Source organism: Vulpes lagopus, chromosome 3, assembly GCF_018345385.1.
Source record: "Vulpes lagopus strain Blue_001 chromosome 3, ASM1834538v1, whole genome shotgun sequence".
NCBI lineage: Eukaryota > Metazoa > Chordata > Mammalia > Carnivora > Canidae > Vulpes > Vulpes lagopus.
In genome coordinates, this window is record NC_054826.1 from 81,363,117 (window position 1) to 81,435,205 (window position 72,089).

Sequence of the window (72,089 nt, forward strand, 5' to 3'; positions counted from 1 at the left end):
TTAGGGAGAGCCTAAGTCTCTAAGGAAGTTTGTTTAATAAAACCTTAATCATGAGACCCTTTAGATGTATATTGGTAGGTCATATGCTTGGAGGATGATTGACAACACGTATCTTGGGGATTTAGAGATAAAGGAAGTTTCTAAAGAAATTTTTATATTTTAAGGAGGCTTAGAGGATCCCGAGGGTCGGGCTAAGATCGCCTTTTGCCCTCAGCAAAGTATTAACATCAAGGAAGTCAAGTCTGTAGAGGAAGGTCACTCTGCCTGTTTCAAGGATTTGTCAATGGGCTATAGCTAGTAAGGAAATTTAATAATTTTTTCTTCTGCCTTTGTTTCCCACATCACCATGACACCACCTATGGGACCCCCAGTGCTGATTTCCTGCCTGGTCAGCCCCCCTGGGGGATCACAGGTCTCTGGAGCTCAGCCCACTGGCCTCACTCACTGCCATGCTCCCCTGACCCCGGATCTGTCTCACTCAGTGGGTGTTGAGTTTCTAGGTCTCATTCTCTCCTCACTTGTCTAAGGTCTGGATCTGATAGAGTCAAAGTCAATTGTAGGCATCACTTCCTCAGAGTAAATTTTTATTTCTCATCTAGTTTCTGAACTGGGTTGAAATTTCAGAGTCAGGGCTCTAGGTTAGGGAACTGGCATCATTCTTATTTAAGCAAAAAGACCTTGCAAAGGACAGAAAACATGAGGTTGAGTAGTGGGAGGGGTGGATAGAAATGGAGGGAATAGTGGATTCCCCCCCCCCCCCCCCAGGCTTTCATCGCATCCTGGAATGCCTTTCCTTTGAACAAACTATTTATGAATGTTTACGTGTGATATGATTCTCAGGCCACAAAATCACCAACTGTTGGGGGAAATGCTGAGTTAACCTACTCAACTGAACCAGGAGACACAGGGGACCTGTTTTATCTTTGAGCCCTTCTGTGGAGTGCAATCTTGTTTTACTTTGGAGGACTTTTCAATGGAGGGGAAGGCACCTCTTCTACTCTACACCATGTCAGCGTGCTACTTTATGCTTCTACTTTGCACTTGCATTCTACCCAGGAAGGTAACCAACATGTTATCCGCATCCACTCTATGCTCAATATCTAAAGACTTAATAGAAAACCCCTAGTATTTGTTGCTCCCTGCCAGGATATGAGCACTGTGTCAGTCATTTTATTTTTTATTTTTTTAAAGATTTTTATTTATTTATTCATGAGAGACACACACAGAGGCAGAGACACAGGCAGAGAGAGAAGCAGACTCCATGCAGGGAGCCTGATGTGGAACTCGATCCTGGGTCTCCAGGATCACACCCTGGGCTGAAGTTGGCACTAAATGGCAGGGCCACCAGGGCTGCCCTGTGTCAGTCATTTTAAACATAATTTCACCCCTGTAACTGCTCTCCACATTGTGTGGCATGGCGCATACTCTATGGGTGAGGAACTAAGGGGGAAGTGACTTGTCCAAGGTCACCGAGCTCATTGGGAAGGAGAGCGGAGATTGAGTTGACACTTCTGACTCTGAGCCTGTTGTCTTTCCATGTTGTAGTATTAATTTAAATGATTTTTCAACTGGTTTTAAAGCGATTAAAAACAGAAATAGTGTCCTCTATTTTATGTTACTGGAAAAGAAATTACTTCTCTGGATTCTTAATCACAGCTAGAGGAGGAAGTTGCTGGCTAGTGTGGAAAGGGAGTCATTGCTTGATGAGCAGTCACATCTGAGCGTGTGCTGCCCCCAGAGTCAGGAGGAGGCTGGGAGGGCAGAGCATGGGCAGCACCAGCACTCAGACTGGGAGAAAGGAGGGTCTCTGAGGAGGGACAGAAGGGCACTGATCTAAGACTCCTGAGGCCTAATGTTTAATTTCAAGCCCCTTATATTGCTGCTACTGAGACCTCCAAGGTAAGTTCCCTTCTTGCACAAAGGCATTGGGTGAGAATCTTTGAATGATTCAAGGAAAGAATCTAGGAAAGCCCCATATTTTTGTTGACACCAGGGTAGAAACAGGGAGAGATTTCACAAAGCAAATGGCAGGTATTCAGTTGCGACTGGCTTCTCAGGGACCAGAGGCATCTAAGGTCACAAAATCCCCACCATGGAATCTTAGAAAGATGACAGGTTACCTGTGAGGGCCTGAAGAGGGCTTTGAGCTGGTTCCTTCTAAATCTTACAAAGAGCCTTCTTTGCCCCAGGCATGCCCACACCCCTTGTAGTGCCTGCACATCTTTGTGAGAACAGCCTCCTTCAACTTGCCTGCCGAGTCCCTGGAGTTTTGAAATGTTGGTTTTGCCTTAAATACATATCCCTTAATATTCCTGACACTTGGAAGAGAAGGCAGTTTCTGAAACGGGATTCCCCTGGGAAGAATTAAGTCCCAGTGCCCAGCCTGAGGCATTCCTAGTATGTAATAAATTAACTTCTCTATATCTAGATGGTCTGAGTTGTGTTCCATTCTTGGGAGAGAATGGTCAGGCAACTCATCTGGGTTCCGTGCCTCTTTCACGGACTTGCGGTCCTGGCAGAGGGTGGGAGGTGACATGAGGGCCGTCCCAGGACTTCTCCAGCTGAGCAAATCCATGTATGCATGTGCTTTTGTCACTGCTTCTCCTCAGGAGGCTGAAACTGATGCCCTGTCACGTCCTCCACCCTTCCTCCACCCAGCTTCTGACCCGAGATGAAGAGTTCACAGCTAAATGGATGGGGTGGTGAGAGTATCTGTAGACCAGGCAACACAGTGGAGCTAAAGCCTTCCTGATGGCTGTATTGCTCTAGACCTGATCCCTAACTCTGCTGCCTTCCCCGGGGGCTTCTGGGGCAAGTGTTGTGCCAGGGACCCATTCATTCCTACTGCTGACATGAAATGTACCTGCACTGTTTTCTTTTAGCTACCTCATCAACTTGCCCCATGGTTCTTTAAAACTCCTTTATTGGTAATGTCAGGATTGACTCCAAGAATAATACCATTTATTTCTTCCACATCTCAGGCAGTCTGAGGGTATATCTCCATGGTCAAAGGGCTTCTTTCCCCCATGAGCTCTCTCCTTTGCCCTTCAAAAATCACTGATTTTCTTGATAGTTTAATAAAAATGGGAAACAGAATAACTGCTACTTTGAGCCCCGGCAGTATCAGAAAAGAGATCGTGACACCCTGGATTTCCTATGTGGAGGCCTTATCTATAACTGTGTGATAATATTCGCAGCTAACCCTCACCTCCACCCACATCTACCTACCCCTGTACCGTGGAAGGCTCTATACATACTGCAATGGACTCGGCAGGCCAAATGCTGGCTCCAAGCAGAGGAAGACACTTGATAAACTTTGTATTGGTGATGATGAGTCAAGTTTAGGTAACTTAAGGTTTTTTTTTCAAAATGAAAACAAATACCAAGCAGAAGAGTTGTCTGGCACTAGTTGGGCTAGACTACACCTACACAACTACAGGGGGTAGCTCCCTACCCTGAAGGAATCCACACTCACTCCCATGCACATGTGGGGCAGTGGCAGTTTGAGCCAGGAGTAGGAGCAGGTGCAAAACAGACTGCTTTTTGTTTGTTTGTTTGTTTTGCATGTGTATTTTTTTCCTTTTTAATATATTTTTTTATTGAAGTTCGATTTGCCAACATATAGTATGACACCCAGTGCTCATCCCATCAAGTGCCTCCTCAGTGCCCATAACCTGCATGTGTATTTTTTACATAAAGGGTCCTGAAAAGCCACTTTGGAGGATGCTAAACTAAGATGCTGCCCAGATGATGCTAAACTAAGATGCTTCTAGAAAGAAGACTAACACGAAATAGCCTAGATTTTTCCTCTACACTGTCCTCTCTGCCACCTGCCTCTTCCCTCAGCAGTGAGTGATCAGCATGCTTTCTAGAGATAGGCAAATAGACAGATTCTGCAATTTACCTCCCATGTAAACATCAATGACTTACATAATCTCTTTTAATCTCATGTCCCTGTCTGTGAAAGGGACCTAGTAATGGTACCAGCCTTGCATCTGTGAAGCTGGAAGAGGTAATAGGCAAAGCCCTTAGAACAGGGATTGGCATTTAGAGCTCCTGTGTTTCACCATTGTATTAACATCATTTCAAGTATTACCATCCTCAGAATTCTTTCAGACCTGGTAAATGGTGTGCTAACCACTCGTCTTCCACCTGCTGGCCCCCGCATGGTCAGAATCCCATGGAGTAAAAAGAGGGGAGCTGGAGGTGAGCTGCCAGATGCTAGCCCTATTTGCAAAAATCTGCTTCCTCTGACCATCACACCTTGAGTTTCCAGATCAATGGTATATACAACTTTCTTTCCTAGCACCTCAGTATCCCATGCCATCCCAATATACCATCTCAGGCCACACTGGTATTCTCATTGGTGCCTCTACTATCAGGAGGGATTCCTCATAAGTCAGGCTTTTCCAGAAGCCCAGTAACAGAGTTAGTCTTAGGGGAATCTTGCCCCCATCATGGATCCATGCCAGGGGCCCTACAATGAATGAATGGGGCTGCTCTCTCTTTTTTTTTTTTCTTTGAAGATTTTATTTATTTATTTTTAGATGGAGAGAAAGAGTATGGGCGGGGTGGGGGGGGGCAGAGGGAAAGGGAGAGAAAGAGAATCTTGAGCAGACACCATGCTGAGTGCAGAGCCTGCTACGGGGCTCTATCCCATGACCCTGAGATCATGACCCGAGCCAAAATCAAGAGTCAGACACTCAACTAACTGAGTGAATTATGTGTCCCTGGGGTGACTCTTCTAATGATCACAACACAACTGAAATGTCACAGAGTTATTTTCTCTGGTGAAGTTTAGCTAAACAGTGTGCACTCCTTTTGTAACTGAAGGAGGCTTCTCTATCTTCACTATATTCCCCTGGAATGCGGTCTGCAGTGGGCATTGGGAAATTTTTGGGTAAGTGTTTTTCTTGCTCTTTTTTAAAGAGCTGTAGAGCTTCTGGGCATTGTGTCATTGCCACCCCTCCCTCAAGCCCCCCCCATCACCAGATCCATGCTCCTTTCTCCTTCTCCACTATACATCTCTGGTGGAAGAGCTTGGATAGGCATTGTGTAGTCAAAAGTCAGGGGGGAAGGTTATAAATAGCTAGTATGAGTGTAATCACAGTGAGATCATTTTGATATTATCTCAATGTAAAGAAAGAATGTAGAATCACAAGTCATTGTGACTCTAGACACATACATTTGAGATGCTCCTATTGTTTATATCTGAAGGAGGTAATTGCTATGATCCACCTAGAGATCACTAACCTAGATGGAATAAAGGAATTTGACAATTTGACCCAGAATTTAATTGCAATTTTAGTCTTTACTATAACATAATAGGAGAAATTTTCAAAGGTGCCCCTCAATTAAGTTGAAAATCTTTACATATTACTTCAGGCCCTCATCCTCTATCCTTAAAATGTCTTTTTGTTCTTATCTCTTATGACTTGTCTTACATGTATCACTTCCTCAAGCCATACTGGATTGTCATTGATTTTTTCAAACAGAGTCCATGTACTTAACCCCTCATCTCACCCAGGACTCAATATTCTCTCTCATCCTGTTTTCTATGCCTTACATACTGTCACCTGCCATCACTCCATGTTGAAACCATGACTTATTTTCCTTAAACAGACTATTTTTTAAGAGTCATTTTAGCTTCAAGGCAAAATTGAATGAAGAGTAGAGATTTTCCATATTATCCCCATAGCCTCCCCCCACTATCAGCATCCCTTATCAGAGTGGGACATTTGTACAATAGATGAAGCTACATTGAGCCATCATTATTACCCAGAAGCCATAGTTGCATTAAGGTAGGTTCACTCTTAATGTTATACATTCTATGGGCTATAATGACATGTATCCACCATTATAGTATCATACAGAATAATTTCACTGTCCTAAAACCGACTTATTTCTCAGGTCAAAAACAAATCCTTCTTTCTTTAAGTCAGCATTTATTGAACGTGTACTGGATCTTAGGTAAAAGGGATACGAAGCTGAGTGAGACCCAGGCTTTGTGCCTAAGATATAACAGTACAATAGGAGGACAGAGACATAAATAGATAACTGTAACACAGTGTGTCTGGGAGAACATTGGTTGGAACTTATATTCCTCCAGCAAATTCCAAGTATTTGCACCCTTTTGCATACACTACAACTTCCGATCCATGCTTTTTTTTTTTTTTATATGATAGTCACAGAGAGAGAGAGAGAGAGAGAGAGAGAGAGAGGCAGAGACACAGGCAGAGGGAGAAGCAGGCTCCATGCACAGGGAGCCCGACGTGGGATTGGATTCTGGGTCTCCAGGATCGCGCCCTGGGCCAAAGGCAGGCGCTAAACTGCTGAGCCACCCAGGGATCCCCCCGATCCATGCTTTTATCTATGTCAGGTACCTTATGATGTCTCAGGTCAATGGCCAGTATCAGTTCCTAGGCTGATCTCCCAATGGAAGTTTTTTTTTTTTCTTTTTAGTTAAGAACTGTTGAGCTCCCTTGACTGCTGAATTTTGTATCTTCTGAATTGAGATGCTAGTGTTGGGATTTGTTGATTCCACCCACAAGCCTGCAGTTCTGTGGGGCCAGCACTCTCTTGAGGCAATTCCTCCAGAATGAGACCTAAGGAAACCTTTGCAATTTACTGCCATTAAAAGTTCCTGAGGGCCATATGCATACGCAATCAATATGTGGGTAAATGGAAAATGAAGGTTCCTCATCAACATGAAGTGTCAGGGACACAGTTATCATGGACACTTTCTGTGAGGAGAGCTCGAAAAATTCTGATATTGCCAACAAGGCAAAGAGGGCTCGTTAGCTACTTCACCTGAGGCTTAAAGGGAAGTGGTTTCCTCCATCTTTAGGCTTGCCTCTCAGATCCCTGCATGAATCACAGCTCCGACAGAGCAAATTCCCATAATTTCATTTCAGAGTGAGTCCCTGCTTTACTCAAGTCTCTTCTCAACCTGCTTAATTGCTGCCCCCTGGCAAAAGTGCCGCAGTCTGCTACCACTTTACTCACACTTTATGAAATCAAAGTTAAATTGATGGCCTGTTAACATTCTTGGCTTGGTGTTGGCTGCAGAAAAACATATACCCCATAAAAGAAAAGAACTTATTGCCTGCCAAAAAATATTATCTCCCCTACTAAAGACCCAAATTACAGAAACATTGTGGCCTAAAGGGGAAACTTTGGTGAATGTATGTGAATGCTGTACTTTGAAAGTAATCACACCTGAAGGCTGCAGTTTTATGAAATTTCCCTACTCAACTTTGATCCAGAAAGAGTCCTGGCAAAGGGCCTGGAATTTTGGACTCTGCTAACCAGCTTAAAATGGGTTTATTATATTTACTGGGATTGATAGATTCTTCTGATGGGATTTCTCATTATAGACATTGTCATCCCCCCCCACCTTTTTTTACACAATTCCGTCATGCATTTGTGGCAATCACAGAACTGAGAGTCCCCAAGTGGTAGGTAGTAGCTATTGGTCAGGCCATCTAGGCTGGCATCTGCAAAAAGGTGACTGGAGAGTGCGTCAAAAAAGAAAGTGGTACTCTTGAGTGTGTGCTGCCTAGTGTGCTGGTACCACAGGGGGCAGGACCCGGGAAGCATAGAGAAACCCTGAGCACTGCCTTTGCCTCCAAATATGACCGCTCAGCAGACATTTGACCACATCCTGGGTAAATGTGAAATACAATTGGGGCTTATCGAAGAATGACCACTCCCCATTTGCTATGTGTAGGATTGTTTCTTATAGGAAGTGGACCCAGAACTGAGCTGAAATTAAGGGATGATATTGTGGTGAGACAAGAGAGTTTAAAAGAGGTTATTGAAACCTTATGAGAATGTGTGCAGATCAGACTGGAAGGAAGGGGAAATGAAGGGTAAAGTGAGCTAGAGTGCATAGAGTAATGATGATAGTAGCTGACACTTGCACAGTGCCTACTGGGGGCCAGGCAGTGTTCTGAAGACTTTTTACATTCTTGATACATATAATCAACACAACAACCCTATAAGGTACATGATATTCAAAACTCCCTTTCTGGATGGGGAAACTGAGGTCAGAGGTGTTGAGTGACCTGCTTGAAATCAGACAGGTGATAAGTGGCAAAGCTGGAATTTGAAATGACATGATCTCCTACTGGAGTGTGTGCTCTTTAGCTCCCTAGTGATCCTGCCTCTCAAAGACCCAAAAGGTGAGAAGGACAATGAAGCTGATAGAGAGGATGGCAGACCGAATATAGATGCCACACAAGACCAAGACCTCTCCTTCTGAGAGGAGAGAAGCAACTGAGGTATTCCAATTGCCAAGAGCATACAAGTGAGCAAGGAGGACAGAGCCTATGGAAGCAATGGTTTTCTAAGGGCCCAAGTAGCCCTGAAGAGAGAGAGGGTGTTCATCAGGAGAAGCTATGAGTGTAATGAGGCAAGCACTTGTAGAAGAGGGTGATGGAAATGTATAAATGATCAGAGTAGGGACTGTGGGCAAACAAAGAGAGAAGAATCTGGATGGCTCAATGGGTAAAGTGGAAGTGATTCAAATTTAAGCTTATATATTTTCTAAGCTTCTATAAAAATCAGAAGGAACATAACCCAGAGAGATGAGAGTCTTTTTTTTTTTAATTTACTTTTAAATGTACATATAGAGGCATGTAAGCTCCTAGAGAAAAAGAATACTTCCTGGGCCAAGGGCTTGTGTACCAGATCTTGTGTACTTTCTGGACCAGATTTGCTTGTGCATTTGGGAGGGAAGTCTGAAGGTCACAGGACAAAAAGTACTTTCTGAGCCAGGCTTTGGTTGTGCCAGAATCGAATTTCCTGGCTGGTGACATCTGGCTGTCTGGTGTCTCTAGGGGAGGAAAAGAGAGTGAGAGACCAGCAGGGAAGGGCACTCTCTTCATGGAAGCACCTTTTTAGCAGAGGCCCCTATGGTTTTCATTTACTGGTGCTACTGGGCTTATATGGGGTTGACAGCAGATTTCTCATCCTCGGCCAGAAAAACCACCTCTTACCTAGAGACATCAAGTGGACCATTGCAGTCTCCAACAACAGTGGGGAAAAGTGGAGCTACAGCTGATCAAAATAGCATCACAGAGGCTTTGAAAACTAAATTGTCATTAGAATTTCATCCCACAAAGTATGCCAGGAACTGCATGCTACACTTAGACAGGGTGACTGCATGCTAAAATGAAATACTTACATAGGACTGAGTCTCCTAACATAATAGCCAAAATGATCAGGAAACAATAAAAAATCAACCATCATAATAAGAACCAGGAAATCATAACCTGAGTGGGGAAAAGACAATCAACAGACACCAACACCAAGATGAAACGTTCACATTATCTGATGTGGATTTTAAAGTAACTATTATAAAAATGCCTCAACAAGCAATTGAAAATTCTCAAGAAACAAATGAAAAATAAAACTCTTAGCAAAGAAATAGAAGTTATACAAAAACCCAAGTGTAAATTCCACAATTTAAAAAATACAATGACAGAAATAAAGTGCTCAGTGGATAGGCTCAGTACTAGAGTAGAGTTTGACAGAGGATGGGACTGATGTCCTTGAGGGCAGACCAATAGAATTTACCCAATTCGAACAACAGAGAGAAAATAAACTGAACAAAAGAAAATGAACAAATTCTCAGGGACCTGTGGGCCATTTATATCATCAGTGTCCCAGGAGGAGAGCTACATGTGATGGACAAAGTATCCAAAGAAACAATGGCTGAAGATTTCCCAACTTGGTGAAAAGCATAAACCTGAAGAATCATGAAGCTGAGGAAACCCCAGATATGACAAATCCAGAGAAATCCTTGGGAAGGCATATCATAATTGAAACTGACAAAGAAAAAAAGAAGAAGAAGAAGAAAAAAAAACTTTGACAAAGAAAAAACCTTGAAAGCAGCCAGAGAGAAATGACACATTTGCTGTAGAAGAACACCAATACAAATGGCAGTGGATATCCCATCAAAACTATGGAGACCAGAAGAAAGTAGCACAACATTTTTGTCAGATGTTGAAAGAAGTGGCACTTGCAAATTCTGTGTCTGGTAAAACTATCCTTCTGTAATGAAGGGGAAATGAGCATTTTCTCAGATGAAAGAAAATGGAAGCAATTTGTTATTGGTTAAGTTGCCCTTAAACAATGGCTAACAGGTTCTTCAAACATAAGGAAATGGTAAAAGAAGGAATCTTAGAGGGTGAGGAAGGAAGAAATAAAAGTGGATAGAGCACAAATGGGAGACATATAAAACACTGTTATTCTCATGAATTTTCCAAATCATGTGTGATGACCAAAGCAAAAAAATGACAACACCATCTGATATGGAAGACAATGATATCTAATAGTGAGGAAGGTGAACATGCCTAAGTGGAAGTAAGATTCACACACATCACTCGAAGTGGTAAAGTGTTGCACTAGCAGACTGTGATGAGTTATACATGTGTACTATAATACTCAGAGAAATTACTAATAAAACCACAAAGAGAATTAGACTCAAAACACTATAAATGGATCTAAATGGCATCCTTAAAATTATTCAGGTAACCCATATGAAAGCAAGAAAAGAGAAACCGAAAAATGAGCTCCAGAGGAACTAAATGGGAGATAAAGAACAAAATGGCAGTTCTATCAATAATTATGTTAAAAGTAAATATTCTAGGGGTGTCTGGGTGGCTCACTTTGTTAAACATCTAACTCTTGGTTTCAGCTCAAGTCATGATCTCAGGGTCATGAGATAAAGTCCCTTGTTGGACTCATGCTCAGCATGGAGTCTGCTTGAGATTCTCTCTTCCTTTGCCCCTCCCCCCTGCTCACTATCTCTCTCTGTCTCAAAATAAATAAATATTTTTAAAAAGAAAATATTGGGATCCCTGGGTGGCGCTGCGGTTTAGCACCTGCCTTTGGCCCAGGGCACGATCCTGGAGACCCGGGATCGAATCCCACGTCGGGCTCCCGGTGCATGGAGCCTGCTTCTCCCTCTGCCTGTGTCTCTGCCTCTCTCTCTCTCTCTCTCTCTGTGTGTGTGTGTGTGTGTGTGACTATCATTAATAAATAAAATAAAATAAATTATTTAAAAAATAAATAAATAAAAAGAAAATATTCTAATTATATCAGTCAAGAGGCAGAGATTAGGGGAGTTGAGGGAAAATGGCCTTTTTAAAAAGAAACTCACTTTAACTTCAATGGCACAGATACGTTGAAAGTAAAAGGATGGAAAAAGATACCTCAGGCAAACTTTGATTTTAAATAAAAAGTCAAGCAGAGAAATTAGATTTCAGAGAAATGTTACTGGAGACAAAGGAGACAAAATGATAAAAAGGATCAATCACTAGGAAGACATAGTGATTTGAAATGTGTATGCCCCAAATAACAGAATTCTCAAAATTCATGAAGCAAAAATCAATGAAGCTGAAGAGAGAAATAGACAATCATGATTATATTTGGGAACTTCGCACTGCCCTCTCAGAAAGTGACCAATCTATGAGTCAGAAAATCAACAAGAATAGAAGACTGGAATACCTTTATCAAACCAATAGAATGTCATTGATACATATGGAACACTCCACCCAACAACAGCAGAATACACTTTTTTTTTTAGGGCCTATAGTATATTCACTAAGACAGTCCATACCTGGGCCATAAAACAAAGTTCAATAAATTTAGAAGCATGAAACTATGGAGTTTGTTCTCTGATCATAGTGGATTCAAGCTAGAAATCAGCATGAGACAGACAACAGAAAAAATGTGTAAACATGTGGAAATTAAACAACACATTTCTACATAATTGATGGGCCAAGCAGGAAATCTTAATGGACATAACAAACACAGAGAATTAAATGATAATGAAAACACAATATCTTAAGTTTGTAGAATGCAACTAAATGCAGAGAGGGAAGTTTACAGTATTAAATACTTACATTAGAAACGAAGAAGTTCTCAAATCAATAATCTAAGTTCTTACCTCAAGCAGCTTGGAAAAAGCAAACCAAAATAAATCCCAAGCAAATAGAAGGAAGCAGATAATAATAATAAGAGCAGAAATTAATGTAATTCAAAACAAAAGAAAACAAAAAAGCTGTTTTCCTCTGTTGAGGAATTTAATGAAATAAAATGTTTATTTTAAAAAAGCAATAATTAACAACTCATTAGTAAGTCTTATAAAAATTAAAAGAGAGAAGCCATACATCACCAATATCAGGAATGAAACAGGGAATATCACTACAGATTCTGCAGCCATTAAAAGCACAATGAGAGGGATCCCTGGGTGGCTCAGCAGTTTAGTTCCTGCCTTCGGCCCAGGGCTTGATCCTGGAGTCCTGGGATCGAGTCCTGCATCGGGCTCCCTGCATGGAGCCTGCTTCTCCCTCTGCCTATGTCTCTGCCTCTCATTCTCTCTCTCCATGTCTCTCATGAATAAATAAATAAAATCTTTAAAAAGAAAAAAGCATAATGAGAGACTCTGTTGAACAAACCCACACTCATGGATCTGACAACTTAGAGAAACTCTCCACTTCCTCAATAACCACATACCACCAAACCTCAATCAAGATAAAATAATATGAATAGTTATATAGTCAAGATGTCAAGAGTCAGATGCAACTCTGAATTAAAATTTCCTAGAAAAGAAATCTCCAGGTCCAGAGGGTTTCATTACAGGACTTTAGCAAAGATTCTGGTAGAAGAATAAAGAAGAATTAGTGCCAATTTCACAGACTATCTTTCAAAAGAAAAACCAGAAAAGGAGAGAAATTTTCTAATTTATTTTATGAGGCTAGTATTACCCTGATACCAAAACCAGACAAAGAAAGTAAAAAAAAAAAATTAAAACTACAGATGAATGGCTCTCATGAATTTAGGTGCAAAAATCCACAATAAAATACTAATGAATTGAATCCAACCATCTATACAAAGATATCACACCACAACCAAATGGGATTTATTTCATTTATGTAGGGCTGGTTCAAAATTCAAAAATCCATACCATGGAATACCACTTAGTAAGAAAAAAAGAATGAGCTCTGGATACACAGGACAACCTGACTGAATCTCCATAGAATTATGCTGAGTAACAAAAGACTATTCCACAAAGCTACACTCTGCAGGATGCCATTTATGTAACATTCTTGAAAGGACTACATTTTAGAAGTGGAGAACAGATGAGTCGTTGTCATGGGTTAGGATGCTGGTGATGGAGTAGAAGAAAGATAGGTATGATTATTAATGGGCAGCAGGAAGGATCCTGTGTACACTGGACTCTTCTGTATCTTGCCTTGTGAATATACAAAACTACACATGATAAAATTTCATAGAAGTAAACACACACACACACACAACTAAAACTAGGGAATTCTGAATATAAGCAGCTAATTGTGTTAATGTCCATCTCCTTGTTGTAATATCATAGTGTCGTTTTATAAGATGTTACCACTGGGGAAAAAGGGAAAATGATATATATGAACTGTCTGTATCACTTCTTACAACTGTATATGAATCTACAATTATTTTGAAAGAAGGACAATTGAAATGATCAGTTGACCATATTTAAGTGAGTGTCTTTTTTTTTGAAACATTAAAAGAAAGAGCTCTATATTTGATCTTTGGCAATTCATCGCTCTGGTTGAGGGCCCCTGCCTCTCCTCCTTCCACAGCCAACTCCTTCCCACCGAACATTTCAGAGAGTTAAAACAAGGAATGATATCTGATCTAGTTTAGTTGTTTAGAGTTCTGTGCCTCTCCTGAGCTAACATGGTAAGTTAATTCTCCTCCTCTTCGATGTCTGCTGGGTCCAACAATATTTTACATTGAAACACAGTACAACAGTATCATTCCTTGTTTTGTTCTCCACAGCTAACTTACTAATTAAGGAATTTTTTCTTTTAACATTTAGAAGAAAGTCTCTCATTTTTATGCTGATAATAGTTATGATATCACTTTAAACAAACCTGTTGTATACAAATCTGATTGTCCCCAAAAAGAAATTAGATGGTGACAATTCACTTGCCAGGAGCATTCACTAGTTCTCATTGTAAAGTAGTGTGGTCATATGTGATCAACAAAGTGCTATTTACCTATAAGTGAGTGTTACTTGGAGTAGAGTAGGTCTGATTATGTTGATAGAGGTGTGTTCCAGGTGTTCTGTATGATTGCAATGATCTTATCTTTAGTGGAGCTGTGGTTTAAGGAAACCCTGAAACAACTAGCAACAAAGAGAGAAATGCTCCAGCCCAGATGTCTGCAAACTTCTTCTGTCATTGGCTTACGAACCCTATGGTCACAGTTGCAACCACTCGCTCAATCTGTAAACAAATGATATGTCCAATAAAACTTTCAGTGTGGAAACTGAATTCAAAATTCCATACAATTTTTATGTTTCATGAACTATTACTCTTATTTTTCTTCCACCATTTAAAAAATGTACACAGGCCAGGTAGTGAGGTGACCCCTACCCTAGGCCACGACAAAGCAAAATAAAGGAATTAAATTGGTTACAAATATCACATTGTGTATTTGGTAGCATGAGATCCACTTGGTAGTTTTTCAAAACGCTAGCAGGAAAAATTTTGTAGATGTGGAAAATATGCCTTTCATTAAGAGATTTATACACACCACATAGGTTTTATATATATCATATATGAGTGTGTGTGTGGTTACACACACACACACCCTGAATAAATAGACCACAGTGGAAATTATTTTCATGTTCCCTGTCCATAAGAGTTAACCTGTAGACTAGTAATTGCTGAAATCCATACTCCTCACTGCTGCTGACACCAAGGAAATATTCTACATTCAAATCCTAAGCCAACAAACCTTGAAAACACCGTTGCTGGAAATTTGAGTAAATTTGCTTTCATCTGCAGATCTCTTTACCATGCAGTTTGGAATGTGAGCTCCGGCATTGTTAGGGGTTGTCAGTCACAGCAGCCAGTCCATGGCTGAGACAGGATTTGAGTCACAGAAACCTCAGATAATGGTTTTAGGAGCAATACTATCTCTTTACCTACCTGAGGGGAATCTGTCCAGAAAGAGCTGTTTATTTTGTTCTTTCCTCTAGACTTTAAAGGAAAGTTTGGACAACATTGGAGTCTCAGAGATGACAGGTACTCATCTTCTTCAGTGATACATGCAAGTCCCACAAGACTTGTCAAAAAAAGAAAAACAACAGGTGATTTTAAATTATGAGAAAACCTCCAACATTCTTCAGAGTCTGCATTTTCCCATCCTTAATTTTGAAAGGCTGTCTACCAGTGGTTCTGGAACTCTCATTTATAGCAGGACATAACTGTATTCCTTAGCTTAAGGCTTCGTAAAGAATCAATGTGTTATTTTATACCAAATATAGCTGATAGAGGTAAAAACTTCTCATTGGTAGCTTTAGCTCCAGACATTTGTTCCCAAAGCTACTTCTCAAACCATTTTTAAAAAATCTTTGTCCCCTAAAACACTTTCTGATACTATTTTCTGCACATCTGCAGTAGACAAATTTTGTACAAAACCTGCCTATGGGGAGAAAGCATGTGATACCTTTTCAAACTACATGAGCTTCACCGTACCCTTGTGATTCTGATAAATTTTCCACCTCCAGTATATCCCTTTTGAGAGTCATTTTCTTGAATGTAGAGATCGGAAGCACATCACTCAAGAGTCTTTACATCTCTGATGCTGAAATTTCTCTACAGTACTCACAGTAATTTAACTTTAGACTATTGACTCATTTTTTTTCTTCCTAACAAGTCACTAACTCATGTACAATTTGATACTAGGATGAAGAATGACATAATTTTCTTCCACTATGATTTCTTGTTGACCACTGTCAGAAGAAAGAACAAAACAAATGTCCGCCTGATGCAAAATCCTTATTAGGGACCCAGCTCACTCGAGACACAGATGATCAATTTCTCAGGAGCTTGGAGAGGCAACTAGATCTCTTTTGTCCTCTTTCAGCAGAAATCTGGGAGATTCTGGATGAGTCAGCAGGAGGTTGCACAGTGTAGCTCGCCTTCTGGGGAGTCACTGAATTTCTTTCCTGACCACAGTCCATTCAACTTTTACCTCACTTCCATGTTATCCCAGGACATCAGCAACTTGTTCAGTGCTTATGTAGGAATACTGCCTTGCGATGGAAGGAGAAGCAGGCCCGGGGAAGATAAACTCTGATCCAAACCAATACAGTTAGCAGGAAGAATCAAGGTGGAAATCAAATGGTCTGACCCCATGCTTTGCTTCTCATTTTACCTCCCTCAGGTAATCCCACACTGATCCAGCACCACAGGCAGAACTAAGCAGCGTGGTAAAACTGTGGTGCCCAAATCTCTCTTGAGGTACTCATTCATTCCTTGAGCTGCTTGACTGTTGGAGGCAGAGATGCTTTGCCCAAGGTCATGCCTTCTCCCAAAGATCATTGTACATCCAGTGGCTTCTTGATCAGGACAGTATAAAGAACTGGTCCTTTGGCCCCAAGGCAGACAACTCTGAAAGTTCATCCAGTTCCCCAAAGATTGGCTGAAGCCTTTGTTGTGATTGCATTGAAAGTAAACTACCTTTCCACAATTGTCCTTCCTTTACTCCCCCAAATCCACCTAAATTAAGAACACTCCTCAATAAACTTTTTTATGCAAATCTCCATTCAGAGGCTGTTTTCCCAAGGAACTCAATTTAAAACAAGAAGCATATATCTGGACAGAAATGTTTTCTTTTTAAAAGTTCATTTTCTTTAGCCATGCATTCACTATTTACTGAGCTCCTACAATGTTTGATACTGTGTTAACTTTTGGCAATTACAAGATAAATAAGCACTATGACTTGCCTTCAAAGAGTTCAGTCTACTAACAGAGTGCAAGATTTAAAAAAAATAATATGCATAATTATCAAATCATTCATAAGAAATTGTGAGATCACAGAAAAGGATTTAGGGTTTAAGTAAACCCAACCTGGAGAAATGAAAAAAGATGGGAAAATTTCTGGAGAAAGTGATGATAGACATAAGATTACATAGTATTTTATTGTTTCCATTTATTGAGATATGACATATGAATAAATAATCCAATGGATCTCCGCAGATTCACAATGCTGCACAGCTACAACCATCACCTAATTGCAGAGCATTTTTATCACCCTAAAATAAACCCTGTGTCCATTAGGAGTTACTCCCCATCTTCCCCTCCCACCAGTCCCTGGCAATCATTTTTCTGCCTCTATGAATTTGCCTATGTTGGACATTTCCTGGAAATTGAATCAAACAAAATAATTATCTGGAAATGGAGCTTTAAGACCAAAATCTACTTCCCCTGCCAGTGGCTGCCAGGTTGCTGGTTTTTACCTCATCACGGCTTTTGGTCTGAAGACTAATACGGAACTGAGAAGAGGTGGTGACATTAGGTCAATTATGGCAACGTAAAGCTCTCTGTTTTTCCTGAGATTCTACTATTTTTCTTGGAGAAAAAAAGTGCTTCCTGGATTACTACAAGTCTTTGATTAAATTCAGGACCTCTGCAAATGGTCATTTTTATAATTTTGCCAAAGTTTTCATTGCTTTTATGGAGGACAGCATTTTCAGAGGAAGGTACCGACATTTCACTGCTATCCCAAACTAAGTTTTAAAGGTATAGTAGAGTGGAAAATTGATTATGGCAGAGGTGACAGTTTGGGAAAAGAAAAGAGATGGGACACACAGTTGAATCTCCTTTCCCAATTACCCCAACTATTTGCCATGAAGTCATCAACAGACTGAGGAAAGACTAAGTTACAGGACTTCCATGGGGCAGGTATCAGAGCCTCTTTCCCTCACTTTGGACAAGCACATGGTCCTCAGACATGTGAAGGATAAATTGTGTGTGGACAGGGGTTTCTTTATGTGACTGCCTCCTTCTGTTCCCTCGCTCTCTCTGCTGACACAGCACCCTTTCCAGAATGAACTCCAGAGCAGCACAAAGTATAGACCAAGTGGGGTTTCCAGGATGGAATGCCGATCATTCTGCAGATTGGAGCCCCATACTTTTCCTCTGGGTATCGGGAGCTCATTTTATCAATGGCAGTTAGACTTGACAACAGAAGGGCCTGTGGCAACCTTGGGCCAAAGACTGAGGAGTACAGACTTCCAGGAGGACTGACCCACCACAGCCTCACCAGAAACCAACACCCAGGACCTCAGAGCCAGCCCTCTACCACTTAGGTGCTGTTAGACAGGAACAGCAAGCCCAGCCACCCAGATAGAAGAGAGGCTGGTGAGCAGAAAGGGCATAATGCCAGATAGCAGAGCTGGACAAAGGGCCAGCCAGCCAGCACCAGCCCTGTGCCAACTGTTAGCAGAGCCCAAGGAGCACAGGGGCAGGCAGGAAGTATGGTGGCTGCCCCAGCTCCCTCCAGGGGCCATGGGCTGACTGCCTTAGGTTTGCCCTGGTAAGCCTGGTGAGTGCTGCACAAGGAACACTTGTCTTACAGTCATAAGACATGAGTTCAAAACCAATTACATCCTAGTCATGTGATCTTGAGCCATTACATTACCTTTCATGATCTAAGCAGTGGGCTCTGTTCAGGAAAACTGAGGTATATGCATGGAAAGTGTTTGCAAACAACAAACTATAAATACATGTCTACAGTGTTGCTATGAGGCTCTAACACACCCATCTTGGAGTTCATAGTTTGTAATCCCCCCTTTTTTTTTTAAGATTTATTTCTTTATTTGAGGTCAGACAGAGAGAGAACGAGTTGGAGGGGAGAGGCAGAGGGAGAGAGAGGATCTCAAGCAGACTCCCCATGAGTACGGAGCCCCACACTGGGCTGGATCCCATGACCCTGAGATCATGACCTGTGACAAAATCAGGAGTCAGATGTTTAACTGACTGAGCCACCCAGACACCCCTAAAATCCCCTTTTAAATATGAATATGGTCCCACTAAAAAGGAAGAAAGACTAAAACAACAGTGAAGCAGTCAGTAGTGACCACTGGTCAATCACTACCACCACCAACAGTCTCAATCCTTGTAAAAGCAGGTGTGGTCTTGCTATTCCTGGGATCAGTCTCTTGTCCAGTCCATTCCCCAAAGATGCTCCTTTGACTGCCCTGACAGATCTCTCCCATAGCTTAGAGGCCACGCAATTGCTTGTTGTAGTGGAAGTGGTATCTGGCTGTGCCCTTGACTGGGGTCAGTGAGCTCTGTATTTCTCCTTCCCAACAACCTCACCTCTGTCCACTCCATTTCCATTCGATCCTCATCTCTCAAGTGTCTTCCTGACAGACACTGTAGAAACAGCGTGTGTACTGAGTTGTAACAAAAATAAATTTACATGTTGATCAAAACCGGGCAGCTTGCCTGGGGAATGTTTTCGAGATACCTGTGTGTGCCACGTGTCGCTGGAACTCATTTGCTTCTACACCAGCTGTGTGATGGGGACACACGGCCTCCCCACTTTGAGAAGAACCAGAAGGATGGATGCAGAATGAGCTCCAAGGTAATTTCCAAACCTTGAAAATGTCAAGCAATTTGACTCTCTTTTCAATGAGATGCTCTCGATTTTGTAACTCTGAAAGATTTTTATTCAACTAACTTGTTTTCTCTAAACAAAAGGTTATGGTTTCCCCACTGTGAGGGGAAGTTGTGTTGAAGCTGTGCTCCACTTGGGAATGACACAGTGCAGCCTGCAGGGCTGCTCATTCACCTTAGCAGAAGGGCTTTAGGTGAGGAGGAATGCCCTGGGGTGTTCTAGAAATCTCCACCAGGAAGATGTATATTTTGCCAGCTATCTGATTCCATTTGGGCTGTTCTAACAAACCACTATAGACCAGGTAGCTTATAAGCAATAGAAATTTATTTCTCATAGTTCTGGAGCTGGGAAGGCTGAGACCAAGGACCAGAGTTGCTTGGATGAGGGCCCTCCTCCTGGGTCATGACCTGCACCTTCTCTCTGTGTCCTGACATGACACAAGGGATGAGGGGTGGTTCTGTGAAACTTCTTTTATAAGACATCAGTCCCACTGACAAGGGGGACTGTCAGCTGAGACACCCAGCATACAGGTATGCAGACCAGAAGCAGTCCTTAGGCCACCTGTTTGAGACATTTGAGCTAACATTTGGGAAGAGTAGGCTGCTAGGAGGGAGTCCCTGAGGAGGGGTGGTGCCAAGCTATGGGGCTGGAAGGGAAGACAAGGGCCTGACCCTGACCTCACTACATGAAATCCTGCAATCATGCGTGCGCACAAGCATACACACACATAGTTGGTCATTTTTCACCTATAACTGCGCTGTCTGATGGCACCTGCTGGAGTGAGCAAGCAGGTTCTGAAATACTGCTCCTACTCCATTGCCAAGCCTGAGCTCTGTGTGGCTGCATCCCTCAGGGGAAGGGTGCTTTAACCAGGCACAATGGCCAAGCTGTGTCCTCACACAAAGGAGGCATTGTATTTTAATTTGTCTGTCTAGGAGCCAGATAGTGTACCTCTATTAATTTGCACAAAACAAATTATTCCTGCACTCTAAATGGGAGCAGTCCCATTTTTATTTATCATCATCATACATGTTATATATTTTATTTCTTTATCTTCTTTATAATATATTTCCCTCACTAAAATACAGGCCTAGAAGTTTGAAATAAATAAAATACAGGCTCCGAAGTTTCAATCAATGCTATTTCCCCAGGGCCTAGAATAAGGCATGACATAGTAACTCAATGGTATATGTCGAATGACTTATGAGTGATTTGGAAGGAAGGAAGAAAGAGAGGGAGGAAGGGAGGGAGGGAGGGAAGAAGGAAGGAAGGAAGGAAGGAAGGAAGGAGGGAAGGAAGGAAGGAAGGCAGGGTGAGAGGAAGGAGGGGGCAAGGGAGGGTGGGTGGGAGACAGATGGGAGGCAGGGAAATCCATCTGCAGGCTATTTTAATAATTAATAAGAGAATAATGGGAACTAAGGTGGAGGCAGTTAAGTCAGAAAGGGCTGCAATTGTTCTGAATATAATGTTCATTTCTTTTGACCCCTTCGAGCCAAAGCTGTCAACCAATGGATCTCTGGAAACACCTTGGTTTCCTTATTCCAGGATTGTGACCCCAAATTCCTATACTTTGCAGTTGGAGGTGGCTTCTCTGTGAGCTCCATGCCTGTCATTTCAGTCACTTGGTTCTGGGTTAGCTTTTTCATGTGAAAAATCATGTTTGACATCCCTCCCTCCACTTCATTCACTTGAATTTCCATCTAATTCTGACTGATTTTCTCACAGCTTGAATTCCGTATTGAGTCCTTCATCTCAGGGCCATATACAGGGTGACAGCTCTGGGATCCAGGAGCAAAGAGGCTCTACCCACAGCCTGTGGCCCTGACTCAGGAAAGGCCCTGGGGCTGTGGCCACCCTCTCATTCTGAATGGTCTCAGCCAGTGACCTCCCCAGGGAAGGAAAAGGAATTCCTGGCAGAAACTTTCTTCCCAGTTCTGCCCCTCAGCCAATGGAAATACTTATAATCAGAATGGGAGTTGATGAGATAAGGTTCACAGAAGAAGAGCTAATCAAGATTTGTCTTTTAAAGATTTTATTATTTTCGTATTTATTTGAGAGAGAGAGTGAATGAGCTAGAAAGAACATGCGCTGGCGGGGAGAAGCAAGGGAGAGCGAGAAGCAGGCTCCCCACTGAGCAGGGAGCCTGATGCAGGACTTAATTCTAGGACCCTGGGATCATGACCTGAGCCAAAGGCAGATGCTTAACCAACTGAGCCACCCAGGGGCCCCAGGATTTATCTTTCAACTGAAAGCCCCTTTCTGCAATGAAGCACAGCAGATGGGCAGAAGCTGCCACACCTCTGTGATAGAGGCAGGGTTTCGTGTTCAGGAGCACAGTCTGGGAACCACAGTGTACCTGCTGGTCCGGCCTAGCCGCCTCTGCATGGACGGTATGCGGCAGGAGGCCATTTCTCAGCTGGGAGGCCTGGGGTCTCTTCCTTTCCTAGGGACCAGCTTTTAGTGACTGCAATCTCTACCTGAAAATCCAAGTGTCCGGAAAGGAAATCACCGTCCATGAGAGCTAAGAACAGCTCCACCCACTTCCACATATTTGAATACACACACACACACACACACACACACGCACTTTTTTTTTTTTTTTCAAATTTGTCATCTAGCTCTCCAACATAAATTTTTAAGATAAAATACCAAATGTTGATGGCTATGAATGGCTGTTCTTCTCTTTCAGGGTGGGATGTGGTAAACAGTGAGTTGGAGGACTCCATGGATAAGTTTCTTAATTCAAATGGGATTAAGGCAGCTGTCTGGGCAAACCCAGATTAATATATTAAGAAGAAATGAAACAAGATTCCTGAAATTGCCTTACTAATAGCATGTTCTGCATCTGCTGTGTTACTGATGAAGAATTAGATCAGGATGATTTCCTAAGCTTTCCTGGTATCCCAAGAGAATTTTGTTTGGTTCTTTAAATCTTAGCCTTTATATTCCTGGCCAGCTTCCAAAAAGTCTGCCTTGTGGAACCCGCCTTCTCTCTTCCCCATATTGAGTTTACACCACAGGATCTTTCAGAGTAAAGGAAATGGCTCTTAATGAGTTTTCATTCAGAGGAGGAAGAGCCTGGAAGTCAGCTGAAGCTCTTTGCGTGGGGCTTGGGCAGCCTTCGGAGGAGTGCTTCCCGTGGTCTGCTGTGTGGCTCTTCAGGCTGAAATGCTTGTCGTCTGATACAGATTAAATCTGGGACTAATTGGCACTCCTAAGCTAACTCATTTTTGGATGAGTTTTCTTCTGATTTTTTTTATAAAAGCATCTCAAAAGCCTCTTCTATAAATGATTCCCAAGAACCCTCACAGAGAGAAATTAGTCTCTTAACTGTAATAGGGGTGGGCTTTGGTCCAGGTTTAGAACCGTTCCGAGTCTTTTACAAGTGTTTCTGTGTCTCCCAATATTGAAAACTAAAATCTAAGTTTAGTTTAATTCCCTCTAATTCCTTTTAAGTGCAGCTTCTTAGAAACAACCAAGAAAAAGAGAATGAAAGAGTAAATCAATTCCTTTGCCTGTGTCAAAGCAATAACCTTAAAAGTAATTTCAGACATGTTCAAATGGAATAATTAAAATGTTTATCAAAATCAATCGGGGAATTCTAATATTATCAGCTTGAACTTTTATGAAAATTTGCTTGGAAGATGCATTTCTTTCTTTCTTTCTTCTTTCTTTCTTTCTTTCTTTCTTTCTTTCTTTCTTTCTTCTTCCTTCCTTCCTTCCTTCCTTCTTTCTTTCTTTCTTTCTTTCTTTCTTGCCTTTCTTTCTTTCTTTCCTTTCTTTCTTCTTTCTTTCTTTCTTTTCAAAAACAATCACTATCATAGGGTCTCAAGTGTGAGACTTTAAAAAAAACAAAACAAAACACCAAGTTGGACTAACTTATTTAGTCCTCATAAAGGCTTTTCAACATAGAAAAGGTCTTCCCCATTTCACAGATGTGGAAACTGAGCCTCACTCAGAGATGTTAACTCACTCACCCCATCAATAGATGGTAAGCAGATTTGAACCCAGAGCTGCCCACCTGCAAAGAGCACATCCTTCCTATTAACCCAGCTGTCTATTTAACCAAATCTAACAACAGTGGCAACAAGAATTAAGACCAGAAATTTGGAAGCACAGTTTTCCACATATATCTCATACTTTTTAACACTTTATCCGCTGAAGGTTTTGAGTGTTTACATCGGCATTATCCGGTGGTTTTCTGCCATGATGTTCCACCTGGGTGCTCCTGGGCCATCCAGTCATGGGCCACATGTGACTTTTGAGCCCTGGAAATGTAGTCATAAGATTCTCAATTCTTAATTCTATTTTATTTTAATTAATTCTAATTTCAGTTCATTAAAAAGAAAACCACACGCTCAAAATGGCAGCGCTTTAGGCCAAGTCACCAATATCAATACCTAAGGTCACTCACTGCAGCATCTCTTCACTGGTCAGTCAGGAATTTTCTGATCAGCATGATGAGGCAATTTGTCTCCTGGGCCTTGGGCATCCCCAAAGGGAAGAACCTCTGTTCCTCCTTTCCCTGAAGATACGTGACTTTGTTTGAAACAATCCTTTCCTTTTCTTTTCCAAGGAACTTCTGTACCCCACCCACTGTCCTGTAAAAAACCTTCCATCTTGAATATTTTATTTATTTTTTTATTTGGGAGAGACAGAGTGAGCAACCAAGAGGGGGGGAGAGAGAGAGAGTGAGAGAGAGAGAGAGAGAAAGAGAGAGAGAATGAGCAGGGGGAAGGGCAGGCAGAGGCAGAGGGAGAAGCAGACTCCCTGGTGAGCAGGGACCCTGACATGGGGCTCCATCCCAGGACCCTGAGATCATGACTTGAGCCGAAGGCAGATGCCTAACTTACTGAACCACCCAGGGGCCCCAAAACCTTCCATCTTGTATGGCACCTCCAAGCTCCCCTCTACTTGCTAGATGGGTTGCTGCCCCATTCACGGGTCACTTAAGAATGCCAATGAGACCTTCACATTTCCTCAGTTGAATTTCTGTTCTTTCACACATTTAAATAACCACATGTAATGTGGCAGTAGCTGGGGCACTGGGGTGCAAGAGCACCTGGCTTGGGGGTCCCCACACAGACCCGGTCCTGCCACTCACCACTGACAAAATCCAAAGCCACGGAGAGAAGTGGTAGTGAAACAAGAAAAGGATTTATTCCAGTAAGGCCAACACCAGGAAGACAGTGCACTAGCACCTTAAAGACTGTCCCCAAAGCACTAAAAATACTTCTGGGTTTTTGTAAGGAGAATGTGGGACAGAGGTCGGTGGGTCCATGCAACTGGGCATGAAGGTCAGGTCAATCATTGTCTGCTCAAGTGCTGATTTTGGTTCTCCTCACGGGATGCTTGCCTGCCAGGTCTTTTGCCTGCATTAAGAGATAAGCTGGAAATTAGAAATTAGTCCATTAGAACATTAGAGGTCAAAATGGAGGTGGTAAAAGTCCTCTTTCAAGGCTACCATATCAGGCAGCACATGTCTACGTATTTGTAATTGCATTGCTTACAGACAGGAAGTAAAGGAGAAAATGTTAATGTAAGCATAATATCAATGATGACTTTTTTCCTTACTAACATTAAGGAAACTTCTGGAAAATAGAGGATACTTGCTGGTGGGCATGTCTACTGTGGATTGAGAGCTCTTTTCCTCTTGAGTTCCTGTGTGTCATCACCTCCCACATGGACTTGGAACATAGTTTTAATTCTGCTGTCTACATTGAACTCTTTGGTCTATGATTCTCATGTCTAAAGGGGGCACATTTTATTGGAAATAAAATAAGAACACATTTATTTTGGCAAATTTAAATATGGCAAAGAAAAGATTTTTTTTCTGTTTTCAATTTTGCTTTTTACACATGCACATATATGTATACAGATGTGCATACATAAATATATATTGATTTTCTAAAAAGACAATTCTTTTCATTCTGAATGTACTATCCAGATTGTGGCCAATTAGTCTGCAGTTCTTCTAAAAACAAAGCCTCTCAGAGAAAAAGGACTTCTGTCATTGATTCTGTGTATTATATGACAGTATATGGAAGTTGGACCTCCAAAATGTCATCAGACTCCAATCCATATTCACTCAGATGGGGAGTGATGGTTTCCTTCTGTAGTTCCCCCCTCACCCCTTTCATGGACTGTGTTCATCCCTCAGCTGCTATAAGTGTGGCCTCTGTCAACAAAGAAAGAATTCACTGAAAATTTAAGCCAGCAGGCATTTACTTGGGCAATGAGAATCCCAACTGGGGAGACCCAGATTGAAGTAGAAACCTGAATTCTTCTCTGAGGAAGAGAAAGAGGGACGTAGAAGTAAAGGTGAAAGGTCATGAGTACAGCTCTTATTTAGGTACTCTATGCAGAACAGGGATTAAAGCCAGGTTAACAGGGATTTATTGGGTTAATATGCAAATGGAGAGTTGAAACTTGTCAAATCACACTGGCTCCTTTGGAAGTGAAGAATGCCAACAATTCAGGTGTCTCCCTGAGGAGGAAGTTAAGTATGGTCTGAGAGCTTCTTCCTATGTGGATGTTCATAAATTCCTCCTCCCTTATGGCCTCCCAGCCCTATTTTCAAAGAGATTCTCTAAGCTAGGCTAGCTTGCTCCATTTTGAAATCTCCTTTCATACCTGCTAATATCTTGAAGTTGTCCCTTCTCCAAAGAATGACCCTTAGACAGAAGAGAACCCCCAACCTAGGAGATTACACGCTCCTCCCCTGACATCATCCCCATTCCACAGGTGATGATGGATTAATGGAGGAGTAGGGCACAGAAGGCTAACCACCTTGCTCAAGGTGGGACCAATTTTGTGGTATAGTTCCTGCTCCAGACCTCACATGGCATCAGGCTGATGATGCCACACATCCTCCATAAACGACAGGCCTCTGAATCCCTGTCACAGCTTCTGCTACTGAGGAATTTGGCCTAAGACACCATCTCAAGGGCTTCAATTATTTGTATAAACAGGAAGTTATATGCCCACATCTAGACTAACATGATCTTCTTCAGAAAAGGATAGAAGGTATTTTCACTGATAAGCTTTGAGAGGCAATAAACTTGTGTTCTTTTCTTTTCTGTGCATAACTTCTATCCAAGATATTCCAAAGGTAAAAAGAGTTATGCCACATTGCTACAGCCTACATTTGGAACCCAAATCTAACTACAGGGTGGAGGCTGTCACTTCTGCCAAGTTAGTCAGTCAAATGACAATGGCTACAAGACAATTTAGATTTTTCATAGTGTGATTATTTAAGATGAAGATTGAGGAGACAAGAGGAGAAAGCACAATGGGGTGGGAGTAAGGTGTTTGCAACATAGAAAGTGATGATAACTGCGCTTCATTTGGTAAGTGTGCACACAAACAAACATACAAATAAAACAGGATGGGTTAGGCCAGAAGAAAGGGAGCATGTGTTTTGCATGTCCTTTACTGGCCCTGGGCCCACTGAGTGGTGAAAGAGAACAACAAAAGCTCTCGTTTAGAATGTACAATGATTTTGTAGGAAACAAAGCCTTAATTTATTCATTTATAATGGAACTAAAACCATTAAGCAGACTGGATACTTACATTTGCTGTTTGGTTTATTCAACACCCCCCCCCACCCCCGCCCGCCCCTGGTACATTTAGAAGGAAACCAAATTAAAATCAAAATTTTTCATTGTGAATGTGCACTCTGAGAAGCAGAGGGAATTTGAATGCTTGAAGTGCTGAAGTCAGTGATCTGGGACCGCCTGACTCGACCCTCTCCCTCACAGGCATGCCACCTACCGAAGGGCCACCTGTGTTCCTGGACCTGACAGTCTCCTCTGAGCAAGGATGGAGGCTCCTTGCCAACAGGGATCTCTCATTTTCCTTTTCCTGGACTCCTTTGACTGGCCAACTCCCTTCTTTCTGACTACCATATTTTGTATGCTGTTTTCTATAACGATATTTTGGTCCTGTTTAACTTTTTATTCCACAAAGATATATGATCAGTTAGACCTTAGGAAAAAGTAGAGCTCCTTACTACTTGGAGCAGAGAGTATACTTGGCTTGCAGTGAGGAATCACAAGTGTGCATAAAACTGAAGATATTGCCTATGACATTAGGAGACAATCATCTTCCTCTTATCCTTAAATATTTTTTTAACATCAATATTCACCAAACTTTTCCTTTAAATAGCCAGAGAGTAAGTAATTTAGGCTTTGTGGGTTATGTGGTCTCTCTTACAACCACCCAGTCTTGTTGTCACAGGGCTCAAAGGGATATGGACACTACATAGATGGATGGGTGTGGCTGTGTTCTAATAAAACTTTATTTACAAAAACAGTCAACATGCCACTTTGCGCACACAGGCCTTAGTTTACCAACCCTTCTCTACTTCATCATCTACAATGGCTCTAAAGTATGAATTTTATTATGAAGAAATTTTTGAAATTGAAGTGTAGTTGAGACACAATGCTACTATTAAGTATTAAGAAAAAGTTTTATTTTTTCTAGTTAAACTATTTAAGAATGCTTCTCTCCCAAATAAATAAATATATATTAATAAATATACTAAATAAATATATATTTAGTTTCTGAATAGATATTTTATCCAATATCTGGGTCAATTTATAAATAATTGCTTGATATCATTACTGAAAGTGCAAGGTGCATGAGAAATGGAGCATGCTCTCTACCTGCAAATATTTGAGAGCACAGTTGTTGAGGTGGAAGATGCCCAGTGACCCAGCCATTCTTGTTATGCTCTCCATGTGCTCAGTAAAATGCATGGACAAGAATATTTATTCATGGCAGAACTCAGTAATATCCACAGACTGAAAGCAATCCAAATTTCCACAGAGCAGAGAGGATAAATGTATTTTTGTATATCCTATCCTAAAATATTATATGACAATGAGAATGAGCAAAACACAATAGCACATAGTGCATAGATGGAGCCCACATACAGTGCTGAGTAGAAGAAAAAGAACATATGGTTTGGTTCAATTTTCACAAAGCTCAAAAACTCATCCATGATGTTGACAGCAGAATAGTGATTTCATTTGGGGGAGGGGTGGTTAGTGACTGGGAAGGGCAGGAAGGATTCCTGGGGTGTTGGTAGTATTGTATTTTTGAATCTGGGTGCTGATTTCACAATAAATTCACTTTTCTGTGAGTATATTTAATTTTTTAATTTATATTTAATTTTTACAAGAGCAGCCATAATAACAAATGGCTTTTACAACCATGTGCCAGGCAACCATGTGCTGAGCACTTTATACACATTGTCTCATTCAATCTTCACAAAACTCCAAGTGGTTTCTCAGCCCCATTTAATAGTGAAAACAAGGTTCAAAGAGGTTAAGAACTTGCTCAAAGTCACACAGCTAGTAAGTGGCCATACAGTAGTCTACTCCCTTGATATTTTACAAATTGATACCAGGAGAAAAATCCACAGCTTTATGAAAGCAGTCACTGTACTGGATGTCCTAGGGGGAGAGTCATGTGAGATTTCAGGGAGGGAGAAGTCTGTGGGATGAGTAAGAGCTGTGCTGTTCTAAAGACAGGTGGAAAGAGGACGTGACCATTTAAGACTGGGGCATCTAAATATCTAAATGTGTCCCTTCCACTTTGTGCAGCCACCAGGCAAACAGATGGACTGCAAATAGAAGGTTTCTCTCACTCAGCTCATTGGGTCCCAATCAACATCACAGCAGCTCAAGCATGGCTCACCAGCTAAGGGCTGGTTTTCTTCTGGGAGTGACATATTGTTCCAGAATGAATCCATACATAGACACAGCCTCTATGGGCCAAGGCCTTGACTGTCACATTTGAAATCAAAACAGATGGAGAACGATCTCACAGCCCTGCCTCTGAGTATAAGTAGAGGAGAAACCAAGGACCCCAATTAACCAGCCTTCTCCAGGGCTGTTGTGGGTTTGTCTTTCCTCTCCATTTCCCTGCGTCTTGCAAACACTTACTGAAGAGTCACCACCCGCAAGCCCAGTGCTAGGCATTGCAACATCTTATTTTTTAAAAGGATGGTCTCAATATAAGCTTGTGAACTTATTCCTATGTCCCCAAACAGAGATAGGAGAATCTATGCCCCCATAACAAATACTACAAAAGTTAGGAGCTTTCAAATAAAGCCCATTTTCAACATAGTCAGTAGAACGTGAGCATTTGAAACATTTATCTGAGTCCCTGAAGGTATCAATAAACTTTTACATGGGGGAAATAATGTAGATACTAGAAAATATACACTATAACATTTTTATGTTTTATTTAGCTGTAGTACATAAACTCCCCCAGGCTCTGCAGAGGAACTGGGTGGGCTCCGGCTTCCGGGCCTTTAAAGGCATTCTCAGATATTTATCTTAGCCATCCCAGCCCACTGCTTTCTACTTGCATTGTAGAATCAGTTCCTCTTGGCTCCAGGGAATTTGTGATTGCTGCTTTCAAAACACTCTTTGCAAAATTTAGTGAAGCAAAAATTATACAAGAGCTAATTATTTCCGAGAGAAGTGAGTCATCTATGTTCTCCATCATAAGAATGCATAGGAATCTGTTGCTTTAATTGTGTCTAAATACTTCTCTTTTATACCAGTTTTGTTTATGTATGTATATGCTGGCAAAGAGATAGCTATTATGGCTGTAAATCGTGCCTGATACCGAGATTAATAGCTATAAAAATAGTGCTCGAGGGAATTAGGGGTCTGGTTTAACCATCTCTGTAATGTTCCAACTCCAAGAGCAATATTTCATGAGTGTTGTAAAATTTATAAGCCTAGATTCACGAGGTCTGCATGGTTCTAACCAGGCAAGATTGGAAGTTTATTCTCAGCCACTCCAGGTGTCACGGTGAACACACTACCAGTGTTTACAGAAGCTGAACTCAATGCCAGGTCTCTAGGCCCCACTGAAGGTGAAGAGAAAGGTCAATTGAAAGGGTTCTTCCCTTTCAACAATCAGGGGGGTCGAGGGAGGATGGGTGGGCAGGGAGGAAGCAGAGATCACATCACTGTAAGTGCCCTTTCATTAATCCCCCACCTCAGGCTGGACGGGAAGAGAGGAAAGGGGTGATGCTGTGTGCCTGTCTCTGCAGGGATAAAGGCAGACTGCTGGTGCTTTGGAGACACCAGCTCCCGAGAGTTTATCATTAAATTTTCAGGAATTTTGTGAGCCTGTTGTTAAGCACAGCCATTGTTAAAAATTGAATTGCAGTGAAATATAATGCATTTAAAAACAAAGTTGAAAAAAATTAAAAAAAAACAAAGTTGATAAATGTTCAAGATTCTTCATTTCCTAATTGCACAATTACTTCTGCTCTGTGGTTCTTTCTGTGTCTTTTATCTACGAAGGAGTGCTGTCACTGTGTGTTGTACACACCTCTGCCCTACTCCAAAGTCAGCCACGTGGGAGTGAGAGCTCAGAGTTGTCCATGGGGGAAGTGTTTACTCCACAGACACTGGCCAGTGCTAAATGTCAGTGTGTGTGTGTGTGTGTGTGTGTGTGTGTGTGTGTATGCCTCTGCATTTGCTTTGTTTTTTGGAAGGTCAATTGTTAAACATCAACCAGCCACCATAACTCGAACCTGGGGTGTTTTGTTACCACCCTAATTGTACTTCTCTCCCCATGCCTCCCTCCCTTCACTGCCATAAATATCCCTTTCACTGCTATTCTCTGGCTCATCTTTCATGGAACAGTTGCAATATGGCTTTCCCCATATAGCTCAAGGGAAATAAAAAAAAAGTGACCCTTCACAGTGCACAAAATTCCCATTAATCGTGTCCCTATTTTCATCCCAAGGCCCATATGCTCTGCCCCTTTCTTCCTTCCATGCTGGAGAGTGGCCTGGAGAGTCACAGACCACATGTTGGGTCCAGGAGGAGGAGGAAGGAGAACAGGGCCCAGGAGAAGGGGTATGAGTATGGGAATCAGAAACTCAGTTATTGGAGCAGATGGTTTGTCATTTTTTAACCCGTGACTCTTGAAAAGTCAGACCCTGTGTGAAGCCTTATATTCTTATCTGAAGAGTGGGAGTGAGGATAATATCTTGAGCTTGGGTGCAGTAAAATATGACTTGGAGAAGTGAGAAGATATTTTGTATGCTACTAAGTGTTGCCTAATGGCCTCCTTGTGCCTTGCAAATGTCCCTGCTAGGAAGCATTTCTCATTCTTAGCAGGGATGATACGCTGCCAAAAGTTTCTTCACTATCATCGTAGAACGCGAGAGCTGGAAGCGCTCTGAGATCATCTATGCATTCAGAGCTCTAATATATGAGAAGTTTAAGGGACTTAACAAAAATTCACACTAGCTGTAACAGGAACCAGAATATTAGACCCAGATTTGCCTCAGACCCTGCCTCCTCAGAAACTTTAACCCAAACAGAAGAGCTTATTTGAGATCCTTGGGTTCATGAATAATAAAGACCCCTTCAGCTCCCACAGGAAGGTAAATAGGAGGTGAGGGTAGGTGATTATGAAGAAGATACATGTGAATCATTAAGGGAACAGCTCATGGAAAACAGCAATGCTGATAATAGTGGCTTGCTGCTTTCTTTGTCATGCCCTATTCCATTTGATCTTCAAAACAAACCTGTGAAGTTTCCACTCCGTTTTTATAGATGCCAAGACAGAGGCTTAGTTAGGTTAAGTATTTGCATAATCACACAACTAGTGCCATGCCAAGCTACAGGATGAACTTGGATCTGTTTAACCCCAGAGCCTGTGCTCATAACTCGTACAACAGGCTCCTCCATGAACTTGAACTATGGGACAGCTGGTCCCGTGGGAACAAAGCTGGGAGGTGCTTGCCAAATTGCACAGAGAAGTACACTCTTTCATGGCATCTGCTTCTCTCTCAGCTTCTGTGCTGTCCTTTATTCCCTGGCTTCTCCCTTCAGCATATCTGCAGACCACAGTGGCAACTCCAGCTCCAGCTGAACGCACCCTTCCATTAGCTCCATCTCTTGGGTTTTCTAGTTCCAAACTGCCAAGTGTACATTCACGTTGGCCCTGTTCCTCCTTTCCAGCCGGGCTGTGTGCCATGACACTTGCAGCCTTTGGCTTGGGTCTCCACTCCTGGTCCAATCTGTTGTGAGCATGCAGCCTAGACTAACATGTATAGAACACTCACCCTTTTATAATTTGACTTCCTAGAACCTCTTCCTTGTTTATAGTTGTTCGTGTAGTCACTGTATCTTCTTTACTAGACAGCAGGGGCTGTGAGCACAGAATCCGTGTGTGATTCAGCTTTGCATCTCAGCATTTAACATAGTAGCAGGTGGGCCAGAGGTTTGGCTGAAGAGATGAACTATATCATTTAGCAAATGGAGAGGCCAGATCTACACTGGTAAAGAAAAGTGTATAATTTAAGTAGTAATCCAGAGAACTGAAATGCTTACTACTTTGCCTCGATTCTCTGGCTATTTCAGGAGGAAGTATAAAATTCTTAGTCTTTATTATTTAGAGGATTAGTTCAAGTTTCGATTTCACATGACTGGTATCCACTTAACATAAGACACCAAAAGCAAGGATGCTTTTTTGGCAATAGTAACTGAGTATATCAATAACCCAGGAAAGAGAAGCAACTTCTAGAGTCTCCTAGTCTACAGATCATTCTGGACAGGAAGAAAGTGGCATTGCCAGTGTTCACAACATCCAGTTCTCCCTCCTTTCTGGGCACATAGGAAAGCTTCCTGTCCCTCCTTATAGTTGTGTTGGGACCACGTGACTGTCCAGACCTGTGCACTGGGCAGACATGAAACAAGTCACTTCCATTTGAGGGCAGCTGGCAGTAGCTGTGAATATTCTATGCTCCTTCTCTTTCCCACCACAGGAGTAGTACAATGCTACATGTTGAGAGAGCAAAGCCACAGGACACATCACCATGGCCAGACACCCTGGAGCGTCACCTACATGCATTTAACTTTGAATGGGTAAGAAATATTTAAGTGAGAAAATACATGTGTTGCATGCTTCCTATTATTTGAGTCCCTCCTTTTCTCTCACATCTATCATCTCTCAACCTCTCATAAAGTCACCCAATGAAGGGACCTTCCCTGAGTCTTTAACTAGCACCGTGATGTTCTTCTCCTTCCAACATAACTGGATTGAGTTAAAGTGAACTGAATTAAATTAGAAGATGAGGGAGATCTGGAAGCAGCTCAATGGCCAGGCTTAACAAACCTAGACATGAAACAATATGCACACCTGTTGGTTCTGGTGCCTACTGAGATGAATGCTTAGAGACATTCAAAATCTACTTGCTTCCTCACTAGGACTTTGGAGCAAGGTATTAGTCTCGATACACATGAGGAAGCGTTTGATGGGTGCCTTTATGTTAGCCAAAGTTCTAGCCCACTGTTTACCTCTCAGGATTAAACAACATGGCATAATCCAATGATTCTGATTTTCATTTTATTTGTCCTCTAGAAGTGACCCTCTAAAAGCTCAAAGACTGAAGTTCAGAGTTGTATCCCACATGATGCCATGTTTAAGATTATGTAGGGTAAGGGTTAATTCCTGAGAAAAAGATCAGTTTCATGAGATCAGATGTTCCCTAAAAGTCACACTTGATACATCGAGATAGTTCCCCTCTCAGAGGATCCCACAATTTTTGGAATGATTCTAGGTAATTCCAAAAAATGACCCTAGTTCAACAAATTTAACTTTGGGAAAAAATTAGACTTCTCATGTATTCCCCAATTTAGAGATAGAAAAATGACATGTGGACAACTGCATGTACAAAACAAGTAGGAAAAAATCTGCTATTAAAAAAGAAGAAGAAGATTCTCTGGGCTTTAATTAAATAAGGTATCAAAAAAAAGTGCCTAGTAAATTTCAGCATTCAAGTGCTCATCAAAAGAAATCCAGATGCATCAGTACATTTGGACAAACCTCCCCCCAGCCACAGTTCTGACAAACGTGTTCAGGGATGGCCCCATGTCGTTTCTAGCACTAAAGACGGGTCAGGATCATGACAGCGGTTTGTCTACCAATGTCCTAACCATTACTTAACTGGGAAAACTGGAGTGAACACCAGAAGTGGGGCCAGAAGTGTCCTTGGGTTATTAGTGCACTGAAAAACATTCTTATGGGTGGTGGGAGTGTCTGCTTATACCTCAGGGGGTTCACCTGGCAGGTTAAGGAGCTTACCTTCCAAAAAGCACCCTTTTCATATGTGTCAAAGATGGGACTGTTGTTTTCTACTAGAAAGTGGCAAAAACCCGAAGCTTTTCTCCCAATTTCTCCCCTTGAAGCCTTCAGCCATGGGGTTTAGAATATCATTTCTGCAGAATGCACTGGACTCTGGCAACGTGGAAATCCAAGTCCTCTGGGATTCCAGGCAGAAGCATGAGCCATACCCTCGCTGTGTTGGGAAATTCTCTCTGTCCTAACCAGATGGAGTTAGAACTAACTCAATATGGGACCTTTGAGAATCCAGTGACTGGGCCAGCACCGAAACAGAGCACTTGCATGCCTGGGGTCTAATGAAAAATGCAACATCCTGCCTCTGCCCTCCATTTCCTTTGTGCTTTGATGAGAATCTGTGTTTATAGGGAAGCTTCTGTCTGCTTTGGCTCCCAGCAGCTGCTTGTGCTCCCTCCTCCTAGGGAGAGGGTGGCTGTTACAAGAGAGATAAATGGGCACAGGCTCAAGCTACACGCTTGCAAGCCTATCAGAATTTTTTCTACACGGTGTTCTTTTGAAAATTCCTTTTAAAGGAGACTGTTTGGTCTTCTTGTCCACCTTCCTGCTCCTTTGCATTTCCATGCAGATAGAGGGGGACAGAGGAGACCGATGTCAAAGCGGCCCAGAGAGACCCTACATGTGGAACTGGACCTGCTTGTGAACGTGAGCTGTCAGCAAGTTCTTCCCAGCATTAAACCAGACGCTCTTCTCTTCTTGTCTCAAGTATTTTATTTTATTTTTTCTTGAATTGTAATTGACATGCAATATTAAATTAGTTTCAGGTGTATGGCAGAGTGATTGGATGTTTTTATTCACCACAATATGATCACCTCCCGGGGTCTAGTGACCCTCTGTCACTTTGAAAAGTTATTATGATATTGACTACCTTCCCTAGACTATACATTACATCCCCATGACTTCTTTATTTTGAAACTGGGACTTCGTACCTCTTAATCCCCTTTGCCTTACTTGATTTCACCCATTCCCTCCTCCTTCCCCTCTGGCAACCACCACTTTGTTCTCTGTATCTATGAGTCTTAAACTCTCCCTCTTTTTAAATTTCATCTGTAGTGGATGTCAACAGGTGCAAAGCCATTCATTTTTTTTTTTTTTACCTCCTCCTTTATTCCTCTTCTCCCGTTCTCTGCCCTTCCCCAAAAGCAGAATTCAGACAGCTGCAAATCAGAAAGCACCACACACAGACTCCACTGTGAGCCGGAGACAAGAAGATGAAACCAGAAAATGCTCAGCTCCATGGGTCCTCCCTCTGTTAGCCGGGTCGTCTAATTAAACAGCTGATTGAGTGCATCCGCCCACATCTCCTACGGTGGGCATTGTGAAATCTAAGCACTTAACCATGGCACTCTAGCTGAAAGATTTTCCCCATGGTCTTCAGGGGGAATCAGCCTTTATGTCGACACAACTGCATCTCCCACCGGTGCTAACCGCTGGATTTCAATATGAAATATCACTTTCGTGTCCTCTGTCCTTTGAGGACACTGCGTTCATCGACCTACACAACTTTCAGTGAACGCCAAGCCAAATAAGAACTGAGGGAGTGAAAATTACAAAACCAGCAGTTCCCTTTCTGCCGGTCTGCCAGCACAGAGTGCCCGCTCTCCCTGCGGTGTTAATAACCAAATATGAAATATTTAAATGGCTGCAAATTGCATCAATTAAAATTGTTTCCATTCCAAGTGAGCTCAGATGGCTTGCATGTTTTGACCCAATGTCTTTTTATGTTTGATATACTTTCTTAATTAAAAAGTGCACAATGATAAAGAAAAAAAAGTATGGGTAATTGTAACATAAATGTTTCTTAAAGTACCAAATAAAAAAAAATTAAGAAAAGAAAAGCTGCGGTAGAGTTCTCCCATGAGATATAAATGTTAGGTATTACTGCTTCATTATTTTGTCAACATAACAAGCTATGGATCTAGAGGGTGCTTCTTAATGCTGAAGTTGACCTTGGTTTCTGACTCTAGGACAAGCTGACCACTTGGTATGGTCAGGCCTCGGAGGCCGGGCAAACACGGCAGGGTGTCGAGAAAGGATCTGCGAATCGAGTCTCAGGGACACAGGTCACTTCGAGAGTTTAATGAGGTTTTGCAGAAAAGTAAACCAGCACAGTCTGTTTCTTACTCAATACTCTCCAATAGCTTCCCATTGCATTTAGAACAAACCCAAGCCATTGACCATAGGACACAGGGCCCCACACATTCAGACCCCACTGTCTCCCTGTCTCCCTCCTGCACCCCCTCTGGCCATGTTGGCTACCTTGTTTCCTGGGAAACTGAGATTATTCCCACCTCAAAGCCTTTGTTCTTTCTGGGTCCTCTGCCAAGAGCATCTTCTTTGTATATTTTTTGTGGTGCTGGCTTTCTCTTACATCAGGCTCTACTAAAAAATCATCTCTTTAGAGAGATCTTTGGCAACTCTCTCCCTCCCTGTGTCCCTTGCACCAAAGGCATCATGACACCCTGTTTACTTCTTTGCCCTCATCACACACAAGGAGACTCAGAAAGGGTATTCTCTAACCATCATCTACTTTTTTAAGACCTGTTTTTCCTGATGGAAAGAAGGCAAAAGCTTCATTTGTTTTGCTCCCTTTGAAGGCCCAGAACCTGGAAGACTGCCTACACAGAACATACACTCAATAATATTTGATGAATTAACGGGCACATCCATAAGTAGCAATACAAGCATGGAATTAAGCCAGCCTTGATTTTATAATACCAATGAAGAGTGTGCCGGTCTTATTTATTATTTTTTGTCCAAGTCTCTGGAGAGGTTTCAACAGATCTGTCGGCCGATGCCATGTGTATCTCAGCACCACATGAATTGCACAGGGTCCAACAGAATTTGATATTTTCAATAATAATAGAATTCCCCTTTGAGGTCCCTTGAGAAACTATTCTAGGAATGGCCTTTAAAGTGACTGGAAATAATAGAAATCATGTCTGATATTCAGACCTGAAAATGATGCTATGTACTTACCATGAATGTGGCATTTGCTTTGACTTTTTTTCTTGCAGTGGTGACTCATGTAAGTTTATCATTACCAGTTCCTTCAATTCCATTTCTCCTTCTGACCAGTGGTCATTGACTTAACAGAAGATGGGACCCTTAGCAGGCATGGGATAGCTCTAGGTATCCTGAAATCCACGGGAAACAGGATAATAATACAATGGGAAAGAGGATAGTTTCCTGTGGCAGAAAAGTTCTTCTGCAGGAAAGTCTCCTGGCCGGGATTGAATCATGACTTCTCCACTTACTAGCTGTGTGACTTTGGTCATATTCCTTAGCTTCTCTTTCCTTTTAGTTTTCTCTTCTGTAAGTTGTAGAGTAATGATGCCACACCAGCTCCTTAGGGCTGTTGTACAGTAGTGAATGAAAGTGAGTAAAGTGCATAGAACAGCATAGAACAGTGCCTGGCACATAGTAAGTGCTGTGTTGTCTCTTATGCTTGCCCTAAAGGAATCTGCTGTCCAGGAAGGAAAAACAGGACACAACGAGGAAAAAGCAATCAATAGTGGCACATCTGATGAATGCCAAATGAATGCTAATGACTGAAAATATCATAGCATCACAAAGGGAGAGATGGCTCTGGGCTGGGTGCTTGGAAAAGACCTTGACTGGGGCACCTAGATGGCTCAGTTGGTTGAGTGACTGATTTCAGCTCAGGTCATGACCTCAGGGTTGTGGGATCAAGTCCTGTGTCAGTTCTGTGCTCAGCGGGGAGTCTGCTTGAGATTCACTCCCTCTCCTTCTGCCCTCCCCCTGCTCTCTCTCTCTCTCTCAATCTCTCTCTCTTTCAAATAAATAAATTAATTAATAACATCTTTAAAAAAAGAAGAAAAAAACATTCACTGAGCTAGATTTAAGCTAAAGCCTTGAGATGAAGACACTAGCCTGTTCCCATTTGGGGGACAATTGATTGGGTTGGAGTACAATTTCCAGACTTTCGATTCTGAGGTCCCTGCCTGATGCTTGGGATAACTTAAGCTATCACAATGAGGTGAGTCACACAGATCCGCCTCAGGGTGTCATTCACACAGGCAGAACGTGACAGTTGAGGTCACATTGGAATTGTTTCATTGATTGAAGATTTTAAATTTGTTTCAAGCTCAATATTTGATAGATAAAAGCACTATTTGAGAACAGGGTGATCATTTTTTTATAGCTGCTGGAAACCCGCCAGTTTGGGTTTTATTGCCTAGGACTTCTTCAGGTTGGCTTTTGCGCAACGAGTTAGCAAATCTGATTTGTGCTTTCTTGTCCAGTTAAAGAACAGGAAGGTCACACCTGGAAGAAGAGTTCTAATCATGTAAGCAATGCCTGTGTGGAATCATGGGGTTTCTATGACCTCCACTTCCCTGTCCTGCTCTACTCTGGGCTCCAAGCAGGACACGCTGCCCTGATCACACTGCACCACCCAATCTCGGCTCTGGTGACAGCTGCCTTCCTATCTGGGGCTCCTGCTGCTGGATACCAGAGGATCAGAGGCTGGGAGGGGCTGCATCTTCTGAATTCCCTTCCATTTTAAGTCAGAGAGAACTTCCATCTGTTGGCTTCCTGGGTGTGGAGCCAATCTTAATCATTTTACTGGAGTGTTTTGTGAGGTGTTTGATGATGGCTTCTTTGCTGTTGGAAGACAAGAGCCAGAGGAGTTTGCCTGGAGAATTCCAACTGAAGAATGGATGCTTTATTAGGGATGGTTTTATATATATATATATATATATATATATATATATATATAGAGAGAGAGAGAGAGAGAGAGAGAGAGAGAGAGAGAAGAGAGATATTATATATAGATAGATATTATATATATATATATATATATATAGAGAGAGAGAGAGAGAGAGAGATGTGAGATATATATATATATCATACAGGTGACTGTAGATGTGAGGACATGTATTTCTTTTCTACCCAAATGTTTAATGTCCTTTTAAGTCATCTGATGAAATGGTACTACCTCAGAGGGAAAATGAAAGATTGTCTCTTATTACAGGCTGTTTCCATGGTAGCTCAATACCCTCGGGCAGCGCCCTAATGATGAGTTATTACTTTTCAGCTAAAACACATTGTAGGGAACTGATTAATAATATAACTTGCATAGCAAAACAACAGGTTAATTTTTCTTTCGTTTATTCTCAGATGGGAACACACACTGATTTATGTGATAATTCATCTCAACATCTGACTCACTCATTTTAACTCTTTCTTCATGGAATTAACAAAGGAAGTGAAAAGGAGGGGATATGGACCCTCAGGGAGTCCCTCAGGCAAAATATGTAGGTGGCATCTCAGATGCTACCCTGAGAAGTGTTTTCATCAGGAAAGTCCCGTTTTTAAACTGCCAGATTAAGTATTCTAGCAGCTATATTATGTCAGATGTGATTGGACTTAATGGCACATCTTGAGCTCAGTATCAGAACTGTTATTACAGAATGACTTGGCTGTTTACAAAGGCTTCTGAGAGAAAATGTGCCTGACGTAATGAGAGACCTCTTCCCTGGAGGAGTGACAAATCCCTGTGGTTTCTGTGTTTGACCAGCTAGCCTCAGAGGCTTAGGGCCATGTCCTCTTGTAGCCAACGTGTACTGATGGCCGGGGACCCTTAACAGAATTGCCTATGTGAAAGAGGTGGTGACAGGGGTCAAACAGACAACAGCCCAGGACAAGGCAACCGAGGCCAAGCAGCTAAAGGGCTTATGGAATTCTCTCTGAGGAATTGGGATTGCATTTGGTAGTTTAAGAGGTTAAATCCCTGGATTTCATGCTGTTTCTACATTCCTAGGATGCCTCCCTCCTCAGCCTTAGAGTCCCAGTTCCCCAGGCAAGGGTTGACTTAGGAAAAGACCATCTAACCAATATTATCCACAAAGAAAAATAATTAAGAGAAATGTTTCACATGTTCACATGGGGACAGAAAATTTAAATCTCCCAAACGCATGGAAATCAGATTATCATCTTTAATTTAAAGTAAACATTTTCAGGCCATATAGTCATCAGCTATAAGGAAAATATAAGATAATGAACAGATAGATATAAAATTATAACTAATAACTAAGATATCTTTCATCTTCTGCCCTGGGGCTGCTAATATATGAAGACTGAAAAACAAATGTAAGTTTGTAGCAATGTTCTTAGTTACTAAGAACATGTATTCCAAAAGTGATTATATATATATATATATATATATATATATATATATATATACAGCCCACAGAAAAAATTGGGGAATAGAAAGATGTAGTATACTATTAGTAGATTTATTTATTTATATCATAATCTTGTTCAATTCAATTTAACATTCAAAGGTAAACCAGTAGAGAAATTTGTTGATAGGTAATGTTTTAAGTGGCCCAGAGGATTTTCAAAAATTTCTTACAACTGAATTGAGGATTATTTTTATATAGTTTGAAAAAGAGGACGTGCCAAGGTATTTGATCTAGAAATGTGGCATCAGGTGGATACCAGGCAAAGAATATAAAAGAAAAGTAGCGATATACCTGAGAGAAGGGAAAAGATTGATGTGTTTATAGAAGAGAGAACAGCTATTCTTTTTTTTTTAATTGAGATATAATTGACATACAACATTATATTACTTTCAGGTGTATAACATAATGACTCGATATTTGTATATACTGGGAAATAATCACTACAATAAATCTAGTTAATATTATCACCATAGTTACAGGTTTTTTTTTCTTTTCATTTCTCTGTTATGAGAATTTTTAAGATCTACTCTCAAAGCAACTTTCAAATATGTAATATAGTGTTACTAGCTATAGTCACCATACTGTACATTACATCTCTAAGACTTACTTATTTGGTACCTGGAAATTTGTATCTTTTAACCCCCTTCACTTACTTAGTCTGCCCCACTCCCTGCCTCTGGCAATTACCAATCTGTTCTCTGTATCTATGAGGTTGTTTTTTTCTGAGGGTTTTGTTTGTTTGTTTAGATTCCCCATATAAGTGAGTTTATACAGTATTTGTCTTTCTATGTCTGACTTATTTCACTGAGTGCAATGCCTTCAAAGTTTACCTATATTGTCACAAATGGCAAGATTTCCTTCTTTTTATGGCTGAATGGTATTCCATTGTATATATACCACAGCTTCTTTATCTATTCACCCATCAATGGGCATTTAGGTTGCTTTCATGTCTTGGTTATTGTAAATAATTCTTTAATGAACACAGAGTTGCATACACCTTCTTAAATTAGTGTTTTTGCTTCCTTCTGGATAAAGATCCAGAAATGGAATTGCTGGATCATGTGGCAGTTGTTTTTAATTTTCTGAGGACCCTCCATACTGTTTTGGTGGCTGCACCAAATTACACACCTACCAACCGTTCTCTTTTCTCCACATCCTTCCCAACCCTTGTTGTTTCTTGTCTTTTTGATGACAACCATTCTAACAGATGTAAAGTGATCTCTCACTGTGGTTTTGATTTGTATTTTTCTCATAATGAATGATATTGAGCACCTTTTCACATACTTGTTAGCCATCTATATGTCTTCTTTGGAAAATTGTCTATTCCGATCCTCTGCCCATTTTTTCACCAATTTGTTTTTGCTATGAAATTATATTAGTTCTTAGTATGTTTTGAATATGAAGCCTTTATTGCATATATGATTTGCAAATCTCATTTTCTCCCATTCAGTAGAATGATGATTTCCTTTGCTGTGCTGAGATTTTGCATCCCCATTGGTTTACTTTTACTTTTGTTGCCTTGCTTTTGGTGTCAAATCCAAATCATCATTGCCAAAATCCCCGTCAAGGAATTTATCACCTATGTTTCTTTTTGGAGTTTTTTTGCTTAAGGTCTTACATTCAAATATTTCATTTATTATGAGTGATTTTGTGATTTTATATAAGATAGTGGTCTGGTTTCTTTCTTTTGTGTCTGTCTATCCATTTTTCCCAGCACCATCTATTGAAGAGACTGTTCTCTTCGCATTGCAAATTCTTGGCTCTTTTGTCACTAAAAAATTTTTTTTAAAAATCAATGCATGGATTTATTTCTGGGCTCTCTCTCCTGTTCTGTTTTACTACAGTTGAATTGTGGCCACATTAGAACCTCTTTCTGATTTTCTGCTTTCTTGCCCATAAAAATGGACAAAATAATAATTAACTTGTAATTTTGGGGGGAGTTTAAAAAGTGATATGTATGTTTTAAATGGACTAGATCTAATATCACAGATATTAGGTGATATTAGGTGACATTAGAGTCAAGGGATCAAGTGAGTGAGGTACTTATAAATTATAATAAAGTGTTATTTACTTTATTCACTAAATGAAACTTGAATTTTCCAATCAATGGTGTTGAGACTTTGCACTAAGTTTCATGTCTCCCATGATCTGTAAGAAATCAAAGAGTTAAGATTCCTGTATTGGACAAATAGCAAAGTAGCAGAATTCTTAATTTCTAGTTATACGTTAAACAAAGCAGAAGTCAATAAACTTAGTAGAAAATAATACAGAAAAGAATCTATGAGTATAAAATCTGTTTTTTAAAAAACATAAATAAGATTGATAAATTTCTAGACAGACTGTTGAGGAAGACAGAGATAGAAGACACAAATTGCCAATTTCATGAAGAAAAGAAAGAATATCACTACAGACCCTATAGATATTACAATGATGATTTAAAAATATTATTGTGGCCAAGTTCAAAAAGGGTGTTGCCTGTGTTCTCCTCGAGGATTTTGATGGAATCTTATCTCACATTTAGATCTCTCAATGAGAGATCTAACTCCAAATGGAGTTTATCTTTGTGTATGGTGAAAGAGAGTGGTCCACTTTCATTCTTCTGCATGTGGATGTCCAATTTTCCCAACACCATTTATTGAAGAGACTGTCTTTCTTCCAATGGATAGTCTTTCCTCCTTGATCGAATATTAGTTGACCATACAGTTAAGTCAATCGGAGAAGGACAAACAGTGTATGTTCTCATTCATTTGGGGAATATAAATAATAGTGAAAGGGAATATAAGGGAAGGGAGAAGAAATGTGTGGGAAATATCAGGAAGGGAGACAGAACATAAAGACTCATAACTCTGGGAAACGAACTAGGGATGGTGGAAGGGGAGGAGGGCGGGGGGTGGGGGGGAGTGGGTGACGGGCACTGAGGGGCACACTTGACGGGATGAGCACTGGGTGTTTTTCTGTATGTTGGTAAATTGAACACCAATAAAAATTAATTTATTAAATAAAAAAAATTAAAATTTTTGTCAATAAAATTGATGATTTAAATGAAATTAAAATATTTTATAAAAGACACACAATCTGCCAAAGCTAATTTGAGAAAAAATATAAAGACCTGAGTATCTTTTTATCAACTAAATAAATTAAATTGGTTAAAAACTTTTCACAAAGAATACTTCAGACCTGGATGAATTCACTGGTGAATTCTACCAAACATTTAGGGAAGAAATACCAATTTAGCACAAATTCTTCTGGAAAATAATTGAAGAAAAACAAATACTTGCTGTCTTATTTTATGAAACCAATGTTATCCTGATACCCAAAACTAACAAAATAATGAGAAGAAAAGACACAACTATCCCTCATAAACATACATGTGAAAAACCTTAGCAAAATGCCAGTGAGTTGAATACATCAATTTGTATAAAGACAATGCAGTATGACAAACTGGATTTTATCTCTGGGTTACCAGGCTGGTTCAACATTCAAAATCAGATTTCCCTGGATTAATGTTTGAACCATATACTCTTATTCATCCTTTTATCTTCAAACTTTTAATATATTTAAATTGTGTTTCTTACAGGCAGTGAAGAGTGAGTTTTTGAGTTTTCATCCAGTTACTGGCAAAAGATTATAGATTTTTCTGCATCTTCTTTCAATTCTATGTATTTTGCTTTTTATGTTTTGAAAATATATTATTAGCTGCATCAAATGGTATGTGTATTTGTTGAACACATTTTCATTATGAAATATCCTTATTTACTTTAAGTAATGATTTTTGCTTTAATTGCTATTTGTTTGAAAAGTAGACTAGATGAAAATTAAAAACAGTTCATTAAATGATGCCATGAAGACCATTTTAAAAATCAAGTGTAAGTGAGAGAAGATATATATAACACACATATCTGAAAAGAGGCACATTCCAAAGCATGTAAAGAATATATAAACCAATAAGGAAAAGTCAGATACCCAATAGCAAAATGGACAAGATGTTTGAACACGCATTTCAAAAACTGATATCTAAGCAGCCACTAAACACATGAAAAGGTGCTCAACTTTATTATAATCAGGGAAATTTAAACCATGAATACCCATCACACTTACTAGAAGGGCCAAGATTTAAAAGTCTTAAAATGTGGGCCACCTGAATGGCTCAGTGGTTAAGCATCTGCCTTTGGCTCAGGTCATGATCCCAGCATCCTGGGATCCAGTCCCACATCCAGCTCCCTGCAGAGAGTCTGCTTCTTTCTCTGCCTATGTCTCTGCCTCTCTGTGTGTGTGTCTCTCATGAGTAAATAAATAAAATCCTTTTTTTAAAAAAAGTCTGAAAATATTAAGAATTGGCAAGGATGTGGAGTAATGGGATCTTTTATATAAACCTGGGAGTATATTAGTCCATTTTGGTATATATAGGTACAGCCATTTTAGTGAACTTTGACATTATTCACTACATTTTACTATACACATATGCTGTATTCTGGAAATTTCATTCTTAAATATATGCCTGTAAGAAATATGTGCATATATGCACCAAAAATATGTATAAGAATATTCATAACAACACTACTCATAATCACCAAAACCTGCAAACAACTCAAATACTTATCAACAGTAGAATGGGTAAACTTAGGTGTATGAACAGAATAGAATAGTATCCAGCAACTAAAGTGACTGAACTATTTCCTAAAACAATTTGGATGAAAATTGTAAACATGTTGAGCTAAAGAAGTCAAACAAGAAAATGCATACTGAACAATTCCATTCATATAAAGTTCAAAACCAAACAATCTATTGTGTTGGAGGTCAGGATAGTGATAGGGCATAGAGTAAAATTTGGGGAAGGGCAGCCAGAGGCTGGCTGGGGATCAATAACATTCAATTTATTGAATTGGGAGGTGGGAGGTGGTTACATGAGTGTCTTTACTTTGTAACACTTCTTCAAGCTGTGGGTTTATGATTTTTGCACTTTTCTAAATGTATTTGTACCTCAATTAAAAAGTTCATAAAAATTCTTAACACATAGAATGCAGCTAAACTTAAATCTCTTTCTGTGTTTCTTGACAGTGGAGTCATAAATGGAAGACTTCAAATTATGTCAAATTTACTTTCCAATGTAGAGGAAAATCAAGATACTTTCAGCAGACTATGTTCTGTTAGCCTTACTCCTGGGTTATAATATGTTTCCATTAAAAGAGCCTTTATGTGGTGTTCCTGCGTCAGTTCCATTGGAGAGAGATTGTGTCTGCTTGGTTCATCATTGTGGATCTAGTACCTAGATTAATTTCTAGACCAGATAAGGTGCTCAGCAAACACTTGTTAAATGAATAAATGAATTAAAGCAAAAAGAAGCTGTCAATTAAAGTACTTATATGAGTAGATCTGGGCTCCAACATCATTGCAAAGGGACAGGGAATGGCTCAAACAAGGGAGATATCAGTAATGTAAAAATTGGTTCTCGAATATTTCTCTTATTATAAGATGTACACTGTGAGTAGCAGCTCTGAAAATGTCAGGGAGAAGGCTTCCCTTTTTCTTTTCCTGGCATCCCAAGAAGTCACAGATATGTCACAATCACCTCTTTCAAGACCACCTCTGCTTTGGCTGAGTTCAGCGTACCCACTTGAAGTGATTCATAATTACCTCTATAAGAGTCATTGCAGGACAGGGCATTTGTCCTCCATGGAGCCCACTGCTTAGCATCCCACATTTTAGAATTAATACATTAAAAGTAAGGTAGTGGCGTTCATTTGAAAAAATTCTGTAATTCAGCCTTGACCCTTCCTTGAGTTGTCCTTTAACATTTTAGAGTGACTTGTGAATGGACAGGTAGAAAATGCATATGTGACACAAGTATAAGCTGTGGAGAATAGCACAGATTTTTACCACACATCTTGGCATTTAATCATGTATTGTCTTGAAATGTTATCTATTCTTTACATGAAAGCATTCTGCATCTCTCATCTGAATTGTGGGCTCATTTAAATCAGGGGCTCTGACTGTTTCAATTCTCAGGTAACTTACCTGGTCTATACTGAGCCAAGAACATGAACTGACCTGAGTCAGTGCCAAATGGCAGGGCAAAGAATAAAGCAGGGAGACCAGATGGGATCATATTACAATAATTCAGACAAGAATGGTGGCTTGAGCCAGGAGTCAAGAACGTTGGTGAAGATTAAGGGTGGAGCTCTGAGGACCTCCAATATTATGTGTCAGGAAGATGAGCAGATAAAGATGCACATCAATAAGGCATGACCAAGGAGGATAAGGAAAGAGTGTGGTCTTTTAAAAGCCAACTGAGAAAGCCTATCAAGAAGGAGGCGATGACCAGTCTGGTGGCCAAGTAGGAAAAAGACTGACAGCATTGGATTTAGGTACATGTGGTTTTTGGTGGCTTCAACCAGAGCAGTTTCAATGACACAGTGGGGGTGAGAACTGATGGGAGTGCCCTGAAGACACAGTAGCTAGAGAGAAGCCAAAGACAATGAGAACAGACAACTCGGTCCAACATTCTACTGCAAAATGGAGGAAAGGAATGGTGAGAAGTTGATCAGAGAACTGAGTTTTGCTTATTTGATTATTATTGTTGAATTGAGAAATATGAACAATGTGCTAAAAATAAGGATATACTACAAAGGGGAAGATTGATGTTTTAGAACGGGGAGGAGTTTTGCTAGAATGATGTCCTTGAAAGGTTAAAAAAGGGTGGAATTGTCAGAATGATTCACCCTGTTGGTTTCCTTGGAACTTTCTAGCAATGGAAGCCCTATGTCCCAGGAAGCCCTCAGGCCTGGGCAAACCAGAAAAGTTTGTCACTGTAAGTAAAGTAGAAAATAAGGTCAACTGACAATTAGATTGGGGAAGGAGATACTGGGGATTTGGGAGTGAAATGAGAGTGGAAATAGTTGTCCTGGTATGCACTTCTACCTGGAACACGCCATCACTAAATTCTAGGCAAGCTGGAAAAAAAATGTAGAGAGGTGACCTTTTCATTATAGGTTTTTTTTTTGTTTTTTTTTTACTTTCTGACCAAAACAATCAGTAGTGAGAGAAAATCTCTATCAACAAAGGCTTTGATCTCATGGAAGAGAAATCCAACTGATGTCCAAAAAGAAAAAAATAGAGCCTTAGCTGGCAGCCAGTGAAAGGAGAAAACATTCAAAATATTACCCAAATCACTTACCATATCTCTGCAGTTAATGGAAAATCACCTCGTCTGTGAGGTTTTGGGAAAGAGGTTTACTAGATAAGATACTTTGAAAAAAATCATACATAGAGAACTATTGACCATATCATTTGTTTTCCTTCTGTTCTCTTGCTGTGATTGTAAACTTGGCTTCCTTGATAAGAACCCTTCATGTGAAGGCTCCGTAGATAATGCCCTCATAGGTCGCTGGCTCATGCCCAAGTGATAAATCATGTCAAGATAAGGAAATCATTTGGTTCTTTAAAGTTGAAAAGACGATGTGATTAAAAATGTCATTTGGTGGATATATGAAAAGGTTTCCTATCATCAGTTATCCAAAATAAACCATATTATTTAGCAAATGTCTGCAGGGAGACAGCCAAACAGATGTTTAAGACAATGAAGGAAAGCTGAAAATATCTCAAATGCTGTAGTGCTTTAAAAAATATATGTACTGATTTTGGAATGAGAGATTTATGTTTATTTTTTAAATGATTGGCTGATATTGCTTTTATGGGGTAGATTTTTTTCTACATAATATAGAAATTAATGCTCTGAACATTTACTTTAAGACTAGGAGGGAAAATATGAGATGAAAGCTACGTGTAATCAGCATTTTGAACTATAGAGAACATGAATTATGTGGAAAAGAAGTCTCTTTGAAATCTATAGAAGAATCACAAATTAGGAATCACAGGTAAACTGTGTCCAGAGGAGGTGTGAAGGAGAAAAGAACTCAGCACATTTAGAGGCAGGGCTATTTTGTTACAATTTCACCCCAGAACATAAGGCAGGGGTTTCTTAGATGGGAGCAGCCATGCCCACATGCAGCAGCACCTCTTCTTTCTTCCTCCTGTCTGCCTTTCCCCAAATAACCCATCCTTCTGGTCTACCCCAAATAACCCTTACTTCTGGAATACCGCAGGATGCCCAACTCCTGAGGGGCTTAGGTGGAGACAGAGCTCACCAGCTTCCCCTGCACAGAGACTGAAGTATGGGAGGATAGACCCAGCAGGCAAATGATTCCAGAAGGTGCTCTCCTAGCAGCCATAATGAGATGGGAAAGAGGCGATTTCTTGATGCTGAAGGGGCCAAGGGTGGGCCAGATCTAGATCATGAATGTGAGGGCACTTCATATCAATTGGACATTCCTAGTCTTTATTTCCCCCTCATGGCCAGGTATGCATCCCTGAGAATCAGGCAGACACCTGCTGAAAAGCTTCCTCCGTTTCCCTTAGGAGCACCAGGATTGATTTAAAAGATTGGGATAGATCTGCTTTAGAAACCTCAGTTGGGAGCCCTGAATTCACCTGCTCTGAACTAAGGACAGCTTTGAAGGAGAGCATTCCTGGGTGACAAAAGAATCCCCCGTCCATTCTCTTTCCTGGCTTGTTCTTCTAACATCATGTTGGACTATGCCACCATGCTCCCAAAGGGGGTTGCTTGAGAGGCGAGGGCAGCACATCAAATACATAAGTCTCTTGTGCTAGTCACACTGCCAATCACCTACACAGTCAAGGGTGTTCCAGCTTCAGGGCAGCAGAAGATCCACACAGACTCACCTGCCACCAGCCTTGGGTGGAGAATATGATGGAGACTTGTGCACTACACCATGAAGGTGAGAGGCCTGCGATTCTGTCCAGGTCAGAAGCAACTTCTGAGCACGTGAAGAGGGATGCAAGAAAAGAGCGTACTGGGTGCTTCCCCTCCTCCTCCATTTTTGTGTCCTACACCATACTGAGGAGTGCCTTTACCCCGTCTCCCCTTCCTCCTCTCTCCTTCTCTTCCTTTCTTCTCTTCACCCCATTCTTGCCCCATCAAATCCTGAGCCTAATGGCAGATAGAGGTATGTGCTAGTGCATGTGGGAAGGTGTGGATTGGTGAGGGGTGGGTGTTTGGAAGGAGGAGAATAGTTAGACTTATTTGGGGGAAGGAAAGAGATTTTCATTTTGGAATTATTATTAATTATTATTATTATTATTATTATTATTATTTATCTGAAAGTCTGGGGTAATTTCAGCCTTTGATCATTACCAAGCACCTTGCCCATGGTTTAGTCTCCTCTCCCTCTTCCACGAACTTAAGCATTTTTGCAACTCCCTTATTTATTGTAGTGCCTGGCAAAGTTCAGGAAAGAGGTTTGCTGAATAGATGAGTAAATGAAAGAATGAATACCCAAATGAAGATGACAGGCTGAGCTTCTGGAAAATCTTTCTTATCCCTCCTGCCCCTACTTAGGAGCATCCAAGCAGGCACCAAAGGGGTATCTTCTCATTTTTGCAAATGCAGGAAGCTGCTGTGTTGTTTGTCAAGGCCAAGAAGTGCCCTGAGGCTCAAGGCCTGGCCACCAATCCAGCTGTCCCCCTCCATGTGCATATGGAGTCAAATGGTTTGCTCCACAGGGTCCTTCCTTTGAGGGATAATGCAGCATGAATATCTTGTGTGCCTGAGATAACTTGTGCTATCAGCCCTCAGAGAGCAGGATTTGAGGGGCCAAGAAAGGGAAAGGAAAGTACAAAAACATATCTGGTCTCAGTGTCAGATATGAGGAACACAAATCAGCCAAGTGATTATAAGCTACGCTTCACTTCCAGCAGACGGTTGACTAAAACACAGATGAGATTGATTGGAGAGTCATTCATATTACACCTGAGACCCTAAATGGTCATTCAAGGAAAGCACAGAACCTCCTCACTCCGTGATAGCCAGTGCTATGTTTCTCTGGCCAGTTTCTCCTCTGTTCCTGAAAAAAAAAAATGTGTTTGACCCAGATGGCTGGAAATTGGACTAATTGGTGTGGAGCCTGTCCTCCTGATGAAGCTCCTTCCTTTACACCTTCTTCTGGATGGTAAGAATCAGGTTCTTTTTTCCTGGGCCATGGCCCAGGTCAATCCAAGCTTAGCTTCAGTGTGGGGGCCAAGGAGCAGTGACCCAAGTGCCTAGCTGAGATCTAGCAGTACATATTCAGTAGTTGTCCTGCACTTAGCCTGGGGCCTCCAGGCTTCCATTCCCAGGCTAGCCTGTGTCTCATTGCTCTGTGTGCACAGAGCCCATCTCAGTGCCAGGGACATGTGTGATGACAAATGCCCGCTTGCTCAGTGCTGTCTTCTGCTCTGTTCTCTCCATTGTGCTGGGCACCCGGCCTCAGGGGCTTGATCTTTTTCTGAGTCTTTTAGGATCCTTTGCAAAATTTACTGGTGCTGTGTTCCATTCTCTTTCAGTGGCGCCTGTTCTCCAGACTAATCGCATAGATTAAACCGGTGTTAACTGTTTAATGCTTAACCCCTGCTGAGAAGCCTGGCATTTTAGGGAAAACTCATTGAAGGACTAGAAAAAATGGATCTAGCAATTATATATCGGAAGGAGTGGGGAAAGGAGTGTCAGAAAGGGAGGCAAGAACAGTTAGAAGCCTACCGCATTAAACTAGACTTGAAATAATGAGAGCATAGGCTAGCATGATCATAGTGGACCGGTGAACATTTGTCAGTTTGTGGATGTCACAGTCTTTAGCAGTTTCCTGTATTTGGAGAGCATTGGAGTGAACCCAGCCTTCCCTTGGTAGAAGCTGGAACTTTAACACAAGTGAAATCTTTCCCAGTGTCCTTGGAACCTGAGGTCCAGGCATCTTGACTTACATTTGGCTTATCAGTGCACCCATTTAAAAAAGAAAAGACATCATTTGCTGGCAATGTGGGTAGAGTTTAGGGAAGAGATACCATGATTTCAGAGGTCATAGGGCAGAGGTCCTGGAGGATTCACAATATGAGCATGGTCTGTGTCCAGAGGAAGCTACACAGCGTCTCTGCCACAGTTATCTACCGGGAGAGTGCATGTGAGTTCTTCCTGGCTATGAACACTGCAGGCTTGGATCTCAGGAGAATCTCTGCATTTCCTAAGACCTTTTCATAAATTCCTTTTCTGCTTAACCTACCCAACATGGGTTCCACTGTTGCAACTCTGATTAATACAAGAGGATACTGAAAGGATTTGATGTAATTATCCTATTGATTCTTTAACAAGATGATAAATCCTTGAAGGACCGGATTTTGTCTTCTTAACTATCTTGCAGGACTTAGAATATAACAGGCATTTCAGAAGTAGAAAAGCCTGCACAATCTGATTGAGAATCTTCTGAAAGTTGTAAAAGACCCTCTGGTTTTGAAAGCCAGATTTAGCACAATTTATACAAATTCTCAGTGGCCTTCAGAGCTCTCAGCCGAGCCAGGCATCCTTTAAGGTAAGTAGTCTTACTTCATGGCTATAGGGGATATCCCACTGTACCTGTTGAGGAGATGTCTTGGAAAGAGCACTGTTCTAGACCGAGCAGGGCTCAAGAGGCCAGAGAGGGAGAATTCTTCCAACGGGAACTGAGTTGGTCTCCAACATTTGATCGGGGTGTGTGAATCAGAGAACAAACTTAGCATGAGGGATGTTTAAATTGGATCCTTTATTTGCCTGAATGACTTGCACACCTTTGAATTTCATTTTCTGTTTTCTTTATCTTCAGAAGAAAAGAGAGAAAAAAAGAAAAAAAAGAAAAGAAAAGAAAAGAAAAGAAAAGAAAAGAAAAGAAAAGAAAAGAAAAGAAAAGAAAAAGAGGAAAGTCTCCTGCAGAGATGAGGTGAGAAATGCTCATATTAGAACTCGCATTTGCTTGCCTGCTCCACAGTGACCTCCGTTCTATGGGTAATATTCCCTGCTTCCAGAGAGGCTGCAGTCGGCAGATATGGTGGACCAGCAGAACTGCTTACACATGAGCCCTGGTTTTCCATCATCATCATCATCCATCCATCAGCTGTCTTCCCTGCTTCTTGTCTGACATGCTTTTGCTCTGCTTGGAGAGAAGTTGTAGAGAACTAGAAGAGTTTCCAAAAAGTATAGATCACGCAGGTCACCACCATGTTTGAAAAACCAGGCACCGAGTTTGTAGGCTACAGAAGATCCCTTGGAAGAAGATCCACACGAGGGTCACATTGATCCTGGGACATGCAATCAGGGTGATGTTGGCCTTACCTGGAAGCAACTGAACACCAGCCATCCCGGAGAAGAAAGACACCAAGGCAATTGAATGCAGAGTGTCAGGTGTCAAAACAGAGAAGCCAAGAAATAAGAGTGTGTAGAGCCTCCTAGATGACATTGTTGGCCTTTGGCTTTAGCTTCTCATTAAAATAACCACCCCAAGGGGTCCCGGGGTGGCCCAATGGGTTAAACGTCTGCCTTTGGCTCAGGTCATGATCCTGGGGTCCTGGGATAGAGCTCCGAGTCTGGCTCTCTGCTCAGTGGGGAGTCTGGTTCTCCTTCCCCTGCTGCTTGTGCTTGCTCTCTCTTTCTAATAAATAAATTATTATTATTTTAAATGAAATAAATTAATTAAATAAATAAATAAAATATTTTGAAAAATAAAAATAAAATAGAATAAAATACCCACCCCAAAGCACATATTGTTGCTTTATCAACCTTTTGTAACAACCATGGCCATCTCATAGGAATTTGCTAACAAGATTTACTGGGGAGTTAAACAGTGAAGTAGTGCCTACCATCTGAAAGTATAACACACTCATTGTAATGCCTTATTGTTATCTTTAAAATTCTTTAAAATTCAGTGGTGTACATAAAAAGAAAACGTAATGAGGTAGTGTTGGATTTTCACAGCCACCAAAATGTCTATTTGGGTGACCTCCACTCTTTTTCTGTAGTAGTTTGATAATAACTATCTATATAGCTTTACTGCTTAAGATACTTCCTGAGTATGATCCCAATTTCTTCATCCCCCTGCATGATAACATGTCTAACTTCCCTGCTTTACAGATGAAGAACCTGGGGTTCACAGGGTTGAAACTGCCTCCCCAAGGTCTTAAAGCAAGAAGACAGATTTCCAAACTGTCCATTTGCCTCTGACCCCAAATCCCAGTTCTTCCTTCTGTGCTGTGAAATCCTAAATGATGCTAATTCTTGATACCCTGATACCAGCCTCAGGTTTAAAATGGGATTAAGGCCAATATTGTCTCTTCTACAGTAAAGACATGGAAAACTTCCAAGATAGGATAACAAAACACATTAAAAAATGATAAATCTGCCACAACTAGCAAAAGAGGCAAGAAAGTATTTTCATTCTCCTGTGCAGCTCTTCCACTGGGGCTGCCCTCGGGCTACCTAGGCCATACCTGGCTCATCCCTGCTGCTCGTAGTTTGCTGCACGAGTGAGCAAACATACTCAGCAGTGGATTGGCTGCATGACTTTTGTCAAGTCATTTACCATATCTCCAAATTGGTGTCCTCAGGAGTAAAATGGAAATAAAGAAAAACATTGCACCATAAAGTGCTATAGAAATACATGGTGCTGGGATGCTGGGATGACTCAGTCAGTTAAGTGTCTGCCTTTGGCTCGGGTCATGATCCTGGAGTCCTGGGATCAAGCCTAGAGTCAAGGGGCTGCTTCTCCCTCTCCTCCCTGCTTGTACTCTCATTATCTCTGTTTCTTTCTCAAATAAATAAAATCTTAAAAAAATAAGAAATGCCTGGTGTGCTCATTAAGGAGGTAAGTCAAGTAAGCAAAACCCTGTTCAATGCACAAGAGAGTACCTTCACAATTTCCCAGGACTACACTCCAGCCCCTCTGTAGACACAGTGCTAAGCCCCTATCAAAGTGCCAGTGACCTTGGAGGCAGTGGTCACCACAACCCAAAAGAACCTTTTCTGCCCACTGAGAGACCCAACTCTAAAGCATTCTCCCCAACAAGCCAGTTTACATTTTTCTTATGAAACCCTGAGGATATTTATAAAATAGGACTGTGGTGAATGTGCTGCCATAAGAGAAACAGCTCAGGATGGAGACCCTGGCAGGTACCCAAGTCCTGTGCACTGGCACAAACAGGGCTCTGATCCGGAGTGTGCGCCTTCACTCCGTCTGTTGTTCTCACTGCTGCTGGGAGGTCAGAGCAGAGCACTAGCCTCCAAATCCAACTCTGGCTGCTCTTGGGGAGAAGTGAAGGGGAATCGAGCCGTGAATGGCGGCCACAAGAAGATGACTTTGAGTCGAGATGTGTCAGGTAGAGAGCCCCTGTGGCAAACCCAGACTAAGTCTCTCCAACAGGTTCCCTCTTGTTCCACCACTCTGGGCAGACGTTTCTCTCCATAAAAAGCAGAGATTTGCATAGAGCAATTTCTCTCCCTGTCCTCCATCCTTCCTTCTTCCCTTCCTCTCTCCGTCCCCCTTGCCCCCCCTCCTTTTCTCTCTCTTCCTCTCCAACCCCCCACCCAGACTCCTCCCGGCTATTGGCTCCTATCTAAAAATTGGCTCCTACATAAAAATCCTTTTAAAGATAATTCTAAGGTCAGTTTTTAGATGTGTTCTCACAGCTTTTCTAAACCCAACATAGCCATTCATTATATTAGCAAATTCACATAATTAGGCACTTCTCTCTGCAGAAATTGTGGGATCAAGCCAACACCTGGAAGCTGCTTTTGGCTGAGGATAGAGGCAGGAGGGACAGTGTGTGTGACCCTGAGAGGTGGAGGCATTAGCCCAGGAGTGGATTTGGAGAAGGGTCAGCTGTCAGGCCTCATGGGGAGGCCTCAGCTGTCAGGCTTCATGGGGAGGCCTAGAGCACACTCCATCGGGTGCGATCGATGGGCACATGGTTGCTTTCTGCAGGTTATGGCAGGTGACAATGCCAGCTCTTGGAAGAAAGAGCAGATTGAGGCTGTAGGTCAGAGATACTGCTACAGGTTAATTAAATCTCCATGGGGTGGTGGCAGTTGGAGCAATACATTGACGTTTTACTGTGAGTCACAGGTATGTTTATCATCATGAACGCCAAGTACTAACTGCTATTTACTTAAACTTTCTCTAAGAGGGTCCCACTTAGAATTTGTCCAACAAGGTATATTTCTGACTCATTAGAGGGAAAAGGGATTTTTTTTCCACCTAAAATTACTGTCATTGTAATTGCTGTTGCATGCAGTGTACTTTTCAGTTATTTTATCTTAATGAATTTATCTTAATACATTGACAAAATAATTTTGTAAAGTAGGTACCATCTCCACTTTTCCATAGCCCATCCAATCTAGAAGTTAGGAAAAAGTCAAGTGATCAATCACTCAATAGTCACATATGAGATTTTCCTGGTTTCACTTCCATCTGTGATTTTAGGACTTCTACTCTTTGACTTAAAAGCCACTTCCAAACCTGACACCCCAACTACACAGTGGGTATGGGGATTTGGCATTTAGGTTCCATTCCACCTTACTTTTCATGTGTCTTCCTAAATGACAGGGTCTAGAAAGATGGAAGTACATTTGACAGACTCTTTTGCAGCTAGGGTTTTGGTTGGTTCATTTGGAACCATGATTTGGCATATAACGGTGAAGTGGGGCTCCCACCTGTGGGTCTGTGGCCTTACCTGCAGCTCCTGGGAGTCCTGGTGATGCTGGGCTACCTGACTCAGCATCCAGGATCCAGCCACCAGTTACAGTGGTGCTGAGAAGCAACTGTGGTTCCCCAAATGCTGTACACTGGCCTGGTGATGTGTTCTTGACCCCACCACTATTGTGCTGGCCTTTTGACCCCTACCTCCTTTGCAGAGGCACTAGCTCTCTCCATCGGTGTCAGTTCTGGAGTCATCCTATTCTTCCAAACCTATCTAGGAGCCTGCCAACTCCCTATTACTCTATTGAATCCTCTTTATATTGAAAATAACTGGGATATTTCCATTTCATGCACTTGAACCCTACTGATACACATCCACATCCCCCAGTGCCAGCCAGGTCTGGGAGTCCCCATCAATATGTCATGTCTACCTATGGTTACAGCCATCCCACCTCCCAGGTGATGAAGGCCATAATTCTTAAACTGCTTCAACCCTTGTAATGACCCTCAGTGCTAAGACTTCTGATATTCATGATGATCCATTGCTCTTTCCACTGTGGTTGGAAAAGAAAGGCCACCAAAGATCGATTGCCAGAGTATGCCTGGCTGGAACTCCTCTGCAGGTCTGTCCATCCTTATATAGACAGTGTGGTTGTAATCCGCAGTGAAATGGGGATAATCTCTTCTCCACTCCAGCATCGTTTTGCCACATCTGATGACTCTCAGAGATGACTGCACAAGTGTGCTTTTCTGTCTGATTTGGAGCCTCCTGCTCCCTGGTACTTATCCCATACTCACTAATTAAACAACGAATTCTACAAATATTTGTTGGGCACCTACTGTAGAGTGGGCGTGGGGTTACACTTAAAACATCTGTTTATTCTGACAATGGAGAATTGTCACTTTGTCCAGTTTGAGTCTTGATGCTCTCTTCCCACTGAAGGGCCACACTCCAGGCATGAACGAGTCCCTTGACCATCATGCAGATACTCTGCAGAGCTGTCCAGTAAGTCTGTTGGATGTGCCCGCAAGCTGGGGTATGTACAACTAATACCACCTAAAGGAGCATGTGGAGATTGGAAGGTGGCTGGGGAGGGTGCCTGAGGTTGCTGGATCCTCATTCCTTCCAGAGTGGCCTCCCCAAGGTCATGATCATTTCCATGATATCACCTAATGGATTCTAAGAAGGGTGATGTACCTACGGAGAGGCTTTCCTAGACAACTGAACTTAGGAGGTTATTGCATTTCTGAACCTCTCTTTTGCTTATTCTATCCTTAGAAGATGAAACGCAAGTCCAGTGGTCCATAACAAAATGTATTTCTTGGAAAGTGACTTAAAGTCCTTCAGTATTAGAGTTAAAATGCCAGGTCTGTTTTACTCTTTGAAAACTTTCTCTATTTCACAGAGGATATATTATTTTAAATATAATGATTAGGACAAAAGGTCACAGAATCAAAGAAGAGAAATGACATTTAGAATTTATCCTTCACTTTATCTGAATTTTAAATTTCTTGGGTTGTTTACAGAACCCATGCCACACTCTGCTATAGGGAAAACAGCAGGAGAAAATGAGAGGAAAACTTTCTAAAAATAGTATTTGAAGGAAAGTTTTCTTTAGAAATGTATTCAAGAATCTCAGGGTAGAACAGGAAAGAGAAAGGTCTTTGGAACGTTTGAGGGGGAAATGTTTTTAGTGAAAGAACAACTCAAGAAATATTTATTTATTTGCTCGGTTTTAAAAGGTGTTCTTAAAAATAAAATAAATAAATAAATAAAAATTTAAAAAAAAATAAATGATGTTCTTTAGTCCTGAGATCCTGAGGAAAGCAAATATGATGTCTCCTGAGGCTGTCAAGAAAAAGAGGCAGGGATTTTTATAGGCAAGTGGATGATTCACAGAGGCTAAGAAGTACCAGAACTGGCTGCTGGTCCCTTGCTCCCACTGAGACCCAGAAACTAAGAGAGATAGTACTTAAAATTGCAAAACATTTCCCTGAAAAGATCCAACTTGCAAAAAAAGAGATTGTTGGGATCCCTGGGTGGCGCAGTGGTTTGGCGCCTGCCTTTGGCCCAGGGTGCGATCCTGGAGACCCGGGATTGAATCCCACGTTGGGCTCCCGGTGCATGGAGCCTGTTTCTCCCTCTGCCTATGTCTCTGCCTCTCTCTCTCTCTCTCTCTCTGTGACTATCATAAATAAATAAAAATTAAAAAAAAAATTAAAAAAAAGAGATTGTTTATTTTTAAAATGTGCATCTCTGAAGAAAATTTGATGAGACCCTGAATCTGTGTGGGTATTCGTTTCTGTCTCTCTCTTGCTCTCACAGATTTTAGGATTTTTTTTTTCTTTACCCTTCTTTGTTTCCAAACTTTTATAAAAATGTATCCAAGTGTGGATTTTAAAAAACATTTACTCTGCTTGACATTTTGTGAAATGTTTTTTTCTAAGGACTCAGGCTTCTTTCCTTTCTTCTGAAAAAATTTTAGGCATTACTATTCAAACACCATCCCTAAAGGATCCTCTTTATTTTCTATTACTAGAACTCACTGGGTAAATATCTAGATTGATCCTCCATGTCCCTTAACTTTTTTTTTTCATATTTTATTTTTCTTTATTTCTTTGTGATGGATTCTGGAAGATTCCTTCAGTTTGATCACCCATTTCATGAAGTCACTTTTGAACTGTACTGAGATTCAACTCCTCTACTGAGTTTTTGTTTCAGCAGCACTATTTCTTATGCCAAACTTGCATATTTGTTATTTCTATAACAATCCATTCCTATTTGATGAAGCCATTTCCTCCTTTACTTCCTAGAGGATATGGAAATATTTCTCCCAGTTGTAACTTGGCCCTCACTGGTGCTTGCTGCTTGTCCTTCATGCTGCTGGTGTTTCTTGGGTGGCCTCTGCCTTACTTCTGTGGGATGTGAAGTTGTCTGGTGAGATCATTTCATTGTGGCTTCAGCCTGGGACCTGGCAGGAGCAGGCTCCCACAACATGTGGAAGCCAGGCTCTAGCCCCAAACATGTGTGGGCATTTTTCTGCCAGGCACAGCCTTAGATTGACAGCTTAGTTCAACCCCTAGCCCTCCCACCCACCTGGGATAGAGGCCTAATAGCCTGCCCCAGGTGTTTGGTCTTGCTCTAGACAAGCTCCATGGCAGGAATGTGAGGCAGGTGCACCCTTACGACTGTGAGCTTCCTTCTGCCTCTGTTGTATAGGGATAGCACTCATGTCTTGTCTACAGAGATTTCCTTTTTTTTTTTTTTGTGCATGACTATGTGCTTATAAATAAATTTAAAAATATTTTTCATATGTGGTGAGGAAGAAGGGAAGTTATAGCCTGTGCTCAATCCAACATCTGGAACCTGGTATCTAGTTAGGACTTTCTCAGGAGAGGGGCAGGAGACTGAGGTGCAGTGGCAGGCAAGATGGTTTCTTCATTTCCTTAAATGCTCATAAACATAGGAAAGGAAAGGAGAAGTAATATGAGAGTTAATACAGGGATGGGGAAAAGCAGAGTCCCCTACAGAGGGCCAGGAAGAGGATGCGAGTAGAAGTCATGAGGATTATAGGTGCCAAAATCTAGTCTCTCCATAGTTGATATTGAAATAATGATTTTGGTTTCCCTATTCTGAAGAAGGGAATTGTAGCATGTGTTTGTAAACATTTTTCTCATGATCCCTTCTTGTTGCAACATATGTCCCCGGCAACGAAAGTCTCATAGAATAAAATCATTCTCTTGACTATGTGGTTGGTTAACATGTGGTTAGTATATATCATTTCATAGTTTCTGCCTTTAAAATATAAATTACATGTAAGCAAAGTTGTTGTGGGTTTTTGATGGGAGAAGGATAGAGAGGCATCTTCCAGACTTCCAGAACTTCTCTGGTAAAATTTGAATGTAATACTGAGTTTAACTACCTCATCTCAGTGTTGCTGAGTAAGAAGTATTTCTTTCTAACCTAAATATAAATGTTTGGAGTTAATAATTCAAACCAAAGTTAACCCCTAAGAAGAGAAGTCTGGCTTAATGCCCAGAAAGTCCGTAGACTCAGGATATTGAATGCTATTTAAGAAAACCAATCTTTGGACAAGAGTTCACTAAAATGCAAATTCTGGGCACTTCTAAATTTACCTTTGCTATTACTAATAGATAAATCTGAGCAGATAAAGGCCCACTCTACTGGTATCAACAGTGACCCCAAAATGAATGCTCACCTGGAACCTCAAAGGATGACCTTGATCGAGAATAGGTTTTTTGCAGAAGTACTTAGTTAAAATGAGGTCACACTGGATTAAGATGGGCCCTAAATTAAATGGTGTCCTTATAACGAGAGGGTGATTTGGAGACACAGAGGAGACAGAAGGAGAGGTGCATGAGACAATGAAAACAGTGATCACCAGTGCCAAGGACCACCAAGGATGCTGGCACCACTAGACACTAGGAAGAGGCAAGACAGACCCTTTAAGAGGAACATGGCCCTATGTCACATTGATGTCAGATATTTAGCCTCTAGAACTTTGATAGAATAAATTTCTGGTGTTTCTAACTCTTGTTTGTGATTTTTTTTTTTTTTCTGGCAGCTCTAGTAAACTAATACACCCCAGGGAGTGATAAGTAATACAGAATCCATGTAGCAGTGTACTATCCACCATTAACATCCAACACCAGAGAAGGTAATGGGTCACTTCATAAAGGGGCATTATCAGGCTCCCTGGCTCCCTGGAGACATCTGCCTGGTGACCCAGGGTCAACTCTTACTGTAGGAGTCTCCTCATCATTGATTCCTGGGGTCCAGATCAACTTGCAATAACAGATATCCACTCCTTGCTTGTGGACCCTGCCCAAGGCCTTCCCCTTGTAACTCACACTCTAACTTAGAAAACATTGGTATGAGGCAAGGAGAATAATTTGAAGAAGTTGTTTCAATTGTCTTACTCCACATACAGCATATACGGGAGCTATACTCAAAGCCCTGCTTTCGAGGTTTGGCTAAATTGCAAGTTGCACAATTTCACATAAGTTGTCTGATTACTGATATATTATGTCTGGAGCTTATCTTCTTATTTGTTTCATCAACTTACTTCATTGGGAGGAGGATCAATATGGGAAAGAACAATAAAAGATGTAAACAAGTTTATCTATTATCGTTACATAATAAGTTGGCAAATTTTTACTATCTAGATGAACCTAAACACCCAGAAGAAAATATAAGCAGTATATTCTTTGACATCAGCCATAGCAACATTTTTCTAGATATGTCTCCTCAGGCAAAGAAAATGAAATCAAAATTAAAATATTGGGACTATATCAACATAAAAAGCACAGCAAAAGAAACCACCAACAAAACAAAAAGCAGACCTACTGAATGGAGGAAGATATTTACAAATGATACAGCCAATAAGGAGTTAATATCCAAAATATATAAAGAGCTTACACAACTCAACACCAAAAAAAAAAAAAAAACCCAAAAAACAAAAAACAAATAATCCAATTTAAAAAAGGGAGAAGACCTAAATAGACATTTTTCCAACAGACATTCAGATGGCCAACAGACACATGAGAAGATGCTCAGCATCACTAATCATCCAGGAAATGCAAATCAAAACCACAATGAGATATCACCTCACATCTGTCAGAATGGCTAATATCAAAAAGACAAGAAATAACAAGTTTGGTGAAGATGTAGAACAGAAGGAACCCCCGGGTACTGTTGCTGTTGGTGAGAATGCAGATTGGTGCAGTCGGTGTGGAAAACAGTATGGAGGCTCCTCAAGAAATTGAAAGTAGAATTACTATATGATTCAGTAATTCCGTTACTGGATATTTGCCCAAAGAAAATGAGAACATGAGAACAGTAGTTCAAAAAGATAAATGCGTCCCCATGTTTACCATAGTATTATTTATAATAGCCAAGGTATGGAAGCAACCCAAGTATCCATTTATAGATGAATGGATAAAGAAGTGGTATATACATATAATGAAATATTATTCAGCTTTTAAAAATATTGAATTTTTTCCATTTGCAACAGCATGGGTATAACTAAAGGGTATAATGCTCAGTGAAATAAGTCAGTCAGAGAAAGACAAATACCATACAATTTCACTCATAGTGAAATATAAGAAACAAAACAAACCAAAAAGAGACTCAACTATAGATAACAAACTAGTGATCTACCAGAGGGGAGGTAAGAGGGGTAACAGATAAAACAGGTGAAGGGGATTAAGAGTACACTTATAATGATGAGCACTGAGTAATGTATGAAATTGTGGAATCATTGTATTGTATACCTGAAACTGGTATAATACTGAATATTAATTATATTTCTATTTAAAAGAAGCAGAATCTCTTAGATAGATAGATTTTTTAATTTTTAATTTTTTTTTTTTTTTTTTTTTTACTGTCTAAATAGCTGACCCCAGAATTCCTCTTGGGAATGGAAGTGCCTGAGACAACTCCTTAGTATAGTTTCCCAGATCCCTTTGGGCCCGCTTGTTGATTGGTACCACTGACAGGAGGGTTGGGTTGTTCTACATCAAGTTGGTAACTTCTCTGAGGCCCCAGGCTGTGCAAGCAACAGAGGAGCTAAGGGTAATGGGGATGGGGGAGAGCAAGAATGGTGGACGAGATGGCATGAATATAAATGATATCCATATTCCCTCAAAATATTCCTGAAATCCTGCTGAATTCATGCATCCCTGGAGCAATTGACTTATTTGCTATTGTTGCTGTGGAGCTGAATTTCCCATTGGAATTAACATATTCATTCATCTACCATTTACTGAGCAGGCAGGGAGGACATCCCTCCTTCTTACTCCAGGAACAACATGCAGACATCTTAAGGAGATACTGGAATTCCACTGGACATAGAATATAGAGTTCACATTTCTGCACCTAGACTCCCAGGAGCAGGACAGTCCAGCTGGTGTTCAGCTACATATGTGTCCCACCCCTTCAGCAGCACTGCAGTTGACATGGGGATTTTATTGCTTTAACTGAAATAGATGGATTGTTGCAAAAAGAGGTCAGACTGGTGGCCAGTAATATGTTCCCTTTTGCTTACAGGGTAAAAACAAAAATGGGGGCCCACATTTAAAAATTCAGAGACTTCACATAGAATCTGGATATCAGGCATCTCTTAAAAAGTAGGAAGATGTGATAACACTTCCCAAGGCCGCGGTGTGCCCCAGGGGCTGCCCTTCCACTGGGCATGACCGTGACGTCTTCTGTCATACTTGTCCCCCACCTTGTTGTCTCTGGGCCACCATGGATGAGCACCATTTGCCCTTCACCATCCACCATGTTTTTTCCTTTTTATGGAAGATGTTTTTCAGGATCCGCATCTCCACCAACAGTGGGAAAAACAGAAGATCGAAAAACTGGGGGTTTAAGTTAAACGGGACAAGGTATGTATATTTGTTGGAGGAAGTGCCGAGTCCTCTTGGCTGCATCTCCACTGCTTGCAAAGAAGCGCGCAGCCTGGCTTGAGCCCCTGGTTTATGTTACCTATCGGCTCCCTGTAGACGTTCCAGCTTGTGGTTCTGGGCTGGATCCACCTGATTCTCACCTTCATACCATGTATCCATCACATTGCAATGAATCCCATATTCCATTATGACTCCTCTTCCATTTCTCTTTTGAATTGTTTGAAATCGCATCTTATTTATTTTGCCTTTACTATGAGATTGTAAGTTTTATGAGGGAAGAACTATTCCTAGCAATCTTTCTCCTTTTCCACGCCAGCCTGGTGCCGCCCTGCCCAGTGGAGGCCTAGGCAATCAGGCCAGAACCAGCCACACCTGCACCTGCCAGGGAGCTCCACCTGGGCTGCCAGCTGCCTGAGCCCCTGCCCTTTCGTTTGTGTCTAGATCTACTCAGTGGGATGTCTGTCTTTTGTGCTTCTTCCTATCTGGAAAACCAGTATCTCGCTCTGCTGGACCCAGGCAAACTTGGATTGTGGGCACCACTCCCTGCTGTGTGGGAGCCCACCTGACTCTTTGCCCCCTACCCAGAGCCCCACCCAGTGTCTTCTCCTGGAGCAGTTCATAGGTTTATGCATTGGCTTATGCAGCAGGGCAAAGTCATTCATTTAGACTAGTGTGTACACAGGCGCCCAAGCCCTCAGCCCCAAAATTCTTTTAGACTTTTTTTGTTCCTTCATATTTTCCTTTTCTTGGGAGCAGGTTAAGAGTTATCAGCTTTTCTTTCTCATTCTCCCAAACTAAGTGCTGGTGCTCTCCACACTATTTGCTTCTCCTGCCATCCCTCCTGGGGCTGCATGTTCTGGTTTCATGCTCTGCAGGGTCAGCAAACCTTGAACATTATCCTCAATCCCTTTAAAGTTCAGCCAGCGTGCAAAATCCTGCCAGGCCCTGCGGCCTCTGGGGAGGCCCCAAAGCTACAGGAAAGGCCTTACTTGACTTTCCAGCCATGTGGAAATCCATTTCTCCAGAGAATTCTTGGTAGCTGCTTCCTCCACATGCCTATACAGTGATATGAGAATCCCTGGGGCCTTTTGCATCAGAAAGATACCTGCCTGGGCCAGACACAGTGCTGAGGGCCCAGACCCCAACCTCACAAAGAACTCAGATTTATGGACAGACCGAATATAAATGCAGTAATAAAAAGGGGGCATTTAGTCAGCTCAGGGGGTCAGAGAGCCTGATCAAAGAAGCATTTGTGACATTTGTAAAATAGTTTGACCATATATATATATATATATATATATATATATATATATTTTAATTTATTCACAAGAAACACACACACACACACAGAGAGAGAGAGAGAGACATGCAGAGGGAGAAGCAGGCTCGTTGCAGGGAGCCTGATGTGGGACTTGATCCCAGGTCTCCAGGATCATGCCCTGGGCTGAAGGCAGTACTAAACCGTACTAAACCACTAAGCCACCCAGGCTATCCCAGATATATTTTTTTAAAGGCTATCAAAATTTCAAATTGAAGGACAATTTATATGAAATAAATTTAATTTACACATAGATCTGAATTGTCTTGAATGGTGAGTTTTGACAGTTGCATATACCTGCACGATTACCACTGCAATCAAGACGTAGAACATTTCCATCACTCCTGAAAAGGCCCCTCCTGCCCCAGGCCCCACTGCCACAGTCCTGATTTCTGTCACCACAGACTTGTTTTGCCTGTTACTGAACCTCTTACTGATGGAATGCATACAGAAGGAATCACAGTGTGGCTCTTTTTTCTGCTTCCTTTTCTCATGGGACAGTTGTGAGGTCTACACCTGTCATTGGACCAATAGCTTCTTGCTTCCCAATTCCATTTATGTCATGTTGTATAAATGCACCAAAATTCATCTGACCCTTCTCCTTTATATGGACCCTTGGGTTATTTCTGGTTTGGGATTGTTATGACTAGAGTAGCTCTCAACATTATATTTTCTGGCCAAACAAAGATTAGCTAGGTCAGTGTCTATAGCAAAGGTCCAAGAAGTCCACCGTGGGAAAGGGGGATTCAGGGAAGAAGTTAGATCAGAGGCTCCATGTTTCCTGGGTAAAAACTAGATGGGTGGTCTGCTCATTTCTCGTATGAGCTCTATTCTTCTTGAGTGGAAAAAGCTTGGGGAGGGCAGGGAAGAGGTCAGGACTAGGGTGGAGGACTGGGGTGTCTCAGGAGCAAAGTGCATGGAGGCGCCCATGCTCAGGGTCACTGCATGACCCTTGGGCCTAACTGCTGCCCTGGAACAGGGCTTTGTGGCAGAGAGCAATCCAGATGGGAATCAGTGGAACCTGGTGTCCCTTCCTCAAAGCCTGATGTCAGGACACAAGCAAGGACAACACTCTTGGCAGGCTTTGAAGAGTAGGAAAGAAGAGGTGGTTTTCCTGCCATATCGTGCAGGTAATGACCTTTGTGTTTTTGTTTTCCCAAGAGGGTCAGCCTAGGTTTACTTCTGTGCTGGTTACGGGGGAAAAAAGTAGGTTGATTTGTTCAGCTCGTCAGCCAGATCTAGAAAGTTCTCCTTCTCACTCACAGATGGGTGACTGCAGATCCTGCAAACTCTCTGCACTTTACTTTCTTCTTCTGTGAGGTGGGGATGATCGTACTTGCTGGAGATCCCTCCCCTCAACACACAGTCATGAGGATTAAACCCAAGGAACACAGAAAAGCAACAGATGAATTTCAAGTGTCTCTTTGTGAAATCAATATAGGAATCACCTGTCGGATTGATTGGTTGATCTGGTTTAATATTAATTTGGTTAATCTGGTTTAAGATACTCCTCAGGACTCCTGACGAACACTGTCAGGAAGAGAGCTCAGAGCCCCACATGCACGCTTGTGAGAAGTTGAGGAAACAAACTTCTGCACGAGCAGAACTCCATGGCCTCTCTTTTCCTCCTGAAGCCACCTCAGCTGCCCCTGGAAGCCAGCACAGCTCATAAAGTGCCTCTCAGTGGGTTCTGCGTGTGTTCATTTTTCCTCATCCGAGTCAGAGTCAACAACAAGCACAATGTATTATGCATGTGTGAGAAGAAAGATGGAGTTGGAAATATCACAAGGCAGCTGGGTGGCTTGCTGGATTGCCTAAAGATGGAAGCGAAAAAAATGTACCTACCACCAGAGGAATGGGTATCTGGAAAAGATGCTATTTTTGTAGCAGTAAACTTAGAATTGTAGCAGTTTTAAATAGGTTGCTGAGCAGTGATTGTATCCAGGCCCAACCATTTCACAGATAAGTAAACTGAGGCTGGGAAAGTCTGATGTGTTTTTACCTAGTGACCTAGCTAATCGCAAGGGTAGCTGGTATTAAACCCCATTCTTTTACCTACTGGTGGTAAGTGATGGCCACATTTGAAATATCATAGTTACATTAAAATTGCAAGATTGTACCATGTGCTCAGATTAGAGCATTTCTTGCAGGAGCTGGAGGGGAACATGTTTAATGGCAGGAGAGGGTCTGCTGATCAGAAGCCAGGTGACCACTGGGAACAGGAGGATGGCTCCATGTGTGCCCGAAACCTCAGTCGGGAGACTTTGAAAGACAGAAAAAAAGAATTAGAAAGGAATGTGACAAGCAAACAAAAAATGAGACAGAAAACAAGTCTTCGGAGTTTGTATCATGAAATATTTTCTACATCAAAATAAAAGAAGGTCGGCATCATCAAGCTGATTAAAACTGTGTACGATAATAAGGACAAATCAGAAAAAGGAAAGAAACACCCCAGACAAAAGAAAGACTCCCCAGAGGAAGTGACAGCAGGAGGAGAGAATGTGGCAAGCAGCAGCAATGGCAGATGACAGGAGGACAGCAAGAGACAGGAAGAATGCAAAAGGAACATCAAAGGGGCGGCAGCCAGGAGGGCGCAGAGCAGGTGCGCGATCTCCAACAGCGTGCGCGCCAGGAGCCGGAGCAGGCATCCGTGACTTGGCGTTGCCACAAGTGCCCCCCTGCAGAAGGGACAGTGGGGGTCGGGGGTGGGAGGCAAATAGGCTGCCGAGCACCGTGGGGCCATTTCCTGCTGTCCCCACTCCAGTGACCCCATCAGGATCTCCCTGCTTCCTGTCCGGGGACAGTCAGGATCAAAGGCATCAGAGTGAGCAGAGGATTGGGGAGAAAGGGGAGAAACGACACGAATTTGCAAGATTGAGCCTCTGTGCCATCGTGACAATGAAAACTAATGAATAAGAAGAAAGCCTCTTGAAAACAACGATTTTCTGGAATTGACTGATAATGAAGAACGAGGCTTTAATTTTTGCTCAGCAGCAAAGTACCAAGATGTAGGTACTTTTCATTTCCTGGGCCACCACTCAGAGACGCTCAGCAACGAGGTACAAAGATGTGCCGAGAGCTCAGGATCCGAAGGCCTTTCTAAGGTTTCCCCGATTCCCTGTCATGATTCTAGGCGGGGCTGCTACCGGAGAGCCACTGTCCCTTTGCCATCTCTCACTAGTCTCTGCTTGGTTGTCACTGCCCTCCCCAACCGTTGCCCTGCGCCTGCGTTGGAAAGGCAGGCACTTCCTCCTGGTTGGGGTCACCTCCTGGTGGGCACACCAGCTGGAGGTTATTTCAGTGGGTGGTCCCCGCTCCCACGTGGGAGATGTTGCCTCTTCATGTGGGTAACCGCCCGGCAGACACACCCTGGGCCTTGCTCTCTGGCTCCAAATGAAAGGCGTTGGTCAGTGGAATCCTTTGATCCCTTTTGCACAGATGGCCCTCCCCTCAATCCTTAGGTTTAACTTGTGCATTTTTTTTTTAAAGGATTAGCTTGAGATACTATTTCTTCCCAAACCAGCAAGTCTGAGTACCTCTGGGAGCCTGGTCATTAGCACTTCCAGATTTGTTCCCCTCAACCCCACACTGTAATATACTCATTACAGCACAGGACTGTGTCCGTACAGCCATTGGTAGGTCTGTTAGTCTTGGATTCTTTGGTAGAAGAAAATGTGTACATGTCTGATTATAGTGAGGAGAAGGGAAAACACAGAAGCTATTGACAAATGTTGTCAGAACTTACATTGGTGAGTGCTAAAGGCCAGTCTTTGCCCTGTTGGCCTAAGTATCCTGTGTGGGGCTTTACTGAAAAGGCAAAGTTCTTCTGGGGCCCCTGGGCACTCAGTCAGTTAAATATCTGACTCTTGATTTTGGCTCATATCGTGATCTCAGAATTGTGAGATCGAGCCTGTGTCAGGCTCTGTGCTGGGCAAGGAGACTACTTGAGATCCTCTATCTCTCCCTCTGCCCCTCCTTGCCCTCTCTCCCTCTCTAAAAAATAAATTAATTAAGGACATCTGGGTGGTTCAGTAATTGAGCGTCTGCCTTTGGCTCAGGGAGAGATCCCGGATCTGGGATCGAGTCTCACATTGGGTTCCTTGCAGGGAGACTGCTTCTTCTTTGCCTATGTCTCTGCCTCTCTTTCTGTGTGTCACTCATGAATAAACAAATAAAAATGTTTTTTAAATTAATTAATAAATCAATTAATTAATTAATTAAAATTAAATGCAGGCCCTGATACAGTTGATGCAGATTCTGGTCCTGGGGAATATTGATGGTTCTCCAGGCTTAACGACCATTGGATGAACCACCTGAGGCAATATGATTTGTTCCACACTGGGTTAGTTTGTCTGAATCTGTAATAACTGAGTGATCATTCATTCATTCATTCATTCATTCATTTAAGAGACATGCACTGAGGGCATTTTCTGTACCAGACCCTATTCTAAGATGCTGGAGTTAGAACAGTGATGGAAACAGATGAGATCCAGAGTTCTAACGCTCTGCATCTTTAGGCCGAGTATGTAGTTACCTCTGCAGGATTATTGCAGGGCTCAGTCTCCCTTGTACATCTTCTCTCCCTGCCTCTCTTTCCAACCTCCATCTCCAGAGCACGTTTGGTAAATGGAACCAAAAGGGAAGATTTTTTGGTACAAAAACCACTTAATGGAAGGGAAACCAACAAAGGTTTCCATGAATACATTTCCTTAGTGCTTTGGGTAGAAGGGAGAGGGCCATCCAGCCACTGGAAAGAGCAGATTCTTTCAGGACAAATAGGACCAACATCTTGGTCTCCTGATTGAAAAGTTCTTCCAAACAGGAGCCTCGTGTTTATCTCTGACTATCACTATGTCATACAGAAAGACACAGGCAACATTACACCAAAGATAAAACTGTATCAACACGCTCAAGGAGTTGTCAGGGTGGGAAGATATGTGGTGGTGTTGTTAGCACGATGGGCACACCCATGCTCTAATGAGCTGCTCTGCCTGGAAGTGTGATGTTTGTCCAGGTAGGAGGGAAAACGATAAAGATTGAGTGGAAACCCAAATCAGATCCAAGGGTGTGAATACCAGGATTAGTAAAAAGACAGGTATTGACTTGAAATTCAACCCAGAATGGCCAGAAAGGCTAGAAACTGGAGTATTTCACTTCTAGGTTCCTATCTGGACTTGGCCAAAGACTTCCGTTCTGGCCTCAAAGACAGGTTCCGGTGCACCCTGAGGACCCGAGGACATCACAGAGGCTGCTGGTCAGGCAGTGGGTGGGTTGGGGGTGGGGGGCGCTGGAAAAGAAAGAGTCCCAACCAGATTGTGGGACTCAATTCAATTCAATTCAATTTCCATGCGGTCATTTTATTTGTCTCCCACGTTTCAACCTGTTTTCCTTTTCCATCAGATATGTCCTAATTAAATTCATCTAAGCTCTGTGCAAGGTTTTTTATGGCCTTCTAAGACAGGAGCGGGTAATTATACACCTGTGTCTAGGACCAGACCCCAAGTGTCCATTGGGGTTTATAAAACCTCTTCATATTTGCACACGGCTTCCCTTCTAGCCGTATGCGTTCGCCACAGTCCCTGCAGCCTGGCACTCCACCGGTGTCATTTCAGGGCACAGGAGTCCAGCTGTTCTTGGTCCAAGGGGGGCCCTTGACGCAGCTCTCACTGATGGCTGCCCAGTTCCGCACATTCTGCTGCCTGCTGGCATGCTCCCTGGTCACACACTCGATTTCATGGGAATCCCAGGGAAATGGATGCTCTGCCTTTATCACTGTCAAGCTTGTGTAAACTCTTGGAGCCACACAGCAGCCCACATGTCCAGAGACCACTTGAAAACCTCTAGAAAGTTTATATGCTTTGGGTGATATAAATCTGGCTGAAATGTGGCTGAGATGGCTTCCACTTTCTGCAAGAATTTTAACAGAACCTACATTCAGATTGGAAGCTAATCACTTCAATTATTTTTATATAAATCCTCCAGTTCTTCAGGTTTCCTATTTGGGATTTTTAAATTCTAGATCATCCTCCCAAACACATTGGGCTAATTCCCTTCCCACTGCTCAGCCAGTGTAGGGACATGAAGTTATGTTCTTCATAGACTAACAAAGCATGATGACCAAGATAAAGGTATACACATCTGCATCTGTATTTAGATTTAATATCTCAAGGAACCCAACTTTCTAGGTGGCCGTAGTCTGGCTGGTTTTTATGCTGGGACATTTCAACCTGCTGCCGGCTTCACTGGTTCTTTGTGCACAGACATGTCCCAGCCCTTGTCTTGGGACAAAGAAGTCACTACATGCTCTTCAGCTTTAGCAGGAGGTCCCAGAGATGGGTCCTGTTGTTAGGCTCTCATTACATTGTCACAGCTCAGGTGTCCAATTCCTATCATGTGGTTGGTAGGACAGAACAATTGGCTAGACAGTAGTAGCTGGTCCCCTGGATCAGCCATGGATCTCTGGTATCACATAAGCAGCTCCAACAACTCACAGTCAGGGAAGAGCTCTGTTTTGTTATTCTGGAACTCTGTTGTCTTCCACCCTCAAGGCACCGGGGCCACACAGTTACTGTGCTGACCACAGGGCATGGATGGAATTCCATTGACACCTCTGCTCTTGACAGCACCGCCTGGGTACTCACTGTGTGAGGGGCATGTGGTGGTGCTGATGGAGACACCAAAGGGCATGACAAGACTTCCACCTGCAAGAGTCAAGTGTGGGCCAGGCACACACTGGTCTCTGAACACGAGCCAACTATCCTAATCCTCACCACATCATTTGCCAGTGGTATTATCCGCACCTGATGGATAAGGAAGCTGGATCAGAGGTACGTAACAACCTAATTTCGCTCAGGGAGAAAGTGGCAAAGTCCTCATCCAAATGGACCCAAACGTGCATTTTCCAGTGTGTCTGCTTTCAGTGAA